We start from the raw sequence: 70,426 nt of genomic DNA, 5'->3' as shown, positions 1-70,426 counted from the left end.
CAAAAGCAAATACAATTCCTCGATTGGAGGTTGGTGGACGAGGGATTTGGCAACCTATAAGGCTTCGGCTTTGTGGAAAGGCGTCCATTCTGTAAAATCAGCATTCTTGGAAGGTGTGGGCTTTTCGGTAGGTAAGAGCAAATAATTCAGGTTCTCAGAAGATATATGGGCAGGAACCTCCTACCAAAAAGATGAATTTCCTAGCATTTTCCAATTGGTCCCTGATCCATCCATTATGGAGGCAGATTGCTTCTCCTGAATTAGACGGGCAGTTGTTTGGAAACCACCTTGTAGGCGCTATCTCCATCATGAGGAAGTGGTTGATTATTCCGACCTTCTTGAGCACATCCATTTCTATTCTTCGATCTCCTTCGAATTGGATAAGATGGAGTGGAAGGCCGATAAATTGGGGTCACTCTCGGGTAAATTTATTTACTCACTTGTGAGGGGAGGTGAGCATCAAAGGGAGGTGGAGAGCAAAAGATTAGTCTGGCATTACAATGTCCCTCCAAAGATAGCGGCTTTCGGTTGGCTAGTAAAGAGGAAGAAAGTTCTAACCATTGATAACCTTTGGAAGAGATCTATGGTGATTCGAAATATTTGCATATTGTGCATGCAAGATGAGGAGATGGTGGACCACTTGTTTGCGCATTGCCATTTCCTAAACCTGATTTGGGCAGATATGTTGAGTTGCTTTCATATGATGTGGGCTGTTGCAGATTCAGTGGACTGTCTCTTTTCCTCTTGGCATAGGGTGGGTCTAGGGAAAGAAAAAGAAGTTCTTTGAAAAATGGTGTTACTCGCAGTCTGGTGGACTGTTTGGGAAGAAAGAAATGCTAGGTGAGCAGGTGCTTCAATAGTGAGATTGTTGGTTATAAAATGCGCTTCTTGTGTCTCTAACTTAAAGGGATGTAATTTGGCTTTTCTTGGGTAGTTTTAGGTCACCTTCTCGGCATCCTGTTCTGTTGTTGTTTCTACTTTCTTTTGCTTTTAATAAAATTTTGTCATCTTTCAAAAAAAAAAAGCACGCTCTCCTATGCTTCTAGAAATGATCGGTGACCAACTTGACTTTCCAAACAAGTAAAAGTGACTAAAAAGGTGCACCCACACTCAAATGGAATGTTACCCACATTTATGTCTAACCAAATTATTCTCAGATTCGAACAAGGCAGCAACTAGTCTGTACAACCATAACATGAACAAACATGTGAGTAGGCAGTGCATTTCTACCGCCCCGAATTGTATAAAAACAAAGCCCTGTGCACATTCAAACATGCACACACGTATGACAACATCATTGAAAGACATGTCCACCTAATAAGATATTGATCACACAAAGCTTAACCATGAAACAGAAAACAATGTCATATCCATAATAGCAAAATATATATTAGCAACACATACTCAAATACAGGCAACTAACAAAATATGATGAAAACCTCATTAAACAATTTAATAGGACCTTGTCACGGTACAATGTCAAGAAAAAACCAACAACTTCAAGATGAAATAGAAGCAGAGAAAGATCAGCCCAGTCAGCAATTAGTGAAAAAAGGAATGGCACTATGATTTCTATTCTTCTTCTCTTTTTTTTTTTTTAATATAAACTCACTACGATTAAAGACATGTAGGAGCAGAGGTACCTGCTCTGGGGTCTTTTCATGGTAACGGCTTTGTGAAACACCTTGTGCAAGCAATTCTTTTACCCTTCCGCCTGAATATAGCTCCGAAAGGCAGCCATGTGCTTCTGTTATAAGAGAGGCCCTAAATGCACACAGACCAAGTTGGGCCATTGCCCTGTTGAAGAGAATCTGTGTTGAAATGTCCATGTGCTGGACACCATCTTGCAAGTGGCTCATCAACAACAAATCACGAGCTGTTGTGAACTCATCCGAGATAGCATGGTGATATATATCACAAAGCATTGCCCGGGCTTTAGTCCGCTCATCTCCATACTTGTATATTAGCGAAATGAGTATATCCATCAATGTCCTGCTATTCTCCGGAAAAGTAGGCCTTCGAGGCACAAGCTCAGGGGTTACAACAAACGCTGATGGGCCTCTTATTTCCTCAACCATCTGTGGTTCCTCATCTGCTTCCGTATCCCCATATTCTCCACCCTCTGCACCATCCTGCTCTACTAGCTTCCTCATCGCATCATAAACCTCTTGAGGCTTATAATACACAAGCTCAACACGTCTCAAGGCCACCTTCGCAGCACCCTTGAAATCCCCTATCCGTTCTAAATAAGTCTGAACATTTTGTGCGAGAACAAAGAACATTGGCTCATCCCGAAGCCTTTCAATGTACTCACGAGTGTATGGATCGGTGCACTGTAAGCTCTTAAAGAACTCCACATCCATACGCTCAAGAAAGGCAACCAAATTCCCCCAGACACGAATCATCCCTTTATAGTCAGCTCCCTTCTGTGTCTCTTTCTCCTCAGGCTCCACTGAATCGTCCACCACAATGTTTGGGTACTGCTCAAGGATATCAAGCACGATGAACATGTTCTGCACGCACTTCTTCGAGACATTAATAGGCATGTGCCCACTCAGACTTGGGTTCACATCAAACTGGGCAGAGACGACATTGAATAGGATTTCGAGCTTTTGGGCAGGTGTCTTGGCAACTTTAGTTAAAAACGTGAGCTGCTCGACTCGCTCGACCCGTCCTGTCCCCTTCCGACCCCTTGCGGCGACAATCTCTTTGAGCTTCTTATCAACAGTGTCCCATGTTATCTCACTAGGGTCTTTCATGAATTGCTTACCCATGAGCTTATCTTTCTTGCTCATCTTCTTCTCCCAGCCACCACCACCACCACCCTCGGCTTCACCATCCTTATCTCCGTCCTCATCGCTCTCCTCCGAATTCGACATGGTAGCAATCTTCGTGGGGTCCTCTTCAAACTCCGAACCAGAATCCTCGTCATCCTCTGCCTGCTCCTCAGCCTCTCCATCATCCTCGCTCTCAGGTTTTTCTCTATACCTGTTTATCAGATCCTCAAACTGTTTGTTATTCTTCTTGAGCTTCTGCTTCATCGAATTCAAAGCCTTGGCATTGCTGCTGCTCATCTTCTTCTTGGCTTCCTTATTCGCCAGTGCCTGCACTAGGAAATCCTCAAACATCACAAGAACTTTGATATAGAGATTTGGAACCTTGTCCGATTCCGTGACCCGGACGACCTTCTCAAGCTGTTTGTTGATCTTGTCAAAGCTCTCCAGGAGGCTGACCCAGTCATTGATCTTCATGGCGTTCTTAATTTGATCAACAGTAGCCGACATCTCCTGAAACCGCTTGTCCTTGGCGGAGCGGACAATGCGGCGCTGGCCATCAGAGTCATCACTGTCACTGGCATTGCCTTGTAAATATCTGCTCCCAGCAGCAGCAGCAGTAGCAGTGGTTCCAGGCTCGGCACCGGTCTCGGACCCATCTTCGAAATCGCTCTCCTCCTCTTCTTCTGTATCGCTGTTTCCCTGAAAAAAAAATTATGTGTGTGATTTGGATTTATTTTTGTTTCCAATGAGTCGTTAGCAAAGAAAGTATTGGAAAATAGGATTAGGGTTGGGTTATGGTTAAGAGAATGGAAGCACCTGTGTCCAGAAACGAGATGACATTCTTCTATGATTCCGATCCAAAGAGAGAAAAGAAAGGCAGGCAGCGGCAGCTGCAGCAGCACAAAAATCTCCTAGATTTGAGAAAGCCTAGGAGGAGTTGTTTTCGAAGCTGGGGTTGTGCGTAGAAAGAAGGAGAGTGGTGAGCTTCGGCGGGGAGATGAAGGAATACCTAATGAATCGAAATCGCTTGCTCGGCATGTGGGGGGCGTCACGGAATTACAGTTGGCTACCCGCGCTACATACGTACAGGAACTTCCTGCAACGGGAAGCTAGGTGGGGCCCACTATGATGTTTGTTAGAAATCCACCACGTCCATCAGTTTTTCCAGATTATTTTAGTGCATGGCCCAAAAATGAGGCAGATATAAAACTAAAGTGGGCCGCATGACAGGAAACGGTGATGATTGAACGTCCACCGTTGAAACATTCCTTGGCGACAAAAGTTTTAGACCATGATAATATTTGTTTTTTCAGTTCATCCCAGTACATCTCAGGGGGAAAGAAAAAGGAAAGAAAAAAGAGGAAAAAAAAAAAAAAGTTCATCCCGGTAGGAATGACTTCACGAACGGTATAGATGTTATCTAACATCACGGTGGATCCCAAGGAGTTTCAACCGTATGCATTTTTCTGCCTACTTTTTCATGTTGTGGCCCACTTGAGTCCTGGATTCAAATGAAATTTTTTTAATTTTTTGTGAAAATATGACAGTTCACTTGATGGATGGAGTGGATCAGATGACTAATCTCCCCGGACATGGTGCTTGATAAGTTGTAGGCCCCTTTCATGTGACTAGGCATAGTCAAGGTAATGGGTCCCTACTCACGGCTCAATGCTAGAAATACTCGGCTTCTATGTAAAAAGTTATCTTTTCGGTGCCCATGGAGTGTGGGTGCAGGTGTTAATGTATAAAAACAAAAGCTTAGTCAAGGAACTAGATGGCATATACAAAGTTGTACATTCTACAACCTATTTTTATTGGATTTTGTCTCTTGCACCTATGAGAAGCGTGGATAATTTCAAGTAAAATGCAATTGTTGAGAGTTTGTTTTGATCATCACCACGGAATTCATACATAAGTGACCCTTATCATATGCTGGAGATTGAGCTGGGGAATCATATAGAGATGGATCTAGGATAGCAATCCATAAGCACTAAGCAAACACAAAAATTTAACGTGAAAAATCTTTTCGAAAAAAAACTATGGCACAAAGTAACAGATCTTTACTATAAAAGAAAAAATAATAAATAGGAAGGACTTATCAAACTTGAGCAATCCTCAAATCTCTCCCTTAGTCTACTCTTTTAAAAAGTTTAGAACCCTTTTAGAAAGCCTCAAAATCCCTTACCTCCCCATCTCGTTTACACCCATACATATAGTTTTAAAAAGAATCTCAAATAAAATTGAAAAAATTATGTGCGAAAAATTTGTTCCATAATCATTAGACTCACAATAACTCAAGCCTATCCCATTGTTCAATGAGCCATGGGAATGGAAAGGCCTAGACTTGCTAGAGTGTGTGCTATTGAATATTCTTTTCAATAACTCAAGCCGTGTATACTATAAGGCTCACCCTATATTGAATACTCTCAAGTTGAGCATTTCATCCCTTGGATTATACAAAGGTAACGATGACAACACATACTGGCACGAAAAGTAAAATTTTCAGTGGTTGAAAAAATCTAATTAACTGAAAACCTTTCATATTACAATAGTTGACTGTTAATCAATTTTTTTTAATCACTATATTGTAGGCTAAAAATCATTTCTACAGATTCATCTGATCTATGAGTGCTTAAAACCACTCGACGTCCATAGTAGGTTTCACTGGATGGATGGTCTTGATTAACCTAAAACCATACCATGTGTACATACAAAAAGTCCCCAACATCTTTAAAAAGAAGAATTATCTTAATAGTCTAGCCTATGAAATTAGTGGCTCTCTAGGAGCAAATTTGGCAAGGCTACCCTGCCACACAAAAAATGGGGTTAACCTGGGTGGCCCAGTGGTTGGACAGTTTGGACTGCACTACTTCAAAAGTTTTTTTTTTTGTCATAATTATCATAAATAAGTGGTAAATATTTAATCATTTATTTTCACACCTTTTGGGAATAAATGCATAATTTCACCTCAAAAACTAAGTAAAACTCAACCTCGGCCAAGCCAAAAATTTGTGGGCCCTATGATGATATGTGTGTTACATTCATGCCGTCCATTTGTGTTTTCATAGTATTTTAGGGCATGAACCCATAAATGAGGTAGATCCAAAGCTCAGGTAGACCACATCACAAAAAACAGTGGAGATTGTATGTCTACTTTTTACACCCATTTTCAACGCCTGATGTGGACCAATGAAAGGAAGGTTATTATGTGCTGACACTACAAGGTTAGTACCGGTAGAATTCCACTTGCACCAGGGAGTATTTTCAATTGATCTTTCCTTGGTGATACGCATTCCATTATTAATGTGGAGGCAGAGATCCATATGCATACCTTTAGAGGAGCAAATTGATGGATACCGCGTGATCATAGATTAATGAGCCAACTGGGGAGGCAGCGTGTCCGGCACATTTATAAAAGATCCGCCAAGAGAACGTATATCTATCACAAATGTAGCTATGATACGCTCAACGAGACCGTCTCTCACAATCTTTCCAAAATGAGAAATTTTTCAAGAGACGTTTAGAGAGACTGTGATGTTCGAGAATGTTCTAAATATCTGAAAATCGAACCCTTATCCAAGTAAATTTAATTATGGCTTGGACCTAAATCAGAAAAGAATGAACAACGGCCAAATCAAGTCTTAAGACATACATTAATCAAAATTAAGAGAATGGGAGGGCTTGATAATTCAATCATGTGGTTGTGCTTCAATTAAGATCAAGAGTTTAGGAGATCAAGATTTGGTAGATCATGTCCATCTATCTCATCCAGCACTCCAAACCATCAAGGAATGAGACCTAAGATAAAATGCATGAGGTGGTTTGATTGGGCCACCATATGAGTGGCCATAATTAATTTTAGGTATGAGATCAACTCTTGAGGTTCCCGAATTGATCCTGAATCCAATTAGTGGGCCACAAAGATCTCTATAAATGGATCAACTACAAGAGTAAGATCTGTAAAGTAAGCAATTCACGATCTATCTGGAATAATTCTAATTCGGAATGCATGTCGTAAATGTAGAGAATCCGGGATCAACAAGGAAACCCAACGAGGTTTAGCCGCCTCAACAAGCTATAAAAAGAGTAATCAAAGAAGAACTCGAGGCCATCCACCGCTACAGTACCGTAGGATTAGATTAAGTGTCTATAATCCTAAGTTGTTAGATCTTAATTAACTAAGTTTTTACTTAGGTGATCACACATATTTGATCACATCCCACTGACCCATTGCCTCAATAGTCTATTTCGATAGATGAATCAGGTATTTATCTCTTGTTTATTTATTTCTTTAGTTATTTAATACTTTGCCAATTGCAATAGGTTACATATTCAAATATTAATAAAATCAGCATTGTTTAGCTTTTCTTTTTGTTTCCTAGTTCATCTCAATTCTTTTGAGAAGTATGAAACTAAATTTTCGATAAAAGAATAAGTCCTTAAGTCCTTAGACACAAGGTAAAAATATAATCCATTAGTAAGGGCTAACTCCTATCATTTCAGAAATCACTTGATTGCTAATCACGATCGATGGTTGAGAGGATAGCTGAATCTTGTGTCCAGACTCTAATCAATCTGACTCAATGCGGGGAATAGAGCTGTACACGAGTCGAGTATCGCCCTACTCGTACTCGGCTCTTAACGCCCGAGTGTTGCTCGTACTCGGCTCTACTCGGCCAACGAGCATGGACTCCCTGCTCGTACTCTACTCGCCCGAGTACGAGCCGAGTACGAGTAGTAAACGAGTCGAGTCGAGTCCGAGTTTTTTAGGCGAATTCGAGTACGAGCAGAAATTGAGTCGAGTAGAGTGCGAGTTTTCGAGGCGAGTTCGAGTCAATTGGAATTCGAAGTTAAAATAAACAATAAAAGATATAAAATGCACATAATTTATAATTAAAAAACTTCGATAATTACATTAACATATTTACATTACATTGTTCATTTCAAAATGACAATTTATAACTAATAACCTCCATAAGAGGAGTGTCTTCCTGTATTGTCATCTGATCCATTGGAACTGCTATCTATTTTTTCATATACAAATTGGTTCACTTCTTCTGAGTCAGAAGGTGAAGAGATTTTTCCTTCGTGCTCTTTTACACTTTGAACTAGATTTTTCAAACTTGCTTTATGTGAAGAATTGTATGTAGTACCCAATGCCCTATAAAATTCACCGAGACGAGTCAGGAATTTGAATTTGTTACTCTTTTTCTTCTTCTTGTTTGTCGTACTCGAGTAACTCGACACTGCTTCAACATCATGTTGTCTTTGACTCGAATATCGCTAAAGTCTAGAGACATCTTCCATACTGCGTTTTAAGGCGAATTGAAATTGTTCTTAACCTTTTAATCTGGCTTCCTCCTCTGCATCTTCTGTGGATGCCATTCGTGTATTAGATCCAGAAGCAGAAAGTTTAGATGGAGTGGAAGGTTTTCTATTCGAATCTAACAGAGCTTGAAAAAGAATTTGGACATCCTTAGAGACATTGGGGCATGGTTTTGCATCACCACCTTGACATGACAAGTGTAAGCGAAAGCGATTAGTCTTATTTACAAACTTTGCGCCACACAAACCACACTTAATCTTTATTTTTCCATACCTTGGTGGTGATTCAACTAGAGAAGCATAGTCCCAAATATTTGTCGATGGCTCAGATGATGACATATCTACATTCAAATTTTAATTAAAAAATCAGAATATTGATAAATAAATTGAACTTGATATAGGAACAAAAGAAAGCAATATAAATGTATCAAAAGTCAAAAATAAAAGCAAATGAACAGACATATGTAAATAAATATCAAAGATTAAAAGTTTTCCAAACCACATTCCAAAAGGACCAATACTTTCGTGTTTGCAATTGCAGTGAAATAATATTACAGATCATTCAACATTCAACCAAAAAAAATTGCAAAACCAAAAATAATTATTGATCTGTAGGTAGAGACTCGTCACGAATCTCAATCTCCTCGTCTTCATCATCATCATCATTCATATCTCTTCCCCATATTGGGCGTAACCAATCTTGCGTACAAATCAACGCTTCAACTGTATTTGACGAGAGTGAGCTTCAATACTTGCTCACAACTCCGCTCCCTGTGCTGAATGCGAATTCTGATGCCACTGTTGAAATTGGTATTGATAATATGTCCCGTGCCATCATAGATAATGTAGGGTATTTTGATTCACTAACCCTCATCTTCCACCATTCCAACACATCAAATTCGGATCGCACTACGATTGGCTCCTTGAGGTACATTTCTAACTCTAATTCTTTAGTATCAACTCCCATTCGTGCTTGTGCCAAGTATGATATGTATTCATTTAGCACATCCGAATTACCAGGTACAAAAATATCCGCATCTCTAATTTCTTCAACACCCGTTGCAGGTAAAGTATTAACATACGATTTGTACAAATCTTCAAGGGCTTAACGAACCTTAGACGTCTCTGCTGCCGCTCTTTTAGTAAGATAAAGCTTCATGAAATTAAAGCTAACCAACCCCATATTACAACGAGGATCAAGAACAACTGCCAAGGACATCAACAGATGACATTCGTCCCAGTATTTATTGAACTTCGTCTTCATACCAACTGTTATCTGGCGTATGAAATCTGGACCCGCACTGGCATTTTTCTGTAGAGCATCCTTAATCTTCCAAAGAGACAGAAGAAACAGATTCGCGGTTGGATACTGATTCCCAGAAAAAATCTTCGTGTAATCGTAGAAAACTTTGAGAAATGTGTGAACTTGTTGTGCTTTGGCCCAATCATCTGTGCTCGGCAACCAAGAATACGTTGTCACGTACCGCGTATTCAGGAAATGCAAGCTGTAATTCCATTGCCGCATCTAACATTTCATAGGTCGAGTTCCAACGTGTACAGATATCCAAGTTCAACATTTTTTTAGATGGCACATTCAAACGTTGGATGATGTCATTCCATACACTCAGTCTCGATGGCGACCCCCTTATATATTTCACACTTTCTCTTATGTTCTCTATAGTGTTGTCAATTGCTTTCAGCCCTTCTTGTACAATCAAATTTACAATATGGGCACAACATCTGACCTGGAATATTTTTCCTTCAAAAAATAAATTTCTTGTAGCCCTGAACTGGTTACGTAAGCATGAAATGACACTGTCATTTGCTGAAGCATTGTCTAAAGTTATTGCTGAAATTTACTTCTCAATGCCCCAGCCTTCTAGACAACTGTAGATGCAATCTGAAATAAGTAAACCAGTATGTGGAGGAGGAAGGTGTTTGAAGTTCAAAATTCTCTTGCATAGTTTCCAATCTTTATCAACATAGTGAGCGGTTAATGAAATGTATCATTTTCTTTGATTGGACGCCGTCCATAAATCAGAAGTCAAAGCTATTCTGGTCACTGAAGCCAAAACTTCTTTCAGTTTCATCTTCTCCTTTGCGTACATCTTCATGCTTTCTCTCTGCACTGTGACGCGGGAGACATTCTCGGCCCGAGGGTTAAGGAATTGACAGAAAGCCCTAAATCCTTTACTTTCAATCATTCTGAAAGGTTTTTCTTCCAAAATCACTAATCTAGCAAACCACTCATTCAACTTCTCCTTGTCAAACTTATGAGTGGACACTACGCCTTGGGAGTCGTCCCCTTCTGACTTCGTAAATGACAGCGTCTGTTGGCCGGGAGGAGGGAGTCTTGCTTTCTTAGGACACGTCTTCAAATGTCTAATTAGATGTGTCGTAGATCCTCCTGGAATCTTGCTGAATAACCCTTTGCAGTGATTACACTTTATCTTCTGTACACCGTTAACTGTCACATCTTCGAAATCATCCCACACTGCTGATCTCTTCTTCTTCCCTTTGCATGCGGTTGACGTGTCTGTGTCTCCCTCTACTATTAGAGGAGATGTGGCCGATGCACCCATTCCAGGGGTATTTGGGCTTTCGTCTTGACTAGCCATCTATAAAATAAAGTTCTCGATATGTTATACGGCTATACCTAGGGTCCTAGATGGCTAGACCGCTAGACAGGCATAATTACTTAACTGTCTAAATCAGTCACCCATTCAAAGTTAGATAGATTGTAATGCTTCATTTTCCAATTTAAATGCTACGCCGAAATTCCGGCAGCATCTCCCCTTATCTCTCCAGAATATATTAATCTTGTATTTGATTCCCATGTCAATCATCAACACAAAGTGTGGACATTTGACGACGGAAATAAATACATGAAATATATCCAGAGAGAAAAAGAAGAGACGAAACCAGAACAGGCATATGCATTTAAATTGGAATAAATGAAGACATTACAATCTATCTAACCCTGAACTGTCCAAAAAGGGACAATTTGAGAATTTCTATGCATCCAAGAACACACTGAATCTATGTCTGGCAACATAGAAATCCTCAAATGGGCAACTGATTATCTTATACTACAAGTCTACAACTAAAACAATACAAATAATTCATATCTATGCAAACAAAGGAGCATGCTGAAATTGACATTTATCATCTAGCTAACTAATAACAAAATGTCAAATGAAAAACTAAAGGCATCTTTAAATAGTAGCATTCAACACTAACAAAGTAACAGGTAAACTGTCATTTATAAAGTAAATTAAGAAACATGGAAAACATAACTATTTTAGGGCATGGTATCAAGGGAAAACACAAATAGTGATTGCCCTCTTATTCCTGAAAAAACCTAAGACCCAGCTTAATAGATGGCTAAAAATGAATCCATCTCATTTTATTTAATAGTAATCACGCATTAGAGATATGAATATTTAATACATAATTAATTTAATAACCCATGATGGGAAACACTTTGTGAAAAACTTAGCCCTATCCACTTATTAAGTGGATCACATTTAAAGATCTTTATAAACAAAAGCTACTTTGACTTTGATAGGCCCACCAATACTATGATATTAATTGAAGACCCACGATAGGCTTAGAAACAAACAAACAAACAAACAAACAAAATGATGACTTGTAATTCAGGTGGGCCACACTAAAGTAAACAATTGGGAGTGAGATGTTCACCTTTGATTAAACAATTTCTATATTAACAATTTCTAACATATATTAAACAATTTCTATATTAACATATCAGGTTAATCCCAAAACTATATTTTGACCATAGAGGATCAAATTGAATATTTTGACCTGGGCCCACATGGCCAATTTGAGACCGAGGGTAGGCTAGGAATTTTGATGGCTAGCTAGCCTGAAGCCATCAAGATCCATCTAGATCTTCAACTCCCATCACCTTTGATTGGGTTCATGTTAGTTGGCTACTTTGTAAGTGTCACATGAGACTTATTTACTACAGCCATGTGAAATCTTTCACCCCACCTGACAAATGATGTAGACATTAGGTCTGTCAGGCTCATCCAAATGCTTACTTTTCTTCCGACAACATGTGATGACCCAAACCGCTCATTTAGAACAACTAAATAAAGTTGGTACATAAATAAAAATCTCATTAATTAGACATGTTCATACAATGTTTCTTAAGATCAGTGTTCCATAAATGCAATTTCTAACTCACCCTTGTAGGATGATCTTCAATCACTTACAAGCATTTCAAGGGCCTAATCTACCATTAGGAGTCATGGTTTGGTGATCCAAAATGTTAATATGGTGGGACTTACAATGGATGGTCCATGCACAAAAATCCCCAAGAGTGTTTGGTCATTTTCTTTGTTTAATGGCTCTTTTGTCAGTGTGAATTTAAAATCATGCAGAATGAGGGTGGATCTTATGGTTTGTGTCGAATCGAGCCCATTTGAAATCATGACCTTTTAAAGGATTTGGATCACAAATCCCTCCAATTCTTTATTTCTAAATGACCAAAAAACAGTATATTCGCTGCCAAAAATACATTGGATTCCATGCTTCCAAATAAGCCTTAAGTAGTTCTTCATTAATGGTTGTGGACGGATATCACAATTTTTATATTCAGAAGATGTGCCTAAGCTGTTGGCAGTATACAATAAGATGATTCAGCCCAAAGGTTGTATAGCTTGTTTAATTGATTTTCACTTTGTACACTGCAGGTTTAGTAATCCAACTAATATAACTTGATTGAAAAATCCTAGCTATAGAATATTTACCTTTCATGTGTAAATGGAAACTGAACTTAGCAATTCACCATGATATCAAGAGAAAACACAAATATCAGGTTAATCTCAAACTATATTAACAATTTCTAACATATATTAGCAATAAAAAATTAAAAAAAATCAACCCCACACCTTACCGGGTGAGCAGAAGAGGGACGACCAGTAGCTGCGTGCAGGGCAGGGCAATGACGGACGACGGGACGAGTGGCAGCCTGGCAGGGATGAGCTGTGGCACCGGACGAGTGCCAGGGATGAGCTGCATCACTGGACAGGCCGCAGGGACGAGCGGCACCGCCGGACAGGGGATAGGGGCGAGTGAGAGAGAGAGAGAGAGGGAAGAAGAGGGACGGCCGGACGGGCGCTGGGCGAGGGAGAGGAGAGAGAGAGAGAGAGTTTTTTTTTCGAACGCTGGTTGGGAGGGAAGGGTTTGGACGCTGCTTGAAAAGGACGGGTGGGGCCGTGGGGGTAGGGTTTGGGCGCTGCTGGAAAATGACGGGTGGGGTAGGGTTTTTTTTTTCTTCGGGCGGACTTATATACACAGGTACCGAGTCGAGTACCGAGTCGAGTACTTCTAGACTCGTACTCTACTCGTAATCTAAACGAGTCGTGGAAACCCGCTCGTACTCGGCTCTAACTCAGACGAGTCGAGTACGAGTCGAGTATTCCGAGCCTTAGTCTGCTCATGTATAGCTCTAGCGGGGAATACCAATGGCTTAATCAAATATTGAGTCGAGTAAGACTTTGGTAAACCCGCATCATACCTACATGTGAAATCTGAATACATGCCATCAATGACACACATGGCCTTGTTTTATTGAATTGTAAGCAACACCTACCATTTAAAACTTCCTAGGCCCTAGAGGTTTGATCCACCTATTTATTGGGCTCATGCTCTAAAATGATATTGAAAAATTGATTAGAAAATGCAGATAAAATACACACATCATGGTGGCCACAGAGAGTTTACCTCATTTTTCAAGCAAACACCTACACAAAAGGTGTGGATATCAACGTTTTGCATATGATAGCTCTTGAAATTTACCATCGTATACAATATAAATATTGAATTGTATCAAATTAAATGTAAATAAAGTAAATTAAATAGGTCGTAAATAATTTCTTAACTTTAGACAATTTGAAACTTCTAATCTAATCCTTATTTCTTAACAGCAAAACCTAAGTATGTCCTTAAGCTGCTAGCTGGGGGACCTTGTGAAGTACTTTGCTAAGTGGATGGTCAAGGCTAATAAAATCTTGTACCTTAGACAAGCCAGTTGGTATTAAGGTGTAAGTGAAACTTAACCTCCCAACGTCTAACCTTGTGATGGGCAGTTTCAAATGACATGGTCTCTTAAATGACAGGCGCTGTTTCAGATAAATCTGAGTTTAGCCATTGGAGGTAACAAAGGAGGAAAAACCAACCGCTCACCCCCCCTGGGTTCCGACTGAGGCCTTTGTTACCCTGGTTATGGTTAGGGCCTTGCCTGGCATAGGTCTGGTTTCAGTGAATTAGAAACGGGCTTGGGCCAACCCCTGCGCGGCCCAGCCCGGAGACTATGTAGGTAACAAGCGAGGGTATTTCAGTAAAACTGGATTAATCGTCATGGCCATGGTCCTACTCAGAAAAGGATAAGGTGACACAGAGAGGGGAAAGAAAGAAATAAAGAAGAAGAAGAAGAAGAAGAAGAAGAAGAAAATATTCATTTGAGAGAGTAGAGAAGCATGGCGGTCATCCCTTCTCTTTCTTTACTTGGAAACAGCAGCAGCAGCAGCTCCTTGTATTCGTGGCGTGAGCTTTCTCTATGCCCCAAATTCCCAGCAGCGAAAAGTACCCCGTCTTTCCTTACAATCCAAGCGAAAGCTGCAACAAGGAGAGAGAATAGGACTGCCCGTCATATTCGTATCAGGAAGAAGGTAAAACATCCCCATTTCCCATTTTCCTCTTCCCCCAACTTCAAAATTTCCCCATTGATAGGCCATGCATCGTCCTTTTCTGGATAATTGGAAAATAATCTCTTGTATTGTTGGAGCTGCTTGTCTTCTCATGATTTCAGGTATCCATTTCATACTTCTTATCATTGCATGAATTACTCTGGATGCGGCCGTTACTTACATTTCTTTATGTTTATGGCCATGTTTGGATGTACCAAAAATCGCATTATGCAATGCTGCTGTCGAGAGTTTGTATCATGCACTCTGCTTTTCAGTGGTGATCCAATGCGTTCAGTGGTACAACTGTTGATATCGCATGATGGGCCTCACCTTGGATGGTTCATGTTCTAAATTTCCCTGATTGGGAGATCATAATTTTTTTCCTCTTTTTGATAGAATTTGGTCCGTTCCTTTATTTTCATTGTCATTTGTCTTTTCTGGCCACCGATTGAATGGTTAGGATTTCCCACCTGGGAGATTTTGGGTGCATGCACCATCTGAGTGATGGCCATTATATCAACGGTTTCGATCTCTGAACCATGACTACATCTTTTACAGACCTCAAACCCCAATTTACTGTACAAATTCTCCACCCAAGAATTGTGTAATAACTCTACGCGAGTTATTTGATAGTCTGGCAGAGTGTGATGGTTGATATGCATGCACTTAGGAATTGTGCACGTGGTGTATGTGTAGCTCAATCTATGGAATTTGATAGGTTGTAACCCCAAAATCAGATTTGTTGGACAGTTCTAACCTATGATTCTTGGGCACTTGTTTGCTGAATTAGGCCGCCTGCTCTCTCTCTCTCTCTCTCTCTCTCTCTCTCTCTCTTTAAATTTTATTTGTTCTAATTATCTACTTATTGTCTACCAATCAGCTAGTTTGGTTATCAGTTCAGTTTAATGTTGTTTTAGGATCTCTCCAATTGCAGCTTGCTGTTTGGATGGTTTAATAAATTAACTATGAGCCATATTTACAATTCTTACCGCCTTCATATCCTCTTCTTCCTCTGCCAGATTATCAAAAGTTTTTCTCTATTTTCTTGCAGAGTGGATGCTTATTCAGTCCACTCTGCAGTTGGGATACACAAAATAGTAGTGGGTTGCTATTTATCCAAAAAATCTGCCCCAAATCAACACCAGGAACCAATGGCACATTGATTTGATATCATAAAGTCAAGTAAAAAACATCTACCTAATGTTGTTCTCTATTTAGGCGAGCTTATAGGATAACCTTTTTTTTTCCTTGACAAAATATTCAAACCACTTGGATTCCAGGTACATCCATATGTATACCCCAAATGTTGCTTTCCTAATTTATAGTCTTAGTTTGAAGTAGCCATCTCATATTTCCTCGGCTTGAGTTTCTAGACATTGCATTTTTTTTTAAAAAAAAGAAAAAAGATGATGATTTTATTAATCAACACAAAATACAGTAAAATACAAAGAAAAAAAAAAGAAAGGGAAAACAGAAAAAAGGAAAAGAACAAAAAACAAACACAAAAAAAAAAAAAGCAAGGAAAATACAACGGGCTGCCCCAAGGCAACAGCTAACCCCCCCACCCAAACAAAAAAAAAAAAAAAAACATAAGGAGCCCAGTCCCTGAATAGAACTAGAACTCTGAGAACACCCTCGCAGCAGAACCGCTAACATTCCAAAACCAACGGTTGTTCCTTTTGGCCCACACAGCCCACAAGACAGCCAGGAGAAGAATTCTCTGCTTCCTTTTTCCCACGGCTCCTCCTGAGTCCTCATGCTATCCACAAAATAGCTCATCAATAGATTTCGGCATCACCCACGAGATTCCCACAAGCTTAAGAATGCTCCACCAAATGTCTGAGGAAAAAGGGCAATGTAAACATAGGTGATCAACAGATTCTTTTGCCCTAAGACAAAGCAGGCAAACGTTAGGAATCTGCATTCCTCTTTTCCTCAAGTTATCTACTGTTAGGATTCTGTTCCGACTCACCAGCCACTCGAAAGCTGTTACTTTGTAGGCACGCCATAAAACCACACAGATCCAGTGTGGCAGTTGGAAGAAAAGAAGAAGCTGAGAGAGATTTGTAGAACGATCGAACCAAAAACAGCCCCGATCCTGTCAATGACCATCACATCGAGTCATCCAAGGAGGAAGAAGGAATGAAACCTTGCAAATGAGATAAGAGAAGAGAAAACTCCTTGATCTCAAGATCTGAAATATTTCTATGAAAGGGAGGTATTCATATTCTTTCCCCTTCGTTGATACAGAAGTAGTCCATCACCAGAATATCAGGACGCCTTGCCAAAGATCCAACTAGGAGATAATTCTTGATCCATTTCTAAGAGAGAGAAACTCTTTTGAACATAGCAGGGGCTGCCCTGGCTATGCCTTTCCTCAAGAAAGAGGTGTGGTAAAGAGAGTATCTTCTAGTCCACCACTGTTGAGAGGTAGTGCCATATTTAATAGCAATGATTTGATGCCACAGACAATCAACTTCATTTCCAAACCGCCAAACCCATTCCTAAAAAAGCTTCATTTACCACGTGGAGTTCTTTTTTATCCGCTCCCCCTTCCTCATAAGGAGTACATACCTCTTTCCAATTAAGCAGGGAGAATTTCCTAACATCAGATCCACCTTGCCATAAGAAATTTCTTCTAAGTTTATCGATCTTTGCAATAACTGACTTTGGGCACTGAAAAAGGGATAGAAAATAACTAGGCAAGTTAGATAAAGATGCCTTAATTAAATTCAATCTCCCTCCCAAAGAAAGCAGGTTTAGTTTCCAAGTGGAGAGTTTCCTCTCCATCCTTTCAATTATCTTATCCCACAAGGCTAGAGGAGGCTTCCTTATGCATAAGGGCAGGCCCAAGTAGAGAGTTGGGAGGGAACCTACCTTGCAACCAAAGGAATCATCAAGAGAATTACATACCTCCGAGTCCAAGTTAATGCCAAAAAGTTCACTGTTGGACAAATTAACTTTAGAACCTGAAATAACTTCAAACCAGCAAATGGTCATACTTAATAAAGAAACCATAGTTTCATCAGCCTCACAGAAAAGCAATGTGTCATATACAAACTGAAGATAGCAAATCGGAAGCTGAAATTTTTCCAGACAGAAGCCTTTGAATAAACCAACCTCCTGTCCCCGAGACAACATGCCACTCAGAGCCTCCATGACCAATACAAAGAGGAAGGGGGACAGAGGATTGCCCGGCCGGAGACCCCTGGAAGCCCTAAAGAATCCGAAAGGAGAACCATTAACAAAAGCAAAAATTTTTGGGGATGATATGCATTTTCTTATCCAAGATCTCCATTTAAATCCAAAATCCATTCTCTCAAGAATATAGTTCAGGAATTCCTAATCAATATGGTCATAGGCTTTCTCAAGATCAAGTTCCTAGACATTGCATTGCTCATCTGAAGTAACAAACTAAAGAGTGACTGTAAAAGCGAGCTTTTGGAATCTTTTTTTTTTTTTTTGGAGGAAATAACTGAAATTTCATTGAAAGAAAGAAAGATCCGAAGATCCAAGATACAACGGTAGACAAGAAGAAAGCCCCAACCCTGACTGCAGGCAAAAATCCAGCTCCCCCGTTGAATGAAATGTTTGACTGAAAGGGAAGAAACCAAAACTACTCCGTGAGGTTGGTAAATCATTCCCCATCTCATGGATTGACATCCTGCTGAACTTCAAAGATAGAGATGTCCAGCCAATCCCTTCATTTTGTCAATCCATCAACAGAAATCTGGACCACCTTCAAAATCCTATTGTCTCTCTTTCCAAAGCTCCTAACTAATGTTGAAAGGCATGATGTTCCCCAGGATCTTTCCCTTCCCCTAGACCAGGCTAAAACTTCATCTCATAAATTCCACTTCCAAGGAAGCACTCGAGGCCCACGCTGACTTGAACTCAGCAAGGAAGAAATTCCAAACTGCGGCTGCACCTCGACAATGAATAAGCAAATGGGAACCATTTTCTTCATTCGTTTGCACATCATGCACCTATTTGGAAGGGCCATACCTCGGCATTGGAGCTTATCCACCATTAAGATTTTCTGCCTGATTGCAATCCACAAAGGCTGCCACTCTAGGGGAGACCTGCATTTTCCAGAGATGGGCAGAAAATTGGGAGCAATGGAAATCCCATTTCCAGATTTGTTTGACGAATGGCAAAGCAAAAAATTTGCCCGATGAATCCCATTTCCAGATTTGTTTGTCCACCTCTAATGGTGAGAGGAGGACATCATTTAACATGCTCATGAGGGCCTGGAAATCCTCCAACTCTTCATCCTTCAGATTCTTCCAAGAACAATGTTCCGTGAAAGCATGTCCTTGAAAGATTCCAAGCAATCCTTCACTAAGATGGCTTTCCCGCACCAGTAGGGTTGACAATGGGCTAGGCTTGGGTCTAACAAATGCAAAATTTTGAATAGGCAGGCCCAAAAGCCCAGCCCAAAGCCCAGCCTGTTGGCAGCACCATGCATCAGCCAGTAGAGCCTAGGAAATCTGACCATGAGAGGACAGCTCTCAATCCATTCATCTTCCCAAAAAAAAGAAAAACAAAAAAAAGAACCGTTGTTGACTGAAAACCTGAAGCCTTCCGAGAGAGTCTTTCTCTAGAGCTTTGATCTGTCTCCCATCCCTATGATATCCTTCCAAATTTTTGGATATCAGGGTTTTGCTTTTAATGCCTGGATCTCGGCCTCTATTGGCAACTCCATATTTCTCTACTATTACTTTTTGCCACAGAGCATCTCTTTCCTTTCCAAATTTGCCACCACCATTTGCTGAAAAAGGTTTCTATTCTTCTCTTTGATTTAACTAAGCCTAATCCTCCTGCTTTCTCGGCCTTTTGTACTTAGTCCCATTTAACTAAATGGAAGTTCTTTTTTTTCTTTTTTTTTTTCCGAAGAGCCTCCCCATAAGATTGCCTCTGAATCTTTTTTGATTGTCGATGCCACTACTGCAGTGATTTTGAGCTATGATATACAGAAATTGGCTAGTGCCGATTTCATAATGGTAGTCTTCTCCCTTAAGGAGAGATAGTCATGCTTCCAAGATTTTATATTTATTTATTTATTGATGAATGTCACGCTTCCATAGTGCTATCCTTTTTTCGATCTGGTCAATTGCCTGGTTCCACATGGAGGAAGAAGGCACACTTGGCCCGGAGAAAGGCCCAAGTAAGAGATTGGGAAGCCATGAATTGTACATCCCACTTGATCTGCTAGATGTTTAAGGTGGGACTTACTAATCTCAATACCAGCTGTTGAACCTCTGCTCAAATTGACCTTAAGATCATATAGACCACATCAAAGCTTCTAAGAAAAATTTGAAGTTTGCCATGTCTTGTGAGGAGGCTCTGCAAGACACTATCATATCATCTACAAACTAGAGATGTGAGAATGACATACTTCCCACCCAGAATCCTTCTATCAGCTCACGTCCCTCCCCATTAACAAACATCCTGCTAAGACTGTTCACTGTCACTAAAATGATTGTGTTAGGGGGGGGGGGGGAGGTCCATAAAAAAAAAAGGTGCGTACAGAACTGTTGATAAATATAGAGAAATGCGCCATTGAAACACCCTCTCCATTTCTCTTTGAAGCCCATTCTGTACATCATATACTTTAGAAAGGCTCTGTCCACTCTACTTTGTGAACAATCCTGACTCTCTTGCCTCTCTCCTAGAGTGAATGATTCATTAGCTATTAAAATGCCATCCAACATCTGGCACTCTTCTGCAAACACTCCTTGGAACGGGAAAATGAGGAACTGCATAACCTTTGTCAATCTGTTAGCAAGAGTCTTGGTGATGATTTTGTAGGCACTACCCACCAGGCTGATTGGCCTAAAGTCCTTCAGCTCCGACGCACCTTGATTCTCTGGAATGAGGAAGATTAGCACCGCGTTAAGGCTTTTGTTCATGTGACCTCTCTCTTCGAATTCTTTGAAGAGGTCACTTGGGTCATGCTTAATAATATCCAAGCAATGTTGGAGTACGGAAGAACCCGATCGTGCCATCACCCTCTTAACTTCATTTCAAAAGGAATTTCCAAGTTGCATGCTGCCTCGACTGACAAACACTTATACTGGATACCATCCAATCTTGGCCTGTTGAACTCCTATTCGGAATGTAAATATTTTTTAGTATTCCACCATTGTACTCTGAATGTCTCTTCTATCATTCCCCTGTTTGGCCATTAGCTTTTTAAGGTGTTCCTCCTCCTCTTAGCATTGGATGCTACAAAAGAACACCATATTGCAATCCCCTTCTTTCAGCCATAAAGTGTTGGATGGAATTGGGATGGACTCCTACTCCCTATCCACCAAGAAGCAATCCAACCTACACATAGCAGGTATTGGCGGTTGGACCAGGTGAAAGAATCTTCCCCAAATCCAAGATCCACAATTTCCTAATGATTAAAAAAATCAGCAGTCTTTTATACCTCTAGAAAAATGGGGTTACCATTCTTTTTTAATGCAAATCTGATTACATTGAAGTCTCCCCCCTAAACACTGTGATTTTGCCAGAAGGCTGTAATAATATCCAGCTCCTGCCCAATTCCATGGAGGATCTCCTTCTTTCGTGCAATGAGGTTGGCCCCCGATCTACAGTCGAGACTAAGTGTAGGCTGGCGCTGCTTGCGGGGCTGTGGTCTATATGGGAGGAAAGGAATAATCGATGCTTCCATAGTTGCAGCTCTTTATCAGGCCAGGTGCTTTTGAAGGCGCTCTTGCTGGTTAGGGAGTGGGAGTCTTGAGCTTGCTGGATGCTGGCTTGGCCAGTAGTTGTATTCTTTTTCTGCTATTCTGTTTTTGGCCTTTGTGGTCCTTCATATTATTATCATCTTTCAGAAAAATAAATAAATATATAAATTCCAGCTCCTGCCACAACCATGCTCACGTGATTTGTCTGAAGGATGTAGATGTTTGAGATTGCTCTTTCCATGCCATTGGTTGCATCCACAAGGCACTCAGACACTGTGAAGTCTCCCACCATCAATCCACTTCCTGGAACTTATCCGATATCTATCAGACCCTTGTTGTACCTGCTGCCTCTTTTGCTGCCCAACTGCAACTTTTCTGTTACCCCAGATCTGGAATACAAATGCTTCATGTACACACTGTTAGCTTTGGTTCTTGAATAAGGAGGATCTCAGGTGTTCTGTCTCCCCAATCCATGCACTGCCCTTCTTCTGTCTAGATGACCCAGATCCATGATGTTCCACTTCCAAGACAGGATTTGCATGGATCACCTATCTTGTTCACCTCCATTGCTGATATTTGCTTCTTGCTGGCCATTTTCTGTTTGGAACTTCCACATCATATTTTGCTGAAGAAACCAATCATTGGGCTTCCCTTCTTGGTTTATCAGACCCTCTTTACCTTTGTCCCTAGCTTCTTTTCGTCCAAGTTTGTCCGGGGCGTCGTACACTTCCTGGAGGTTTTGCTCCAGGTGTGTGGTACACTTCCTGGATATTTTACTCCAAGCTTTTTGAATGGTTCGATTTTCAAATTTTTTTTTTTCCTATTGTTGTTCTTGAAATGGTTGCTTCTCCCTTTTCATGTCTCTTAAGCCAGATTCCCATGAATATCTTTCCTCTGTTTTTTTTTGTTTTGTTTTTTTGGATCTTGATGATGAAGTGTTTGTTTATCTTCTTGATTTCTCTTTTCCAGGTTCAGGGAACTCCAGAGAGGCCAAGGATGTGTGTTTTCCGTTCCAACAAACATATTTATGTCCAGGTGATAGATGATACTAAGATGCATACACTTGCTTCGGCTTCAACTGTGCAGAAACCTGTCTCAGAGGAGTTTGATATCACTTCGGGAGCCACCATTGTAAGTTCACCGAGACCTTGAAATAATTGGTCATATCTTGTGTTGGGCAGATTCTGGGTTTTCCATTGGGATGATCTACTGATGGACTTCCTATTAGTTTACTGATGTAGATCATTAATGGGTAGTTGATTTTTTTTGGACTTGGTTCATTTGAAGTTTCTCCACTATCTCAATAAGAAATGTTCCTTGGGACTGTGGAGATTGTTTGTTGCTGAAATTTAAGATTAATGTGGAAAGCTAGCAAGAGTAACCATCAAGAAGAATGAGATGCACTAAAAAGTAATTCCATCTTGATTAGGTCACTGATTGTTGGTATCTGTAACAGAGATAATAAATTGATAGTTGGTATATATATAAAATCCAATCCCCTCATATAAAACTGAAAAACTGGAACATGATTGAAGAACACTTTAGAATCAAAATCAAACAGCAAATCTACACATGTCAGGCAATAAACTGCAGTCTTTTGGCACTTGGAAGCCAATCTAGTTCTCTGCATCATCTAATACCATTTTTGCAAGAACCTCCCATGTATAATACTTTGGACAGATTGTTTTGGATGGTGAAATGTAAGATTTTACATCAAAATGTAGCAGGAGCAGGATTGAAAACTATGTTACAAAAACCATGTTTGATCCAAACTAGTGCAAAAGTGGGATAAGTAGGCTTTGGCGTGTGTCCATGTGCATTTTATTGGGAAGTGTTTGGCGCACAGATTTGATGAACACTCGAATGGGTGTTCTTATATCTTTGAATCTGATGACTTCTAAGTGCAAACTTGTGCTAAATTTAGCAAGTTTCTGTCATCAGGAAGTTGCAAAGAAGATAGGTGAAGTCATTGCCAAGTCTTGTTTAGAAAAAGGAATAATGAAAGTGGCATTTGATCGAGGTGGTTACCCTTACCATGGACGTATTGAAGCTCTTGCGGATGCTGCACGGGAACAAGGTCTTCAGTTCTGAAATTTGGATCTGGTAGTCTCTTCATTCTTTTTGAGCAAACCCAAATCCTATGTTGGATTTTATTTATCTTGATGAATGTAGGAGTGAATGATTGTTTGTTTTATGGGGAGTCTTCATGTCCATAATCAGAAACTTTGAATGAGATCTGTTTGTTCCGGGTTACTTCAAATGGAGAGTGTTCACTGTTGCATCTGCTGCACCTTTTCTGATATGCAAAATGTTAGGATGATCCTGACTTTTGCTTATGTTCATCTTCAGTGTTCATAGTATTGGTATCCTTACAAGCATCACTGGCTGTGGATACGGAAACATGTATCGATATCACTGATATTATGACTTGACATTTAATTTGGAAGGGAAACATTGGGGAATTATGAAATGTTTTTCAGTGTAACTTCATGAGATGCTAAAATAGAATTATTTTTATTTATTTATTTATTTTTTTGCATATTTAGGAATAAAAAAATTGTAAAAATATGCATTCATAATAACATTTCATTAATCGGGGCCTAGAAACCTGTACTGTCATAAAGAATCAATGCAACAGGAACCAAATGAGTTCATTTCATACCAATGATATCATAGGAACACAATAATCACTTAAAGCTGTTTCTAAATTAAAAAAGAAAAGTCATATATCCATCCATGCATGCATACAAACATCAAAGTCATATATCCATTCATACTTGTATACAAACATCCATACATCTTTATCTATGCATCCATCCATACATAGGGATATTAATCTATCCATCCATCCATCCATCCATACATACATACTTATGTTAATCCATCCATCCATCCATGTATACATACACTAATACATCCATTCGTCAAATCCATGAATGCATGGACACATACATCCATTCGTCAAATCCATGAATGCATGGACACATACATCCATGCATCCATACATGTCTATCCACCCATCCATCCATTCATACATAAATACATCCATTCACCCATCCATACATGCATACATACACATACATGATCCATCCATCCATGTACACACACACACACACACACACACACACACACACACATCCATCCAACCACCCATTGATTCAGCCATCCATGCATATACATACATGCATGCACACACATGCATGATGATCCATCCATCCAACTGATTTCCACTAATAAATGCAACCATTTGAACCATTTTTTTTTAAAAGAACAAATTAAAAGAAAACAAAAATCTAAAAAAAAGAGTTATACTTATTTATTTTAATAAAACTTTTTTTTTTTTTTTTTTTTTTTTTTTTTTTTTTTTGCATTTTTGCATTTTTGAGATTTTAAATAATTAAAAAAAATAAAATATAGAAGAGGAGTGGTCGAAATCCACTCCCCAACCAGATCCCCAACTATTTTTTGATTTTTTGATTTTTTTTCTTCTAATTTTTGTTGTATTTACACATGTTTTCCCCTTTCTTGATTTTTCTCCCAAAATTAAAAATCCGCTTCTCAGGATGTGGAGGCTGGTCAAAATTCACAAGTAGATCCCAAAAATTAAAAATAAATAAATAAAAGAATTGAATTTTCTATTAAATTTTTTTCCCTAAATTTTGCAGTATTTATGTAGGTTTTCCTCAAAATTTCCCAAAAATAGGGGTCTGATTAAAAAAACTGGAGTGGAATGGTCGAAATTCACTCCCTAACTAGATCAATTTTATTTTATTTTTTCACAATTCTAGCCAATTAAGCCTTCAATTTGTGTTCTCCATGAAATGAGATTTTCAATCAACAAGACCTAAAGGAGAGGTGCTGAAATCTCCTTTCTTACAAATCTTGAAGAAAGAATCCAAAAAACACATTTTCTATTTTATTATTAATATTATTATTTTGCATTTTCTGTCATTTATGCACGGTTGCTTTGGACGTTATTATTGCCGATATAGGCGACATTTTGAATTTATAGTCGTGAGACTTGGCAAAAAATGCCATTTGGAAGTCAAGCGAAAGAATAGTGTTTCGGTATAGTTGTACACAAGTTAAACTGAGTCGAGCTTGGCACAACTTGGCTTCGCCAGTAGCTAACCCTAGTTTGAACTCGGCTTGGCTTGGTCCTTGAGCTTAATCGGCTTGGTTCAGTCAGCACCTTGGGCCAATTCGAGTTGAGTTCAAGCCTTTGCAATATTTTCTCAAACACATAGAGTGCATATTCAATTTCTCGCATAATGCAAAACAATAATAGCACGTTACAAGTATTTCATCAAACACTCGGTAAGTAGCATTAAAATCAAGATATGAGGGTAGTCTTATAATGTTATATATATATATATATATATATATATATATATATATATATATATAGTGATTTGTTTCATATCCATATCTTTCTCGCCACCAGCCAATCTCACGGAGAATGTATGCACCCGAAATAACACTTCGTTGTGTCATTTCATTAAACGCTTGGTGAGCAACGTCAATATCAAGATAACGAGTCACCGATTGATTTGATTTGAGTTGAGGTCCGATTTGAGCTCGGGGGGTGCGTGTGCGTGTGTAAAAAATTAAAAAAAAAAACCGAGTCACCGAGCCGATTCGATCCGAGTCAAGTCGAGCTCGTACTCGGTTCAAAAAAAATTTCAAGCTCCAAAATCCAGCTCGACTCGGTCCAAATTCAATTTCGAGCCTAAGTGAGTCGAGCTTTTCTGAGTCACAGCTCTATGTTTTGGTACTGCCCACGTGACGATACCAATAATATGGATATTGTGGGTGATATTTGGAACACAGTTCATCTTCGTTGCATCCGGTCAGCCTTATGCACCATGCAGATGTCCCAGACTTTTAAACATCTACCAACCCCCTCTATTTGAATTGAGCATGTTGTTAACAATTTTGATAGATTTAGTGGCAAACTCTAACGGTAGTCATGACTGTCGGCGGATCTAACTTGCCGTATTAGGCTATGATACCAACCTTCTGTGTGATGGGCCCTCATGTTGATCATAAGCTAAAATCACTCTGTATGAACAATCCTAACCATATGATCATCTTCTTGCAAAATGGATGTTTTGACAAGAGATGAAGCATCAATCTTCATAAATCATGCAATGTTTGCTCATCAGATGTCTTGATTTATTTGTTCCCTCACATTATTATTGCCATTTAGGTGGACCCAAAATCATCATTAATTCCCTAATGCAATTTCAATTTCATGGTGCATTCCAGCCTTGAAAATATGCAAATGATAGTAACTCTTGCAAGCTGCGGCTATGTTTTGCTATTGAGTTATATAATGTTTAGATCAAGAACTCGAACAGCAGTGGCTCATGTAAGTTGGGGCCCATGGTTCAGTGTTGTTAGATATATATATGGTGGGCCACATGAGAATGGCTGTAGCTCAACAGCACATCATAGGGTTAGCTTAGCCGATGATGGAACTAGTTTAGCAAAGAACAAAAAAAAAAAGAAAAAAAAAAAGCCTGTCAATGGGCTTGGATGATCTGTGTGGCTTGCTGGCTTAACCTACTTCAGGAATCAGGCCAGGCTTTGGCTGCAATAAGAGGCCCAAGGGCTACGCCCACGCCTATATTTTAAGGGTGGTTAGGGTGGACTCAAGCGGTGCATAGGAACCCATCAGGCTGGCTACTGAGCCCAAACTTGCCTGTTTAAGGTTTCAAGGGCCTTTTTTTTTTTTTTTTTTAATATCATGAATGGTTAGTTACACCTAATAATGATCCAGATATTGGACAAAATAGGCAGATCCAAGGCTCAAGTGGACCACACCACAGGAAGCAGTGATGATAATGACGCCCACTATTAAAACCTTCTTAGGGCACGTCATGATGTTTATTTGCAATCCAACTTGTTCATAAGCTCACACAAACCTGGATGAAGGGAAAATACAAATTTCAGCCTGACCCAAAACTTCTGTGACCCCAAGAATTTTATAATGGTGGGTGTTCAATTCCTATTGTGTGGTCCACTTGAGCCTTGGGTTTCCCTCATTTTTTTGGGTCATATTATAAAATAATATGGAAAAATGGATGAATGGCATGGATAAAACCCATACATCACGGTGGTCCTCACAGAGCCCTGCCTCTGCCTGGACCGATTCCATCCAGGCGGGGGGCAGGACGCAATTCGCTTCCCTGGGGCATACATAAATCATAATCATCACTGGCTGGAGTTGGGCCTTTGTTTTGGCCTGTCACGAGACTTGGCTGGGCTTGACTAGATATGCTTGGACAGACCTCGGCCCGCCAGAATCCGGCCCATTGAAAGCCCGAATCACAGAGCCCATGTCATCATCCCCGACTGGCGACTGGACAAGCCTGCGTTTCTTGTCTACCTCAAAATTAATCATATGGTTGAAGGTTGGGTATTCGATCCGACCCCACCAGTATCTGTATCGGGCCCACCTGATCCATGCCGTCCATCCATTTTTTTCTGATGTTTTAAGATATGGACCCAAAATTGAGGCAGATCCAAGGCTCAAGTGAACAACACGGTGGGGATTGAACGCCTACCATTAAAGACTTCTTGGGAGCTAAAGAAGTTTTGATCAAGCTGATATTTATGTTTTCACCTTTTCAACAGGTTGGATGGCAAATAAACATCACGGTGGGCCTAGGAAGTTTTCAACGGTGGGTGTAATTATCACCCCCGTTTCACATGGTGTGGTCCGATTGACCCGAGGATCTGCCTCATTTTTAGGCTCAAATCCTAAAACGATCTGAAAAAAATGGATGCACGGCGTAGATAAAACTCATACATCAAGGTGGGCCCCACAGAGCCCTTGCCTGGACCGAGTCCTTCCAGGCGACAGTACCCAATCCGTTTCCACAAGAAACGGTCTGGACGTGTTCCGAGATGGAGCGCTTGTACGGTTGAGCTGCGCACCGACGCACACGGAATCACCTGAAAGCGATTTATTTGAAATACTCTGGTAGAATATAGTGGTTGATACTGAGGAAGTCAGAAATTGGACCATTCGCCACTCACCAACTCAAAATAAGCCGTCCAAATTTCGTCTATATAGTTCATCAGCCCAAAATCAGATTGGCTGAACCAATCCTGACCTCTGATTCTCGGATATTTGTTTGTCGGATTCAGAGTATTAGATTTTTCTCATTTCAACCGTTTATTTAATGTCCCAATCTGTTGAATACCCAATCAAGTGGCTATGAATATTTGTCTAAAATTCACATAATTTTCTGTACACCATTTGGACAATTAAATTGATTTAGTTATGTTCAACGTATACAATTTCTTAGAGCCTGCGTATCAACCACAACACTCTGCCAGAGTATCCAAGCTTTTGAAACGACCTCAGTTTGACAGTCTCATCCCTGTACACACTACTAGTCTACTAGAGAAGGGAAAAAAACAAAAAATAAAAAATTTGAAATGAAGTGGCAGTTTTGTAATTGTGGAGTCATGCGAGGGCAATTTGTGCATGAGTGTCAGTGGAAAAGAGGACCGCCCTTTCCCTCTCTTCTTCCTCTTCTCTTTCAACCTCCACCTGCAATAGCATGCACCCAACCCCCCATCCCTTCTCCATCACTCCAAAAACCTCGCCCCCACAAAATGCCAAAATTACAAGACATACCCTTCCTTTCCCTTCTCTCACCCTCGTTACTTGCCCTTCTCCTCCTCTTCACAGCTGCAGAAGCAGCTTTACATTTCGAGGCCCCTTTTTCTGATAAAACAGCCCTTCTTCGCTTCAAATCTTCTATAAAAGAAGACCCTTTAGGCCTTCTATCCGATTGGAACCCTAACGACAACGACCCCTGCTCTTGGAATGGCGTCACGTGCGACCCTCGCTCTGGAAGGGTCACATCCCTCCTTCTATCTCCCAACCGCACGTGCCTCTCTATTCCCATCTCTTCTGCTAACCCTAACCCTAATTTCTCTTCCTGTTTTGGGTTTGATTCGTCTTCTGGCGGAAGGAATGGTGCGGCGATGAAGGGTCAGCTATCGCCGTCTGTCGGCAACCTCACCGAGCTTAGGCTTTTGTCGCTGGGATTTCAAGATTTCTTTGGTGAGCTTCCTTCCGAGATAGGAAAGCTCCGATCTTTGCAGATTCTCGACCTCGGATTCAATAGGTTTGAAGGCAGAATCCCACCGTCAATGGCGGGTTGCGGTCAACTGCGGGAGATTAATCTCGCTGGGAACCGTCTGAACAGTTCCGTCCCGGTGTTCTTTGCACGGTTTCAGAATCTTCGGTTCCTGTCACTGTCCTTCAATAGGTTCAAGGGCCAGATCCCAGATGAATTTGGAGAGAATTGCGGAACACTTGAACATTTGCATCTTGCGGGGAACTATCTTTCTGGTTCGATACCTTCGAATTTGGGGAATTGCAGTCGACTCCGGTCATTGGTGCTGGCCTCGAATCAGTTAGAGAATGGCATTCCGTCGGATATTGGGAGACTTAGAAGGCTAGAGGCCCTTGATTTGTCGAGGAATTTCTTCAGCGGGGTTATACCGTCTGAGTTGGGGAACTGTAAACAGTTAGAGTTGCTGGTTCTGAAGAACAATTTCAATCTGCTATTGGTAAGAGGTGGTGTGGGTTTGAGTGATTATGTGGAAGATTTCAATTATTTTGAGGGGGACTTGCCTAAAGTGATTGTAAGCCTTCCCAACCTTCGAATTCTTTGGGCTCCTAATGTGAATTTGGAGGGCGGTTTCCCTCAAGACTGGGGATCTTGTGGCAGCTTGCAAATGGTGAATTTAGCTCAGAACTACTTTACTGGTGGGATTCCTGCATCACTCAGTCAATGTGAGAGCTTGCATTATCTTGATTTAAGCTCCAACCAGCTGAGTGGGGGCCTCTCCGCGGAGCTTCCCGTTCCTTGTATGGTTGTGTTTAACACCAGCAGGAATTTGTTGTCAGGTGATATTCCAAGGTTCTCCAATAACAGGTGCCATGAAATCCAGATGAATTTGCCAGGAGAGCAATTGGGTATGTCTGATTTTTATTCTTCTCTCTTCTATTCTGCTGCACGTATGAGCATATCAGCCTTTCTGTTATCTTCTTCCTCTGATAGTTTAGCCATTCTCCATGATATTAGTGAGAATCGGTTTACAGGTCCTGTCCCAGCAATGCCGATTGCCTTCAGCCTATTGGCAACACGGCCACTGTATGGTTTTCTTTTAAACGATAATAATCTTGTGGGGAATTTGTCAGCATACCCTTTTGATCCATGTGCCCATTTGGATAGCCTGATCATTGATATTAGTGGCAACGGAATCTTTGGTGAACTTCCTTTGGAGATGGGTAATCATTGTAAATGCTTGAAATATTTGGATGTGGCACAGAATGAATTTGTTGGATCAATACCTCCAAGTTTCGCTTACTTTGATTCTCTGGTTTATGTTGACCTCAGTCGAAACAAGCTTCAAGGCCAGATTCCATTATATTTTGGCCAGATGAAGGAGATGAAGCATCTCTCACTATCCGTTAATAGTTTCACTGGTAAGATACCGCCAGACTTAGCTCGGTTGGCATCGTTAGAGGTTCTGGATCTTTCATCAAATTCCCTCTCAGGGGAGATACCGGCAGGATTTGCAAAGCTACAGCATCTTACTGTTCTACTACTAGATAGCAATGACCTCTCTGGGCAGATTCCTGCTGGCTTCAGTAATTTGACTGTTCTCTCAGTTTTCAATGTCTCTTTCAACAATCTATCTGGATCTCTACCGCCTAATTTGAACTGGATAAAATGTGAAAGTGTGCAAGGAAATCCTAATCTTCAACCTTGTCGTGTGCCGCCTTCATCATCTCCCTCATTTGAACAGAACACTAGCGTTCCCCAGCCTGAAGCATTTTCTCCCGCCAGAAGCAAGCCTCAGAAGGGCAACAGGTTCACCCCTATTGAGATTGCTGCAGTCTTATCAGCCTCTATTATAGTATCTGTTCTCATAGCCCTTGTTCTGATCCTTCTTTGCATGAGGAAGTGTGTTTCGAAGACTGATGGTCAACGGGGGGGGAAGAAAGAGGTAATTACTTTCAATAATAACATTGGTGTTCAACTTACATATGAAAATGTTGTGAAGGCTACTGGAAATTTCAATGTCCAAAACTGCATCGGGAATGGAGGTTTTGGAGCCACTTACAAAGCTGAAATAATTCTGGGTGTGGTAGTGGCAGTAAAGAGGCTGTCAATTGGGCGGTTTCAGGGTGTCCAGCAGTTTGCTGCCGAGATCCGAACTCTCGGACGGGTGCAGCATCCTAACCTTGTAACTTTGATAGGTTACCATGCTAGTGAGGCGGAGATGTTCCTCATCTACAACTATTTGCCCGGGGGCAATCTGGAAAGATTCATTCAGGACAGGTCGAAGAGGACTGTTAATTGGAGTATGCTCCATAAGATTGCTCTAGATATTGCTCGAGCACTTGCTTACCTGCATGACGAGTGTGTCCCACGAGTCCTTCACCGGGATATCAAACCAAGCAACATATTGCTGGACAATAACTTCAATGCCTATCTATCAGATTTCGGCCTGGCTAGGCTTCTGGGTACTTCCGAAACCCATGCCACTACAGATGTTGCAGGGACTTTTGGATACGTTGCTCCTGAATATGCAATGACATGCCGTGTCTCTGATAAGGCGGATGTGTACAGCTATGGAGTTGTTCTTCTAGAGCTGATTTCAGACAAGAAGGCCTTGGATCCCTCATTTTCTTGTTATGGGAATGGCTTCAACATTGCTGCTTGGGCCAACATGCTGCTCAAAGAGGGACGAGCGCATGAGTTCTTCACAGCAGGACTGTGGGATGTGGGACCACAGGATGATCTGATTGAAACGCTTCATTTGGCTGTCATGTGTACAGTTGATTCCCTGTCCACAAGGCCTTCTATGAAGCAGGTTGCCCAGCGGCTGAAGCGGATTCAACCCCCAATGTGTTAGCGAAGGTTTTCGGTGTATTCCGTTTCTGTAAGCTAACAATACTAAGCTAATTGATCATGATTTTACAACACTAATTATCTTATTGTTTCTGAGTTAAATGTCATGTAAAAAGAAGCAAAGCTCTCCTTGTAATATATCGAAGCCATTTTTCCAAATATTTATTCTTCTTTGGAAGGGACAATTACTCATTGAAGCTACAATTCAGATTTCTTGATGATTTAAAAAATCAAAAAAGATTTTCCTGATGATTCTATCCAAGTCAGAACATTTTTCAGTTTGCAGATCTTCATGGGGGCACATCTACTAAAGATATTTGAATTTTTATTTTTATTTTTTTCCTGTAGGAAACGGTACTTGATTTTCCTTATCCTTTTTGTTTTATTTTTATTTTTTTGCCTTGTTCTTTTCCCTTGCAGTCATATGATAACGATAGCACATATGAACTGTTTGATCTTGGACCTCAAGAATTTACAGTACCCTCACAAACTCAGTTTGTGCAAGTGGGGTCCATGATTCTGTAATTCACATTTGAGACCATTGATCTGGTCAGCCCCACCTTTGTGGACCATGCCCCAAAAATCTCCATAATTGGAAGACAGCAGAGCCCAATCTTGACCTTTCTTTCCTTTTTTATTTTATTTTATTTTATTGTGTTGTTTGAACAGTGACCAATCTTGACATTTCTTTCCTCGAATGGGACCATTGCACCTTTTCTTAACCATTTTCTTTGTGGATTATCTTGTTGGTTTTAGGGGTGGGTGAATTTGGGCCCAGCTCATCCCTTGGGCCTCTTTATATCAATAGCCTGGATCACTGGACTACTGGTCCCACTTGTGTATGCGTGGTCAAGGATTGTATAATTTTTCAGCACTTAAATTTGCTCTAACTATTTATATTTCTGTTTGATTCTAATATTTACTGAAATTTGTATAGAAACTTTCCGTTGTGGTAGATATGGGAAGAAAATGCCTGCAATCTGAATTTATCAATCACTCAACACATTTCCTTGCCTACAATATTTTCTCATTCTCCAGCTGCTTCCATGTTTTGTCTCGAGCAATATATTTATTCTCTCTTCTAATAATTTCTTGGAGGTGTATCGCCTGCATGGCATCATTGAACACGTGTACTTATCTGTAGTTTCAACCTATTTTAGGTCCAACTGGGCTGTCTAATTTGCTCTGGTTCTTTCTTATGTTTGATTGGTGTACTCTTTTAAAAAGTGCATCGAGTCTCTGATGTATTCCATTTGCTTACTGCTCTGCATCTGCAATGAATATTCAAGGTCTTAAAAAATATATATTTCTTACATATAAAATACAAATGGTTGGTGCTCACTATCTATTGCAAATGACTAACAAGATGTTAAATTAGTCAGATTATTTTCAGACTAGATGGGGGTTTGCCAGCAGTACTTGACCGGCATTGTTTTACCTAATGTTTTAAATATCAACGATATCCGCGGATGTATCCCACGATATCTTGTATCCCACTTGTGCGATACGAAACGTACAGGTAGTGCCGATATATTCCACATGCTTGATCCGGTGAGCATTTTTAATTTCTGATCTTTTTTTCATTTTTTTTTTTGTTGTTGAAATCATGTTAAATCGGTGTCAAATAGTTACAAATCCACTGGTTCTTCATGTTTTGAATGAAAAATCATGGAGTTGGAGCTTTGATTTCAATATCCATTGGTTCTTCATATTCTCCATTTTTGTTTTCAAAATTTTCCTTCAACCAGTTGTCCATTGAGACTAATTTTGAAGTATTTTGGAGTAATTGATGAAATGATCATCGCATACACTCTAATTTCAAATTTTGAGTTTAGGTGGTCTGACTGGGGAATATTGGAGAAAATTCAAAATTTCCTCAGTTTCTCTCAAATTGCTTGCAATGTTGCACTCCAAACATCAAGCATGTATGAGGGTTGATCTACTGATTTGTCAAGTCCTTGTCAATTTTCAGAAAATAAAAATTATTTTTTAATTAAAATATTTTATTTTTTTTCAAAATTTTTCTTTAACCAGCTATCAATTGAGACTAATTTCGAAGTATTTAGGAGTGTTTGATGAAATGATCATCACATATGCTTTAAATGTTATATATTCCATTTGAATATAGCTAAATTAGTTCAAGCAGTCAATGTATAACTTAGGACTCTATACAAAGGAAACCTAGCATGTGCACTTCTTTTTTGAGATGCTATAATCTAAAAGTGTGTATTAAGGTCTTTTTTAACAATCCTTGAAGTTTCATTGAAAAATTCAACCATTTTCTCAAAGTTTCCCAAAAAGTGCGATAAATTACCGGATACAAACGATATATCCAATGTGATAACCAATATGTATCTATATCCCAAGGATGCGATACCGATACTTTGAACACTGGTTTTACCTAAACAAATTAAGAGAGGAACAATGCTGCTGATTGTAAACGTGAGAAAGCAAAGCATGCAGCTTGGTACACAAGGAATGGACCCACCTAACCAACGCTACCTGGCCTATTTTGCTCAATACCAAATGCTCTTCTTTGGTGGACCAATCAGCAAGAACCTTCATTCTTTTTTCTTTTTTCTTTTTTTTTTTGTTAATTTTTATATGAAGGTGCACATCTGCACTCAGCATTTCTCAAAGACGAAAAGAAGATATGGGAATCGGCCGCCCAGAAATGCTTTTTGGTCGATAAATGACATGTACTCATTTGATGCCTAGCCACTTGCAAGGTGATCATTGGACAATGTCCCATGTGAGGATATATTCAGCCGACATGGGCATGAATATGTTATGCAGAATGGAATATAGAAAATGGTGAGTGAAGTCAGAGGCTTGGACTTTTAGAGACCATCAGACATGCATCAGGTATCTTTTCATGAATTCCGTCTTTTTATCATGCTTTTTCTTTCCATACCTTGTGGGTCTGGACTGCCCAGTTTCTTTCAACTTTTATTTATTTATTTATTTATTATTATTTTTTGATAATGTAGTGCAAAATGCTTAAAAGAATCATTTCTTTCTGGGGTCCCACATTTTTTAAGACAGTTCCTGGTGGTGTTGTCCAGAAGTTATGAGAGCATCTCTTGCTGTTGACGTCTGGCAGCATCATTCTCATGATGTCGAGCATTTTCTTGATGCTGTTGAAAATACGCCATGAGATCAAAGATGGCCTATGGTTCAATGGATATTGTGACATGTTAATCTTCATAGAAGGTAGATTAATTGAGATTTCCTTTTCCTTCAAAACCATCCATAAAATACCTCTTTGAAGTTTTAGCAATCGGCATTGCTATGAATAATGTCGATACAACTGTTGTTTTATTTTCGCTTTTGTTTGACACTCTTTATTCTGTGACATTTCATCCTATGTGAAATACCTATATACTAAGAATTCAAGAAAACCTATTGATACTGTGTCAATGTGCTACGCATGCCATTAGTTGTCAGAGTGTATCCTTTACCATTAAGACCCTTTATGGGTAAAGTGCAAAGTGGAAAAGGTGATGCAAAGTAAACTTGTAACATGAGTGGAATACAAAGTGACATCAACACTAGGATAAGTAAATTATTTGCATAAATATTGAAAAATGTTTTTCCTTTGGATTTTCAAGTTTGAATTGCAATCTGATAAAACAAAACCTTTTGCCTTCCAAAATTACCATTTGTCATTTAAAATGTCACATTAAAGACAAACACTTTTCCTTTCATTTGATTATTTGAGCAAAAAAAAAAGAGAGGTTGAGGTGGTAGATAGGAGAGGATCTGGTGCTTGTTACAGAAACATTCCAAGATCTTTCCAGGCTTTCATTTCTCTTCTGAATGGGATGGCACGGGATTGAATTAGATTACAGTTCATCCAATTGATATATTATTTTGAAAATTTAATTCATGTATTGCTTTACTATAAACAATACTGATAGAGAGAAAAAAAAAAAAAGAAGGCACCATCCATCTGTACCCACCCTTAATTTTTTTGCATTACCAGAAGTAGAAACAAAGTGCGCATCCATTAAAAAAACAAAAAAGGTGGGCGTGAATATCATCAATTCCGGTAGGAAAAGGAGAAGAAATAAACAACATTCAGTATACTTATTAAAGAGGAGAGAAGAAGCGAAAAGAAAAGAGAAATCATTCATAGGTTCATCCAACTTGCACCATGGGATGCACGCACAACCTGATTAAAGCTCTAGCGGCTCCCTTAGTTTTATATCAATTTGGCCAAAAGTAGAGAAATTCCCAGAATCCCGTCTGGTCGTTCAAACCGTAAACGCCTTCTTTGGAGAACAACCACAAGCACTGAGATGTACACCTACGCCAATCCCTATCGAACGAGAATGCATCGAAATGAAACTCACTTACCTTATCCCACCCCATGTCGCAGTAGAAAAGCGTGGTTCCAATAACGTTAACGGAGAAATCCCACCCAAATTCTCCTCCGTCTGTCACGATGTGCTCGCCAAGATCATTGTCTTTGGATTGGCAATGAACGTTCATACTCCTCCCACCTCCTAATCTATTCATAAGACTGACATGCACCTTGTCTGAAACAACAGACTCATACAAGGTCAGTACCACAACAACCATAAGCACATAGCTCAAACCCCTCATTTTGCTGTTGAAGGTATGGGATGCGTGGTGATTTTAGTTTTAAAATTTGAGGAAGGAAAGAGTATTTTTTATAAAAAAAATAATAAAAATAAGAAGAAGAAGAAGCCAAAAACAGTATTTATATAAAAGACGCAACGTTTGGCATTCCCTAGACGGTATCCATTTCCAATACAAGAGAATAATCCAGTACATTTCCAACTCATCTTATTACGGTGCAGATTCAGTTACTCTATCGGCCCACCCACCTATGGTCACAACATCCATTGGATAGGAGGTGTCCAACGTGGCACAAAATCATGGGACATGGGCATGAAAACCCATCCATTTCTCGCATGCCCTTACAAGTATGGTTGTGATCATCCAAGGGTGATCTTGTGCGACATCCTATTGAAAGATCCGACAATCATAGGTGGACCCCACATGGTTTGCACGGTAATAAGATACTAAGAGTTGGTAGTGGACGCTGGCGGTCTCAATTCTGGTGCTATTTCTAAGGAAGATTGGGGGACCGGATTTCCTGCTACCCCGGGGCACATAGATATACCTTTGCGCGGGCTGTGTGGACCCACAGAGATGTCCTTGACAAATACACTCCGTCCATATATTTTGAAAGACCACAATAGGAATAGGAATAGGAAAGGACTCTAAAAATCAGCGATCCATAACTCAGGTGGGCCACACCAAACGAAACCGTGGGAACGGAAACATCCACTGATGAAACCTTCCTGGAACTGGCCATGATGTTTAATAGGGTTTTTACCACTCAGATAAACTATAGGCACAAATATCATCCTGATACAAAACTTATGTCACCCCCAAAACGTGAGATTTGGATCAGCCTGATTTTTTAGACTCCTGTCCCATTGTGGTCTTACAAGACAAATGGACGGAGTGAATTTGTCACGGACATCTCTGTGGACCCCACACAGCCCCAGGCACAGGAATATCTCGCAATTGATCTCTGGGAAGATTGAAGATGTCGCCATCTAGAATCAACAAGGGATCGGGTACAAGGAGGGAAATCCATTTTAAAAGGCTCCTCTGCAGTTACGTTAATTTGCCATAGAGTTGCTACATGGTCACACGTTTGAAGGACTCATCTCGTGTTGACATGCCCCCCTGCGAAAAATCAGCCAGATCCATTCATAAGGTGGGCCCACAGGCCCACAAGTTGATTAGATTAAAGGGCCTTAATTTTTGGTCCAGAGAATGCTTAGGCGCCATCACACCTGATTAGTGGACCGGATCCCTCCACCCATGCCACATCAGCAAATCGTGCCACAGACGCCTCTTCAATTCCTCCTAGGCACAATCGCCCCCAGCATTTCTCATATATTTTAGGTGCAGGGGATGATTCTGTGAGATTAATCTGAAAAATAAGGCTAGTGATTTGGTGAATTTCAGCAGACCGGCCAATTATTCATATCATTCTTCCAGCTTATCCAACTGTAGGTTTAACAGTTTGGAGTGTCTGATAGAATGATCTTGGCCATTCAATCAACTGCTTACAAATGGATGGATAGCTATAAAGGATCAACACGCTGAGAGTACATGGTTTGATTGTCAGAGCATGCAACCAATCAGCTCAATCCATTTGATGGCCGCTAATAGGGGAGGATCAACTTATTGACGAATAATGGTCTGGATTTTGGAAAAAAATAATAATAATAATAAATGCTAATAGGACTAGGAAAATTGATAATTGCACTGGCCACACGTGCAGAAACAACAGCCACACATGGACAAGATAAGAGCACTTCACTGGCCTATTTCAACAGTATGGAGGCCATTTCTAAAAACCAGCCTCTATGATCTTTGTGTGGGCCACACTCCCTTCTACAACAATGAACAGTTCAGGGAAATCGACTGAAAGTTGAAATTCTCAGATATTTGTATGGCAAGTCTAGAGTAACCATGGCCGTGCTTATGGATGGTCAGTCATATTTGTTGAAGTGCATCAAGATAACTATCACCAAACATGCGGGGTTCTCCATCTCACCGGCATCCGATTACAGTGATGCCGTTCATGCACGAGAATCTGTCACGCATGCAATATGAAACTTGCCACAGTTATTATCCGTTCTGTACAGAAGACACTCAACCACAGCTATTGGCCCTTCTCTCTAATACTGACTTTCTCTATTCTATATCCCGTCCTACAGCATGCAGATTATGTACTGACATGCTACCGTGACTAGAAGATCTACCTAGATGACAGTTCCATCAGCGATGGTGGAGTTCTTCAACACCACTGTTATCCCAGAGCGGATATAGAAGCCCTGTGATGGTCTTTCAGCCTCCTTCACATTCTGCATAATGAGAAATCATGAATCAACAAATTGAATGGAATGAGAATGTATTAAAGTACAAACCACCAGTCACCACAAATACGAACCAGGAAAACTAGAATAAAAGGCAGGGAACATACATAATTCATGAAAAGGGGGAGGGGGGGGATAGCATAGTACATATATTATTAATCCGAAAGATGTAAAAACAGCACGGCTGTTTGGGGTAAGGAAGGGCTTACATCCGTATTTGCAATGACCACATCCCTTCCGATCTTTGCATTCTTATCGATGATACAGTTCCTGCAAGAAAGATTATTCACATCTCATCAGGAGGGACATGGATTCCTTAAAAATCTGGCTATTTGTTTGTCTTTGGATTACAATTCAATGTACCTAATTTTAGTGTTTCTCCCGACACCAACTGGAACTTTCTCCTCGGCCAGTAGGGATGCTATCTCTGCCTCAGTTTGATAGAAGTCAGCACCCATCATCATTGTATCCTATACATTGCCAAATAACTTAGAAGAGCTTGGAATTGATAATCCTATAATCTAATGGATTTTCAACTTTCATGGAGAAGTAAAGGACTGTATTTCTAGCTGTTTAGCCACTGTCAAGTATCTATCTATTAAAAAAAAAAATCTTTCCATCAATAAAAAAGGCACAGTTCAACGTCCAATTGATATGAAGAAAATGAAGGGAAAAGAGTGAACAACTGAAAAGAAGAATTCCTCACAGATAAATACTACAAATAAGCTACTTTTAAGGGAAAACTTTGAACGTTCAAAAGCTTGGTTTCCAAAGCTGCCACCATTCTTGGAAATCAATGTTGGCTTCCAAATTCCCACCACTGAGTGGTTACTTGGATTCCCTTACCATTGCTCTCAATAATGTCTTTGATCAAGATGACCTCCAACTAGTCAATCAACATCACTTGAATATTCATCATCATCATCTGAGCTTTATCCCAATTAGTTTGGGAATAATCTAATATTGAATGTTTAAAATATACAAATTCAATGTGAAAAAATGTAATTATGTCATCAACGACTGGATGCATATTTGCATCACTGGCTATTCCTTTGCTGATAAAGGACAGCTAGTTGAACACGGATGGTTGATAACACATGGGATTTGAAAGGTTATTTTTTACTACATTGGATTGGGGAAGCAAAATGAAAGGCAGAAATCAAGAAATGTAGCATACATATCAAATAAGAATGTAAGGATTCACATTCCCTTTCTCCCTCCTTCACTCCCTTTACAGGTAAGAAGGGCTCAAATTGAAGTTTTATATTCATTCATGATGGGTCTAATTTGATTAGAATGGATAATCCTGATTTGCATGCTATGATTGAATCCAGTATGAAAACCATACTATGCAAAAGGACAACCCAGTAGTGCAGCCTAGTCCTATGGATCTTACCCATCCGAGTCGTTCATATACTCTGTAGTGTATAAATCTATATATGTAAAAAAGAAAGTAAGCTTTTCATGTCCAAACCAAAGATTACCACATGAGTGCGTCATGGATGAGACGTGAATTACCTTCAGTTCAGACCCATACTCCAGTCTTGAGCGTATCCCAACTATGGAATGTTCAACACTGCATTCCCTTAAGAAGCATCCATGTGAAATTATGGAGTCCAAAATCTGCAGTAATAATAAGTAAGCACTGGTGAATATTTGTATCAAAGAGTTCAAGGCTCATCAGCAAGAATAGTAAATACACATCATACCCGGCATTTTTCTATCTTCGTTGGCGGTAGAAACCTAGGAGACGTGAAGATTGGCTTCAGCGGATCATAAAATTGAAACTTGGGAGGCTTCACCAAACATTAGACAGCTTCAGTTCGAAAAAAATTGTCGAACTCAAAAAAACTGTACACAGACAAGTAGTTCATGGGAGATGTACCTGATCTGTGAGAGCCAAGTTAGCATCAAAAAAGGACTTAACGGTTCCAATATCTTCCCAGTAGTCATTAAATAGATATGCCTGCCAAGGTATGAATGTGACAGCCTTGTTAGAGACTTCTACTTCTTTGGTTTAAATGCCCAATTTTTGTTCTCAGAAAACTGAGACCAATATATGGTTCCTTTCTTTATATAAAGGCCGATTGGAACCTGATAACACACTCTTAGACCTAGAAAGGTGCCAACAATTGCAGCAGCAGCCCCCTTGTAAACTGGCCTTTCAGAGAATCTACACTCTCTTTTTTTTTTTGAGAGAGAGATAATCTACAATAATACAGAGGCTTTTGAGGAATTCATTACCTGAACATTGTATTCTTCAGCAGCCATTGGAATGATCTCTGATCCAAAATCATTGGCTGTTGGATATTGCCATCTGAAACGACCAAATTGAGGGGGAAAACTTACTGATCGAGGACAAGATCAATATCAAAATGCAGTTTCTTGCTGACACCCAATTGGTTTTTAGTTCATTCAGAAGAATAAAGGTGATTCATGCCTTACATATGCATCAGACAACATGGCAACTGTCACACCACCTTTACTGATTAATTGTTCTTTTTCCTTTTCTTTTGGAAAGATAATTGATTAATTTTCTTCTTTTTCTCACATTGTCAATATACAATTTCAACAGATCGATTTACATTTACAGAGCAGTTAGAGAGTAAGAATTCTCCCGTATACCGGTGTGAAATCCTCTGTAGAACAAGGGTAGGTCCACCCATGATCACCAACAATGAGGGTTCCATCACATAATGCATATAGATCCAATATAACCTCAATCAGATGATCACAAACACAAACATCCAACCAAGAGGCCTATAACATGGACGGTAGACTAAAAATAATCTTCCCATCCATTTTCAGCCCTTAATCAGCTTGTAGTGGTAATCTGATGATTCGCATCAGGTGATTTTGGGGCCACGGGCAATCTGCAGTGTGTCGTTCTTCCAATGGTCCACCATGGTTGCAGTTTGCCCACCTGGAACCCAGAATGGAATTTGTAACCTGAATACAGTAAGAAGAATTTTTACTGGACAATTGTTGTGTGTGTGTGTGGGTGGGTGGGTTTGGCCAACGTCCCCACGAAAATGGGGACGTTAGCAACATCCCTGGCGCTTTTAAATGGCGAGTGGTGTGATCCATCATTGACCTGAATCGTTTATTCATTCATAAAATAGGAGCAAGCCATGGTGTAAAAATCATGCCAATTGGATGATCTTAAGCGTCCGATCAATAGCAATGAAAACAGAACAGCCAAGATTAAGTGGAGAAACAAAATAGCTCCAATGTTGAAACATCTACTAGATAGATCCCACCCTATATTGCCTATGATTCCAAAGTAGCACTTTGGTTTGATGATTCTAACCATGCGATCTATGGCTCATAAACAACAGACGGTGTTAACAAAGTGGCCCCATTCAAAGGGTTAGGATCATCTGATCAGTGAGATTTTCGTACCATCGCTTGATCCCATTGGTACTATTGAATGAACCATCCCGGTCAATGATTGGGTGTCTCACATGTCATTCAAAAGGCTTGGGGACATTACTAACTTCCACATAAAAGTGGGGGTGTATTCATATTTGCTTTATATTTTCAACATTATACTTCTGAGTTCTGACTATACACACATTGAACCTATTTGGATGGTTACGTCAAATACCTCAGATGTGTATAATATTGACGTGTCTGTGATTAAGTGGCATAAAAGAGTCAACAAAAATTCAAATTCAACATCAATCATAGATATAAGCTCAAAGCTCAATTTGGCATCGATAGACATGCAAAAAGTGTGCTTCCCACTCATTAAGCTGGGAAAATACATATGCATGTTTCTGGCACAAGATGGCAGGAAGCATGCCTGTCCCAAGAACATGCATGAATAGACAATTACCTTAGAAGCTTTAGAAGAAGCTCTCTTTTGAACAAATAAATCCCCATTGATGCAATATATGGAAATTTCTTTGCATCCTCGGAAGACAATCCTAGAACTGTTGTGTCCACTTGCTGCAATAACACCTTTCAGTTAGATATAAGCTGCTTGAGAGCACAATAGATCTAGCCAAGAAGTTTAGATTACAGATCAGTTACTGTGCATTATATGTGCACAAGTTGGGGTGTGTGAATTCAAATGACCAGGAAGAAGAAATGGGAAGAGGGAGCATCTGTACCATGGATTCCAGACTTTTACCCTTGGGTTTTTCACTAAACTGGAGGATCCGACCTGTTTCGTCAATCTTCATCAATCCAAAATCAGAGGCACGGCTGCAGGATGGGGAAAAAGAAACCTCTAATGCTATCAATTTTAGTGAACATATCTTTTATTTCTTGGTTCAAAATTACACTTAAAATAATATCTAAAATACACTACTATCTAAGAAATGCGATATCAATGCACCTATAAATTTTTACCTATCATCCATGGGGACACAAGAAACAGATATATCAGCACCTGAATTAATATGCTTCTGCATGTTGCATTCAAGTCCGTAATGAGAGCTTATGGAAATAATGAAAAAGAAAACTAGATAAATATCCAAGGAGAAGCTTAGGATGAACCTGTACAAAGTCCATATAATCCATTCTATAGAGATGATCACCAGATAAAATCAAAATGTTCTCTATATGTCTATTCTTCGCATCCTGCACAGGTTTCCAGGATAAAGATTGATAAATTTATTGAAGTCAACAGATTGTAAAAATGCGCTGCCATCAGGAAAATGCTGTTTGTGTGCGAGCACACAACTGCCCTGCATGAATGACTGCTTTAGCACAAAATGCAACTAGAAATAGCAGTGAATTTGTAACCAGTCTACAAACCTCAAAGAGCCATACAAATTGTCTTAGAGCATCAGCTGTTCCCTGAAACCACTTCTTTCCAGATTCACCTTGTCTCTGAGTAGCTGCTAATACCTATTAGATATTCCACCAAAATAGAACAAAGAAACCTTAACCACCCTATTTCACTAGCTAGTGTGCACCTGGCATACACCATGTGGCGTTTGACCACAAGTATTCTCAAGCCTGAGACACTAAGGTATTGACATTCTTATCCAATTACCATGATGGGAAAGAAATCAACGTACCTCAACAAAGCCATTTCCAAAGTTAATGCCATTTCCAGAGTGATAGGTTCGAGCAAGATGACGGTTAAGAGATTGAGAGTTGAACTGGGTCAGAATGAAAATTTTGTTAATTCCACTGTTTATGCAGTTACTCATTGGAACATCAATAAGCCTATAGCCTCCCCCAATCGGTACCTAGGTGCCAGGAAAAAAAATTATTATTGGGATATAGATCCATTATTCTTTGTAATTGTGTATGGTAAAAGTTAAAAAGAACCATGGTTATCCCCTCATGACATTACTAAAATAATAGCTTTCAGTATAAAAGAATAAATCCAACAATGCTAAAGTCCACAAAGCAATGAAAATGAGTAATGCAGCCAGAGATGAAAACTGGATCAAAGATCACATGCAACACATACCATACAATAGTATCATTCACAAAGAAGAGATAAAAAAAAACTTTTATTCAACCATCTATAGAGTTACATGTCCTATAACAACTATTTATAGTTTAGAGAACAAGAGGCCTACTGCAGTGTGATTTGACTAATTGCCCATGCTTAAGTAACTTTAGGCTTTTCACTTTATTTTAAAACATAAAGAAAAACTGAGGAACTGCTCTCACCACATGTGTGACCATGTGGATCCTGCACATGTGGCCTTGTGAGGCCCACACATGTGGCCAACTGGCCATCCCCATGTGGGCTTGGGTTTTGCTCACATCAATTCCCCAAACTTCGAAAGAACTCGACCTCAAGTTGCATCATCAGGAGGGAACATCCAATTGCTGCATTGTCATAGTGAGTCTTCTTCCTTGGCATTGGCCACTATTACAGATTCTTCATGGTTGGCAAGGTACCCCTAAATATGAAACATGACTTTGATTCCACCTGCACTCTTCGGCTGATTCAGCTCTCAATGGCTCTAAGTCTTCTTCACGATTGGTAATCCTTTTCTTTCTACTTGATGTTCTTGTTTGGGTGCGTAGTTGGTTTCTTCTTGTCCTTCGTGCCTGCTATTTAGTTCCATGTCATCATGCACTACCTTTGAAATCTGTGGTTGTCACAGAAATGATCTTCATTCTGTTTAAATTGTGACACTAAAATCACTATGGGTTTATTCACTTTTATGAGCCCATATGACCCATGTTTCACATGCTAACAAAGCCTAAGTGTTAGTGGACCCCTGTAGGGGTATTTTTTGACACTTCCCTCTTGAAAGGGCAGCTTTTAGGGTAAGTTATATTAGGTTTAAGAGAGAGTTACGATTTTTGGTTGATTTTGGATATTTTGAGAGCCTTCAAGGGGAGAGAGCTAGGGTTTTTTGCTGTCAGTTCTCTCTATCTCTATAACCTTCTCTAAATAGTAGATTGATCGTTGCTTTGTGCCATGGTTTTTTTCCTACGAGGGTTTCCCATGTAAAAGTTGTGTGTTCTTTGTGTGCAGTTGCTTGGATTTTTTGTTTTCTCTTGTTTGTTTCAATCCAAATTAAGGTGCTTCCGCAAGGTGATTGAGTGCAAGTGGATATTCCGGAAGAAACTAGTTAGGTACAAGGTCAGATTGGTAGAAAAGAAATATGCTCAGAAGGAATGTGTCGACTTCAGTGAGATTTTCACCCTAGTGCTAAAGCAGGTATTTATCAAATTTGTATTAGTTTTGGTTGCCCAATACAATATGGAATTGGAACAGTTGGATGTTAAAACTGTATTTCTACATTGAAAATTAGAAGAGCAGATTTACATAAAGCACCCAGAAGGGTTTGAGGTGCAGGGAAAGAAATATATTGTTTGCAGGTTGAATAGGTCGTCGTACGGCTTGAAATAACTGCCTAGGCAGTGGTATAAGAAGTTTAATTCTTTTATGTTGAGCCAGTGTTTTAATAGAAGTGAATTTGATCGTTGTGTTTATTTTAGAGCACTAAGTGGCAGAGAATTTATCAATCTAGTGTTATATGCTGGTGATATGCTTATTACCAGCTACAACAGTTTGAAATCAACATGTTGAAGGCCTGGTTATCGAAAATGTTTGAAATGAAAATCTGGGGGTTATAAAGAAGATTCTTGGCATTAATATACACAAAGACATGGAAAAGAGCATGTTATGGTTGTCTCAGGAGAAATATTTTAAAAAGGTTCTAGTCAAGTTCGAACTAGAAAGGGCAAAACCGGTTAGGACTTCCCACGTTGCTCACTTTTGGCTTTCTTCAAAATTGTCATACGTCAAATGAAAAAAAAGCGGTATATGTCTCACGTGCCCTATTTCAGCGCAGATGGTAGTCTTATGTATGTTATGGTTTGTACGAGACCAGATATTTCACATGCAATTGGTATTGTAAGTAGATACATGTCAAACCCCAGCAAGCAACATTGGTAAGTGGTGAAATGGTTACTTCGTTATATACGAGGTGCGACGAACTATGTCTTGTGTTTCAGAGATTTAGAGGAGAGACTCGTACTTAATATTGATTCAAACAATAAAAGAAATGTGGATAATAGAAGTTCTACTTCCGTTTATTCATTTATGCTAGCGGCTGGAGCTATTGGTTGGATATCTAAGCTTCAGTTTGTGGTTGCACTTTCCACTGCCGAAGTTGGATACATGACAGTGATAGAGGCATTCAAGGAAGTTGTTGGGTTGAAAGGGATGATGAATGAGTTAGGGCTTCAGTAGGAAGTTGTACTTGTGCATTTAGACAACGAGAACGTAATTAATTTGGTGAAGAACTCGATATATAACTCCCGAACTAAGCATATTGATATTTGTCATCACTTTATCCAGTAGATGCTAGAAGAAAGTTACTCTTGAGAAGATTCACACCAGTGAGAATCTAGCGGACATGCTTACGAAGGTCATTCCTGCAGAGAAATTTAAGTTTTGCTCGACTTCTTTGGGCTTGGAAAGAAAGGAATGGAAACGGAGTCTGTACAAAGCGATGATGGTGATGCTTAGAAGAAGATTGGCAAGGCAAGGAAGTGATTTTGCTATCAAGGTGGAGATTGTTAAAATTGTGACACCAAAATTACTATGGGTTTATTCACTTTCATGGGCCCATATGACCCATGTTTCGTATGTTAACAAGGCCCAAGCGTTAGAGGACCCTTAGAGGGGTATTTTTGATATTTTCCTCTTAAAAGGGTGGCTTTTAGGTTAAGTTATGTTAGGATTAGAAGAGAGTTACGATTTTTTGTTGTTTTTAGTGTTTAAAGAGCCTCCAAGGGGAGAGAGCTAGGGTTTTTTGTTGTAAGTTCTCTCCATCTTGTAATCTTCTCTGAATGGTAGATTGATCGTCGCTTTGTGCCGTGGTTTTTTTCCCATAAGGGTTTTCCACTTAAAAATTGTGTGTTCTTTGTGTGTGGGTGCTTGGATTTTTTGTTTTCTCGTTTGTTTCAAATCCATATTAAGGTGCTTCCGCAGGGCCAGTTCTCCAGCACATTCCTCCATCCTTTCCTCTTAGAGGATCATCCTTCATTTGGGGGAAGTATCCCTTTTCATCAAACACAAGGTGGTTGGTGTCGGTGAACCCACAATACTTCACAAAAGGATCATACACCTGAAGTTGGCCAAGTAGGACGTGATTGCAATGAAGCTCATGTTACACCAACTTGGTGAAATATTGTCCTAATAATGAGTGACTATTTTGAGTGTCTTGAGTCCCTCTTCACGCTATATGGACATTGATCTTCAATTAGGGATGGACCCGCTATTGATTTAAATTAAAGGGATGGATCAAAAGGTTGGTGGGTGTACACCAATGGTGGAATAGGGTTGAATAGATGGGAAAGGCGATGATCTAAGTTAGATATAGGGTTTTGGGGAGTGCGAGAAGCAGGAGACTTTTTTCTTTTTCTTTTTTTCCTCTTCTTTTTTTAGTAGGAAAGGGGGACGATTACCGCTAGGTTTTTATTTATTTTATTTATTTTGCGGGGAGGGGGGGATTGGGTTTTGAGATGAGTTTTGAGATGGGAATGACAGGGATAGAATTTGTTATAGCGACGATAGATTTAGGGAACTAGTACCTTAGGGAGAAAATGATTATGTAACCTATTGGTTAGAAAGAGGAATGAAATACAATAGTATGGTGTTTGAGATAGCACCGAAAATAAGGAGAATGGACACTTGGCGGGGTTTTAGCAAGAGAATTGGAGGGATAGGGTTTTTGATGGATTTGGTATAGTAGGATGGATTTTGAGATGGAGATGGGAGGGAATAATGAAAAAGAGAGAGAGAGAGAGAGAGAGAGAGAGAGAGAGAGAGAGAGAGAGAACAAAGGTAAGAGGATCAAGAGAAGATCAAGGGGGATGCCTCAAGCTCCTAAGGATGGAATTTTCTTTGTTACCACTTTAAGGCAACTTGAGATGAAAAGTTGATCAAAGATCACAAGCAACACAGGCCATACGATCAAGTATTCTTCATAAAGAAGAGAGAAATGTTTTATTCAACCATCTACGGAGTTACATGTCATCATCATCATCATCTAAGTGTTATCCCAATTAAATGGGGTCAGCTGTATGAATCCTATTATGCAATTCCACTCTATCAAGGGCCAAACCTTCAGATAGACCATAGGTCATCAAGTCTTCCATGCATGCCCTTTTGGGCCTTCCCCTTGCCCATTTAGAGCCTTCAATTTGTACCAATTCACCCCGAATTGGCATGGTTCTGGGTGTCTGTTGCACATGCTCAAACCATCTAAGTCTACTTTCCCTCATCATATTACCTATTGGTGTTGCTCCTAAGTTCCCTTGAATGAATTCATTTCGAATTCTATCCTTCCTCGTCTTGCCACTCATCCATCTCAACATCCTCATTTCAGCCATGCTCGTCCTATGAACATGTTATTCAACATTTTGTCATGTAAAGCATGGCTCATCTTATAGCTATCCTATAAAATTTCCCTTTTAGTTTGAGCAGTACACAACGTTCGCATAAGTGGCCTTGTGCAATGTGATTTGACTAAATTGCCCCTACTTAAGTACCTTTATTAGTTTTTAAGTAGGGCACTTAAGGCTATCCACTTCATTTTAAATCATAAGCAAACAAAACTAAAGAACAACTCTCCAAGTGTGTGACCATGTGGGGCCCACATGTGATCTGCAGGTGGCTACTGTTCACATTTGGTGACTATAATAGATTGCAAGTTAAGAGAACTGTGGCAGATGCGATGAAAAACTGACATACATGTTTTCAGCCAACAAAGTGTATGGAAATTTATCTGGAGAAAATCGATGCCTGAACATCAAAAACAAATCATTGCATCAAGGAAAGCTATGAAGCAAGATTTTGCAATTAGTAATATTAGTGAGCATAGTAAGTGAAAGGTATCTCCCCATCTCAATTTTCTTACAGCTGGCTTTGCCCTTGTCCGAGTTAGAGGAAAAAGTCGCGTTCCAGCCCCTCCACCTAATATGACCGAGACAACTGTTTTCGGGTCTGCATTTGGTTTCGCAAGCACTGGTGCCTGCAAGGTCTGTTTACCAATTTTGAATAAGAAAGTAAATCTTCTGAAATTTATAAAGCAAATAACTACTCTACAAGTGTCTGACTAAAGCTTGAAATCAATGATGTTTGCACAGTTATTTCAGCACTCAGTGAGCCAATGTTATATTGCCACACAGTATGGCCAGAAAAATGTATTAAAGGAAGAAAATAAAACCCAAAACAAGTTAATAAGCACAAAAGAAAATGCGAAATTGACGAAAATGATAACTATCTTTGTAGTTTGGAAGTAATAAATGCTATCAATTCAATGGGCAATGGGCAGTCAGCAGCCCACGATCCACAATCGTTAGGAGAAAAAAGAAATAAGAAAAACAAAAAAAAACACGCCAATTGATCAACATTAACAACTCTAGCACCTAAGGGCATGAATGGAACTTTAACACAATACTCAGAATTAGAGGGTATGGAACTTTCACTTGAATCAAACTACAGAAGACCATCCTCTTCAACAAAAAGAAAGAGGTTAAATGAAGTAATTATTTGTCGAGCTTTGCTAAGCCCACGCATGTACAATAATGCTAATGCACATGCAACCACATGTGCCAACTTGGCACATTGGTATGAGATCCAATGCATTCATTATGGCTTGGCTGAAGTCTTTTTTAACCTTCCATATGTTTCTGACATTGTGGCCCACCTTATGGATGGCTTGGATGTTGCATCTGTCAACCATGCTAGCACATGTGTTGGCATGTGCATCAGCATCATTGTACACGCATGCAGCTTAGAAGAGCTCTTATTCGTGAGTGAACCCAACGTGACTCAGGGCAAAATGATTGAGCATCTGTATTCTGCTGTATTTGGGGCAGTACTGAAAACAAGAACCGCATTTCCTGAGCTTCTGTTTTTTTGGGCTTTTTTGTCCCAATCAACATCTGTCTCCTTTCAGAAAGGAAACGTCTGAAGATTTTGGCAGAAAAAGCATCCCACCCTGACTGCTACCCAAGGGACATCCAAACGAATCTATAGACATCCCATTAGAAAGCGAATACACTGCTAGTTGCTCCGTCTTTCTTGAATCTTGGAGACTATGGCGAGACTTAGCATGGCTGACAGAATAGATCAATTCAAAGCAGGGGTTGAATTAATCCGACAAGTAAATGCAAACAATACATCAAAACAGAGAAAGGGATCAAGAAAATGAAAGCTACCATGAAATCGTTGGTGACGTCTGCAGTGACAGAATTCAATATCAAGCTTTTCGCCCCAGCATCTCTTCTGCCACCAACGCCATGTCTTTCCAACCGCGCACCCAATACTCTGCTCTTTGCAGGGTCTGCTGAAGCTCTATCACCAAAGAAAGATGACGATCGAACGGAAATTGAAACTCTGTCTTGGTGCGGCCGGATCTTCAAAGATGGGTCCCGGGACCCAAGCACCAATGATGGTTGATGTAATGCACCCGTCATTGCTAGTGAGAAACTAGATCAATTGAATCCTCTGGATTTTCTCTTAATATGAAGAGAATCCGGAAAAATCTGATCCTCTACGACTCTATCTTCTTCCTGGAAAAGAGAAGCGTCCGAAACAAAATCTTCTGAGACCTGATCTTCTACGACTGCGATTTTGATTTCGTGTCTACTAGGATTCTAAACACAAATCAATCGCTATCAAACGGACTACTTATAAAAACACACACACACACACACAAAAAAAATCGAGAAATGACAAAAAAACGATCTGACGCAGATAGCGGCGCTATATATATATATATATATATATATATATATATATATATATATATAAAGAAAAAGAAGGAGATTTTCCGATATTTTTAAATTCGAAATCTGAAAATGCGGCCAGCTAACGATCAGGTGGCATTCGAGCCGTTCTTGAAGTTACCTGCTGCAACTGAATATCATCCGTCCGTTATTTCCCTGAAAATCCGTTGCCGCAAGATCGAGCAAGGAATGGCTCCACCAATGCCTTTTGCCCTCTGTGGACGAGGAATCCGTATAAGCGTATGGGAAAAGCAATCGACGGATCCGATTTGTACGGAGATTCCTTTTTCTAAAGATTTTCTATCCCAAATATCTTTTGATCGAATGAGGAACGAGAGAAATACGTAACTGTTAGCAGATCCGACGGATACAACAAATCCGTATGCTGTACGGCTTATCTGATAGACATAACTCAGCTTCGAGAGTGGATTGAGAAGTAACTGCAGAAAAGGAATTTTCAGTGTAACGAGCTGAAGAAATGCATGTTTGTTGAATTGGATGATCGAGATGGAGAGAGATGTGAAAATATTAGTGTACTTCCAGCTGCGATTCTGGTATTGACCAGATCGGAAAGAGTGCGTCGAAAAACGAGCTTGCTTTTAAGCAATTAATTCAGAGACGCAGAGATGAATGAATGAAAGATTCTATAGTTGAATTGGATGATCGAGATCGGCCAGAATCGATCCGAATGAATGAAGATGTCATAGACTATATGAAGCAGATCGCCATCAACGCGATTGTAAAATGTGGTTAGTAAATAGCGGGGAATCGGACGCCATCAAACTCCACTTTTCTCCCGTAATCGAAGCGGCGGAAACGGATCTTGAATCGCCTTTTCTCGTCGCGTAAAAGCTGCAGAGCTTTTTAAGCTCAACGCGGTTTGGCTGCTGACCCAACGCCAGTCAAGCTAAGCTCGTGTCAAAGCTCTGTTGCTCCACCATGATGGACGCCGATTGGCTGGTGTACCACAAACCGTCCATCCATTTGGCGATCTCGTCCTAAGGCTTGAGACGAAAATTAAGAGAGATATCTAAATATCAAGTGGACCACACTGCAAAAGGCACTGGGGATTGAACGTCTACCGCTGACACCCTTTTGGGGGTCGCAGAAGTTTTAGATAGTATGATATTTGTTTTTCCTCTTCATCGAGGTCTTTTTGACACTACGAGTAGATTGGAATTTTTGACATTTCAAACATAGTGGATGGAAAATAAACATTACGGTAGGCCTATGAATGTTTTAACACGCTTCTATATGTGGAATGGTCCAGTTGAGTTTGGTATATGTTTTTTTTTTTTTTTTTGGCGAACAGTATAGATATAATAAATATATCGTGATTTTTTTTTTTTGGGCGAACAGTATAGATATAATAAATATATCATTTTGGGCTCACGTAACTTTAATCCGCTTTGAACAATTCCTACAATCAGTAACTCTTGAGGAGCGTCAGCGCTATATGCGCTTTAATCACGTCCTCTGTCCATTTTTTTCAGCTCATGAGCGGATCCAAAGCTCAAGTGAACTACACAGATCTTCCCTTGGATCGAGGGTACCTGGCTTTATGAACAGGTTGGATGGTGGCTCCAGAAAGTTTTAAATAGTAAGTGGTTAATCCCTACTGTTTCCTGTGATGTGGTTCACTTAGTTTGGTCTCATTTTTGAAACCATTCTTTAAAAGAAGCTGGAAAAATGAAGACCGCCTGGATAAAACAAATACAACATGGTAGGGCCCATGGAAGGTTGACATAAGCTGGCTGGCTAGTGTTTGGGTCACCAGCCAAACCGTGTGGGAGATGAAACGCGGTCCAAATCATAGCGCTGTGTGGACGGAAATTGGATTGCCTACTGAGTTACTCAATATTGTTTATCGTCCTAAGAGTGAACTCTGGTGGGCTCACCTTGAATGTACCTAGTTCATCGGCGCTGTCCATCCCTTCTTCCAGCTCATTATTCCTAACATGTGGTGTGGTCCACTTGATCTTTGTATATGTTCATTTTTGAATTCAAGTCCTAAAATTATCTGGTAAAATGGATGGAAGGAGTGGATAAAGTATATAAATTACGGCAGACCCCACAGATTTTACTCAGTACGCAATAGGCTTTCTGCTGACTCGCTGGCTTGCTGCGGTGGCTCTCTAGATAAGTCAGGTTGGCTTATTTTTGGTGTGGTCCCTTAAGCTTTTGCACAGCTTAGCTTATTTTTGGTTCTGGGTTCCAGATAAGTCAGGTTGATGGCCCCAAAATATTCATGATTGAGGTGCAGCTCTGGGAATTTTATGCTAAATATCTCTTCTTATTTATTCAGTGGTCAGGAGAACGATCAGGGCGATAAGCATCCATCCTTGGAGGAGATCACACCACATAGAGTTCTTAATTTTGAGTGGAGAGAACCTGATTCAACACTCGTTTTGTTACATCGAGGAAATGCTATTTGCATCGGTGGCGAACCTGAAACCTTTCATAAGATGCTTGTTTATTAAAAATGGTTTTGTTTAAAAAATTATTATTATATATATATGTGTGTGTGTGTGGGGAAAATTATATCATGAGGTCCAACTCATGAGAACTTCCAATGAGGTTAAGCTGTGTGGGCCCCACCGTGATGTGTGTTGAACATCTACCCCATAAGCTAGATGCACCATTCCATGGTGGGCCACAAGCTTAAAAATCAGTTAATCCATAACTTTGGTGGGCCACACTACATACAACAAATGAGAGGGGTTACCCTCCCATTAAAACATTTATAATCATTTATTAAGCCCATTGAGACGTGGTTTACAAATTCAGTCCATCCATTATCTATGTCCCACAATTAGGGGTCAAACCAAGTTTTAACAGCATGCAAAACTCAAGTGAGCCCCACCAAATGCTTTTATATATTTTAAGCATGTCTTTACATGGTTTTAGATGATATGACCTACCTAAATTCCATATACAGTTGATTTTTGAGATATCCCATGACCCACAGGGGACCTATCAAATATATGGCATACACATGGGAAGTTCCTTTGAGGTTGACCTCACAATACCTCTCTCTCTCTCTCTCTCTCTCTCTCTCTCTCTCTCTCTCTCTCTCTCTCTCTCTCTCTCTCTATATATATATATATATATATATATATAAGGATTTGCAATCATTGCGATTTTCAATTACATTTCTTGAGATTCTACCAATCCAAATAGGCCCTCAGCATCAACATGTGCATTTATTAGGTCTCCTTTAAATTATGGGATATCCCAAAAATCAGTTGTATACTGAACTCAGCTGGGCCAAACCATCTAAAACCATGTGAAGACATGCTTAAAACATATAAAGGCACTTGGTAGGGCCCACCTAAAATTTAGATGCGTCTGAAACTTGGTCTGACCCCTCATCCAAGTGGGACACACATAATGGATGGGCTGGACTTGTGAACCACATCTCAGTGGGCCTGAAAAATGATTATGAATGTTTTAATAGGAGGGTAGCCCCTCTCAACTTTTGTACATGGTGTGGCCCACACAAGTAATGGATTGACTTGATTTTTAAGCCCTAGGCCCACCATGGAATAGTGCATCTGACTGAGGGGGTAGATGTTTGACACGCTTTACAGTGGGCCCACGCATACGCCACTGGAGTATTAAAAGGTCTTCATATACACGGGAGGAAATGTTTCATTTTGCCATGGGGTGATGTTAGACATGCTATGTATATGGTGGATTGTTCCCTTGCGTGTGGATCATCTACGGTGGATTGTCCCCTTGCCATGGGAAACGGATTGGCTACTCTCCCTTCCACCCGCCAATGGCTAGTGGTGGCTGTGGCTGGTGGCAGGGGGAATAGCCAATCCGTTTCCCTTACCATGGGGGTAGATGTTCGCCACGCTATGAAAACCTTTTAATACTCTTAGAGTATGGTGGATTGTCCCCTTGAAACCACACAATCAGCCTGATCTAAAACTCTAGTGGGCCATAGCTAAGAGAAGTGCAAATAATGGGAGGAAACTGTTTCATTTTGCCATGGCCCACCGGAGTTTTGGAGCAGGGTGGGCAATATGATTTCAAACCGTAAACATGAGCTGGACACGTGAACTCATTCTCATTTCGTTCCAAGAAAATCGGGAAAAGGTAAAGAGTCCTCCAAGTTCATTCGTAATTTCAGTGCCTTCTTACAAACCCCACACTAAATTTAGAGGTTGTTTTGCATGTCCACTCTATTTTAAACGACCAACCATAACAAGCTTGCATTCAAAAGGAGCCTTGTTTGCCACATCTCTCTCTCTCTCTCTCTCTCTCTCTCTCTCTCATCCAAAATCTCAATCTGTTTCGATTACTTGAATTTCCTTGAATATTCATCTTGTGGGTGTTTGGGTGATTGAGCTGGAAATGGCAACAAACAATGTCTGCCCACCGCCGATGAAGGCAACGTCGAATGGGTCATGGCAAGGGGACAATCCGCTCGATTATGCGCTTCCTTTGGCCATCTTACAAATCTGTTTGGTTGTAGCTTTAACGCGGGTTCTCGCTTTTCTTCTCAGGCCACTTAGGCAGCCAAGAGTCATCGCAGAGATTATTGTGAGTCCAACCAAACGCACCCTCTTTTTTCTTTTCTTTTTTTTAATAATTTTATTACAGTTTTCTTGAATTTTCAGAAAGATTTTATGGAGAATTTGATTAGAGAGGAAATCAGAATCATATCCTACATTGCTGTACATGTACACGTCGTTGGGAGGTGGTATATCAGGACCGTCCAACTAGTGGGTGGTTTCAAAATCACATGGAACATAAAGTCCGAGCTAACATTATATTTCTCCTCCCTCTCTCGAATTTCAACCGTCGATCAACTTTCTTTGTCACGTCTTTTGGACGTGTAGGATTACCAAGTGTCAAGTGATTTGGTCACCACATTTCGGACGCTCTGGATCATGCCACGTGTACGTATAATCTTGTCCATCTTTAATTGATCTGATTTACAAGAGCTTCTGATTTTGCAGGGCGGCATACTTCTGGGACCCTCTGTGGTGGGCCGCAGCAAGCGATTCCTTCACAACGTCTTCCCTAGTCGTAGCCTAACCGTCCTAGACACCCTTGCCAACATCGGTCTACTCTTCTTCCTCTTCTTAGTCGGCCTTGAGCTCGACATCCGCGCTATCAAACGAACCGGCAAGAAAGCTTTCGGCATTGCCATTGCCGGCATCGTCCTCCCATTCATCATGGGCATCGGTACCTCCGTCGTCCTCAGCTCCACCATCAACAAAGGCGTCCGACATGCACCTTTCCTTGTCTTCATGGGAGTCTCGCTATCCATCACCGCATTCCCCGTCCTCGCCCGCATTCTCGCCGAGCTCAAACTCCTCACCACCGACCTCGGACGTATGGCCATGTCAGCCGCCGCTGTAAATGATGTCGCTGCATGGATCCTTCTCGCCCTCGCCATTGCACTCTCTAGCACTGATAGCTCTCCTTTAATAGCCGTCTGGGTCCTTCTCTCCGGCGCTGCATTCATTTGCTTTGCAGTTTTCACTATCCGCCCCATCCTAGCAATGATGGCCCGTCAATCCCCTCATGGTGAGCCTGTCAAGGAGATCTTCGTATGCATAACGCTCTCCATAGTCCTGGCTGCTGGGTTCGTTACTGACATCATCGGTATACACGCTCTCTTTGGTGCGTTCATCGTCGGTCTGGTCGTTCCCAAGGACGGACCATTCTCAGGGGTGCTGATAGAGAAGGTGGAAGATCTCGTGTCGGGTCTGTTACTGCCTCTCTACTTCGTATCAAGTGGGCTAAAGACGGACATTTCGACGATCAGAGGCGGGCAGTCGTGGGGGTTGCTTGTACTTGTTATCGGGACTGCTTGTATTGGAAAGATTGGTGGGACAATGGTGGTGTCATTGATTTTCAAGATGCCGCTTAATGAGTCAGCTGCTCTTGGGTTCCTCATGAACACAAAGGGGCTGGTGGAACTTATCGTCCTCAATATTGGCAGGGACAAACATGTAAGAACGTTCTACTTTCCTATAATTTTAAAGTTTCTCGGCCCAGCTGTTAAATGCCATCGTTTTATAAGGACATGAGCCAAAAAAAAGAAGGCAGATAAAGCAATATTCCTAATCATAACTAACACAGCTAACTCATTCCTATCTATCTGCAATGCATTGAAACAGGTATTGAACGACCAGACCTTCGCAATCTTAGTACTGATGGCACTGTTCACCACCTTCATGACCACCCCTCTTGTCACAGCTGTCTACAAGCCAGCCCGGGGTATCCCTCCTTACAAACACCGTATGATCCAGCGAAACAACTGGGACACTGAACTCCGCATCCTGGCTTGCTTCCATAGCACCCGCAACATTCCCACCATGATAAATATCATTGAATCATCTCGAGGAACCCGTTCCCGTGGTATTACTGTCTATGCCATGCACCTCATGGAAATCTCCGAACGCTCCTCTACCATCTCCATGGTTCACAAAGCCCGCCACAATGGTCTCCCCTTCTGGAACAAGAAGCGTTCTCACAACGACCATATTGTCGTCGCATTCGAAGCCTACCAGCAGCTCAGCAGCGTCTCTATCCGCCCCATGACTGCCATTTCCAACTTCTCCACTATCCATGAGGACATCTGCACTAGCGCCCGACAGAAACGAGCCGCTCTCATCCTCCTTCCCTTCCACAAGAACCAGCGTATTGATGGCATCATGGAATCCCTTGGTTATGCATTCCAACATATTAACCAAATGGTCCTCCAACATTCCCCATGCTCTGTTGGCATCCTCGTCGACCGTGGCCTAGGAGGAGCTACCCAAGTCTCTGCCAGTGCACTTTCTTTCTCTGCTGTCGTTCTCTTCTTCGGTGGTCGTGACGACCGTGAAGCTGTTGCTTATGGCGCCCGCATTGCAGAACATCCTGGGATCATGCTCACCGTTGTAAAGTTTGTGCCTCCACCTGGCCAGACACTGATGTGGGATAATGGGAAGAACGTCAGTATCGACATGGATGCAGATGACAAGAAAGCAGATGAAGAGGGGATTGCTGAATACAAGAGTCGGAGTTATACAGCAGGGAAAGGGTCGATGTTGTATGAGGAGAAGGAAGTAGGAAGCCAGGATGAGATTATTGCAGCTGTGAAAGAGATGAGCCGGTGTAATATCTTCCTAGTAGGTCAGATGCCGCCCACTGCTCCTCTTACCACCAGGTCTGACTGCCCGGAATTGGGTCCCGTTGGCAGCTTCTTAGCATCGTCGGAATTCTCAACAATGGCGTCGGTGTTAGTAATTAAGCAATATAATCCGGCGGCGGATGTTTCGCTGATAGCGGGAGAGATGGTGGAAATACATGACTTGCCGGATACCCCAAGGAACTCAGAGTCATAAGTGGGTCAGTTTTCCGGTGGGTGGCGAGTCTTATGTTCTGATGAGAGCATTGGTTGAGGATTGAGAGAGAAATGGCAGTTTAAATATTTCAAATATTTTTCAGAAAATTATACTAGATCCGATTGGGCGCATATCACTGTTTTAAAAGCTACATGGTGCAATTATCAACTTAGGTCCATCCATGGATAGGCTCACTAGATGGACCGTCTGGATCTAGTGTGGAGATGACAAAACCTCATACTGGAGAAATTCTAGTATAGAAACTATGAAGTTTTGTTATTTTAAGTGGGTCTTGGTTCTTGAATATTTGAATGCCTGTCTGTGTTTTATAATTTGTAAGAAAATAGATGATAAGAGAATAGAATATTGGTAGGTATTTCTAGGCTGTAACATTTTTAAATTGGGAAGATTGTATTTTAAATTGCAACCATTTTTTTGGTGATGATGCGTATCAGATTGGCTGGTGTATCACACACCACTGATCTAGTTGTGTGTTGACGTCACCAAGTTCTGTGGGTCCCATAGTGAGGTATGTGTTATATTCAAACCATCCGGTAATTTGATGAGCTTGTCCTAAGGCTTGAGCCAAAAAATTAAACAGATGTAAAAATCAAGTAGACCACACTATAAAAAGCAATGGGTATTGAACATCTACCATTGAAACCTTATTTGGAGTCACATAAGTTTTGAATCAATACGATATTTGTTTTTTACTTTTCATCAGGGCACATGTCACATTATGAACAAATTGAATGGAAAATAAATATTATAGTGGACTTATGAATGTTGTGGGCTCTATCATTTTATAAGTTTCAAGTTGATCTATGAACCTGGCCAACCATCTTGTGGGCTCTATCATAGATAGCTCATGTTTCAAAAATCAAACCTATAATGCAATCCTAGCTGCTGCTGTTTGTACATTTTCCTTTGAAAGCCACTTGCCGCATGGTTACAATCATCACATGTATTGTTGGGCCCACAGATGGATGGTCCCAACTAATTAGTCGGCCTGCCACCTGTGCTGTAGAGTGTGTGCCATATTTTGTTCCATTGGATCTATTGAAACATTTCCCAATACAAATTATAGATAGGATGATTGTTGTATTCCTACTCTGTGAAAGAATTTTTGAGCTTCAGATCAGAAAAGAGCCCGTTGAATTTAATTACAAAAAATTAAGATAGAAAATTTGAATATTTTATTAAATAATGTGTAATGCATGTGATTTTCTCGATTATACCATTGATAAAGAAAAAAAAAATCATAATTCCAAATTATCCAAAATAATAAAATTCTAACTCCAATAGAAGTTCTAATTCAATTACAATAAAACTTACTAGAAATAGTAAATTTTTCTAAAAATAGAAAGTCTTAAATTAATTTTATTAGATGAGTCCTAGCATGATTACAATCAATTTCTAAAAAATATATGAAAATTTAAAGCTATAAAAATAAAGAAATATAACAAAAATTAAAATTAATAAAAAAAAAAAAAAAATTTCTAAAATCTTGATTTTAAACTGAAAGTGTGCGTTTTCTCACGAAACAGATGGATACAACCTATTGTGTGAGTCGATTAACTCCGGATAGCCTGCTACATAAAGATGAATAGGTTATGTATACCATAATGGCTAATTTACGGTTCATATTTCAGACAATAATTTCTCCCTATCTAAAATGAATTTGTTTAAAACTGAATGCACCTAACCCAATTATGTCCTACCTTATGTAAGACTGGGCTCAAATTTAATGGACTACTTTCACTTCGTTTGGCTTCTTTTGGTCTACCCATGCTAAAAATGTATTTATGTCATGTCTTACATCAATGTCCAAACACCCGGAGTGTTCAAGAAAACAAACAAGACAAGCTCTAGTTCATCAAGATTGTTGTCGTTAGGGTTTTTAATGGGCCTTGCTTAGACCTGGTAAAATCAAAAATTTGGAATTAGGTTGCTTGAATAGTCCAAAATTTAGACCGAAGCCAACCCCATGCCCAGCCCATTGACAACCCAAGTTGTCGATCACCTCCTAGTACGTTGCTGCTTGTGTCATAGATCCATACGGTCCACCCAGCAAGCAACAATGTTAACATTGAATATGGTGGGCATTGAAAGTAAACCCAAGATTAGCCCATTTACCAAATGACAGAACTAAGGCCTATAATTGTTTAAGTTTTGAGCTGTTGTTGAGCTAATTAGACTACTATTAGATAAAAATTAATATTTCACAAAATAATCATTAGCCTGACACTAATGCCAAGACATGAGGTAACCATTAACAGTAGAATTGGGAGGGAAAACAAAATCTTAAAACGGATATCCATTTTCTAATTGTGAAAGTAAATCTTGAATTCTTTATACAAACACTCCGTGGTTAATGGAGCATTGGCTTAAGAACATAAGGGGTACTCTAATTATCTTGTTTTTGTAAAAAAAAAAAAAGGCTTTTGTCATCTGTAAAGTGTCTGCATACTTCTACTGAGATCATATGACAGCTTAATAGCCATGAATTAAAAAGTGCCATGTACAGCCGGGTAACGAGGGCTCAGGCTAGACTATTTTGGCCTATGAACTATTGTATGTGTTGAATGATTGCGGGCTAGGCATGGGCAGAGCTTGGCCAATCTCTAACCATGCGGTGTCTGTAGCCTATATACAAGGTGTGAGACCTTGATGGTGTGTTGACTTGGCAAAGTTCTATTTACCCACTAGGAGTGTACACGAACCAAGTTAGCTCAGTTAGCTCGCCCGACTCAACTCGAAAAAGCTCGATTCGATTCGGTTCGAAGCTGAGTTCTAGCCGAGTCGAGTTGATTTTTTGAGTTCGAAAAAGTTTCGAACTGAGTTCGAGCTTGCTCGAGCTCAACTCAACTCGAATTGAACCCCAGCTCGAATCGAACTTGGATCGAACTAGTTTGGTGACTCGGTTACTTTGATATTGATGTTGCTCACCAAGTATTTGATGAAATGACTCAACGAAGTATCGGCTAGTGGCAAGGAAGGTATGTATATGAAACAAAAACTATTTTTTCTTGATTTTTGATACTGCCTGTAAGGTGTTTGATGAAATACTTGTTGTTATTTTATATACAGTGAGAAATTGAAAGTGCCCTGTATGTGTTTGTGAAAATGCCGCAGAGGCTCAATTTTAACTTAAATTCAGCTTGAATTGGCCCAAGCTACTGACCGAACCGAACCAAGCCGAGCTGAATTCGAGCTGAGGTCAGCTAGTAGCCGAGTTGAGTCAAGCTGAGGCCAGCTCAACTCAATGTACACCCCTAGGATCCACCATAGTGTGTGTATGTGTGTCCGTCCATTTTGTGAGATAATTTGGGGTGTAAGTCTAAAAATGTGGTAAAGCCATACCTTAAGTGGACGACACCATAGAAAGCAACGGGATTTAACGCATATCATTGAAAATTTTTGTGAGCCACGGAAGTGTTGGATTAAGCTGATATATTTTCCTTTCATTTATGAATGCGTAACCTAATAGTTGATCCAAAGTAAACATCATGTGGCCTTACGAAGGTTTTAATAATGGGCATCATTATCCCGCTGCTTTTTGTGGTGTAGTTCACTTGAGATTTGGATTAATTTCATTTTTAGGCTCATGCCCTAAAATGATGGAAAAATGGATTGACAGTGTGGATGTAACTATTAAATTTAAATCATGGTGGGCCCACATAGCTTTTCCACATCAACACACCGCTGAGGTCGGTTGTGTGCGGCACAACACGCAATCCGCTTCCCCACGAGGCCCACCTGGCCGACTATGATTTTAAACTCCGAGCACCAGCCGTTGACGCCGGTGTACTCTACATGGGTTTTAGACTAGGAATTGGTAGGGAGGAGGAAGGAGGTTCGTCATTCACCTGCATCTAAGTACATGTGCCATAGTTCAAAGGAAATCAGAACTTTTGATCGCGTGGCCCACCAGTTAAAGGGCTACAGATCACTAAAATCTCGGCATCTGGACTCTTAGATGTCAAACTACAAGACTTAAAAACGGACGGCTGTGAAGATATTGAATTAACAATCATGAGCAATGGTCCAAATTCAATGGGCCGAAATTGCACCGATCAGATGGTTATGGTTATGATATGATTGTCAATGGGTGAGCAGACCTACCGAGCACCAGATCAATAACTTTGCCTCACTACCATTTAGGTAACACCTTCAGGAGACCACACGGAGAAGCTGAAGGGTATTTTAGTAATTTTGAAGATAAATCGTTTCTGCATCCTTTGATATTTTACTTTTTTTGGTTTTTCTTGGTAGCGATCCCTTTCCAAATACTTAATCGGTTTTCCACTTAATCGGTTTTCCTCTCTCTCTCTCTCTCTCTCTCTCTGTTATTAAAAATTCAAAGCTGTAGTTGGCTGCTTCTTTCTGGAAGAAGGTTTCTCAAGTAATTTGGGGAAGGTAGCCTCCTTTTCTGCTTTCACTTGAGAGTTTCTCATGTAATATATATGCTTGTTTTTGCTAAGTTTTCTGGCTTCTTTCTGTGAATTTTCTCTATCTCACTTCCATTCGTGGATTGTAGGAAAAATCTGCAAATGGGTTTTCTATTCTTTCCCTGTAAATGGTTTAAGTTGTAAATGATTTAAAGGAAAATCATTTACAGCTTGTCTTGTTTGGCTTTAAGCTGTAAATGATTTACAGGTAAGTGATTGTTTCTGTTTGGATAGCCTGTAAATTGTTTTTATCTTGTAATTGGATACTCAAAAGAGGGTAGAAGTTGTGAGGCTCTGTTTGAAAATGTTGTAATTCATATGAATTGTTATGTATTTAACCTTTTTGAGCATTAATTATTTGCCATGGAGATTTTTGATGGAATGAAGGCTGAATGATATGACAACAATAACTTTGGCTTTGGGTGGGTCCTTATTTGAAAAATGGACTCTGTAGGCCCCAAACATGATGTATTTATTTTATCCACACCTTCCATGCATTTTGCCAGATCATTCTAGGGCACGAGTCCAAAAATGGTGCAGATCCAAAGCTCAAATGGACCACACCACAGGAAGAACTTTTCAATGGTTATCATTCAATTCCCACTGTTTTCTATTGTGTGGTCCATTTGAGGTTTGAATCTGCCTCATTTTTTGGCCCATACCCTAAAATGATCTGAGCCAATGAATGGACGACATGGATATAACACGTACATCATGGTGGGCCCACTGAATTTTGGCTTGGAATCACACGTGGTTGGACTTCTTCCGTGCGGTTGGACTTTTAGTTATTATATGACACTTCTTGGTTTGGATTCTGTAGAGTTCAAGGTCTGAATTAGGAACAAAAATAAAATAAAATTTCGGAACATAGCCCGAGCAATGTTGTCTGAATCAGCACATTAGCATTGCTGAATTCTTTTGGATTTCGATTTGTGGGTATGCGACTTTGGATTTGAAGCTCTAATTTACTTGCAAAATCTATTGTTTTATGCTGAGTTTATGCATATAGCTTAGAAACTACTATATTAGACTGTGGGTAGAAAATGCATGAGCATCCTCAATTTTTTTGCAAAATCCAGCTGGATCTGTTTGCTTTTCATAATTTTCTGATGAAGTTGATAGTCGTTATTGGAATAAAGAGAGCACCTAAGAGGTAGAATAACACCTCATTAGTTGAAGAAATCATTTGGAAATGTTGGGTGTTTGCATGGGAAAATTCAAGAAACCCATTCAAGCACCTTGATTGCCTCTACTAAAAATGACAAATGCAAAGAAGATGAAGGGGAAAAAAGAAGAAACTTCAAGGGAAATCCCTTCTACTACTAACTTCAAGGAAAATCCCTTCTACTACTCATTCTAGTTCTTCTTTCCATTTATATTCTTCTTATATGGCCATGACTGTCACACTCGGAAGTTAGAGTAATGACTAATGATATTTACTAAGTAATATTTAGCCCATAGAGATATGTCACCTGCTGAACTTTGTTTTCACTGCCATCTGATGTTGTAATTTTGGGACTTCTGGCTTCAAGCATCTGTCTGAACATTCCCCACTTTTTTAATTGTGGAAGATCATGTTTCATGTTTTAGCTTCCTGGCCTTCTTAGAGCAAGATACTTGTTTTCTCTTATACTTTATGCTTGCCTGATACTTTTGTAGAAATCATTAGATTGCGTGGAGAGTTCACTAAGGATGTCAAATGCATCTGAGTTAGCTAAGCACTCCATGAACTCTGAGCAACATATGAGAGAGGACAGTGAGTATTCAAAGCTGATCGTGACAAATGAGCCAAGAATAGATGAAGTTGATATACAATCTCGAGCAAACACAAGATGTAAATCTTTCATCTGGTGGCTGAAGGCCTTCCTGTGCTGCATCGTTTCGATAGCCTTTCTTCTGATTTTTCTTAAATGGGGTGTCCCATTTACTCTCCAAAAGGTATTTGCCATACCTGGTGCTTGCTATTATATCATGCTGTTCCCCTTTGCTCCTAGTCATATACTTTTGTGAAAAATTCTTTTTAAACATCTAAAATATTCTTTTGATATCACACATTTTCTCTTCCACATCAACAAGAATATTTCATGTTGTAGCCCATACAAACTTAGACACGGATGTCAGCACGAGGCACCAAAAGATGTAAAATGTTGAAAGGTCCATGTTGGATCCTTACTCTTGATCCGGTGGTAGACTCTCAGGAGTTTGAACACCCGGTCAAGGGTTCGAGCATCCATAGGTGGTGAAATCCCACTACGGCGTGAGTGTGTGGGGTGTGTAAAAAAAAAAAAATGTAAAATGTTGAAAGGTCCATGCTGTTATGGACAGGTTTCTATTAGTTTTTATGATTATAAAATATAAATATAAATAAAATTTTGAAGGGTTCTAAAATTTTATTAAAAAAAAAAAAAAATCTATAGAGGGAAATCATCCATGATACAGGGGATGAAACACCCCAAGAATCTCTTAGATAGCCCCATGATCAACAGAAAAATCCTTTTGACGCTTTAATCCAATGAATAACCAACTTTTGGCTTTGAGGAAAACCACTTTGGTGGAACAAGATGAATCCTCGAAAATCTTACTCTTACGCTTGTTCCAAACTACCCAAAGCACCAGAAGCAAAGAAATCCTTTAAAGCCTGGGCCCCAACGGTTGTTATTGCCATGTTTACAGAGCAGTTATTGAGTTTAACGGAAAATGCCGCCACAAAGTGTCCCCAATGGTCACAGAATACACCATCTACCTCTCTGATTCCATCATTCTTGGTGGCACTGTCAAAGTTTGGTTAAACCTGCCCAGACAAGGAGCCTCCCATTTGACAAGTTTGGGTGGGGGAGGACCCACAATGCATCCCGTCTGATGCCAATGATCCAGGGTCTGAAGGTCTACATTTGAATATGTGAGCTTTGGGTAGAGGAAATTGTTGAAATCAACCACGTCACCTAATATATTTTTTCTATCACTACATCAATCAAAGGCCTAAATGGATTGGAAGACAACAACATTCATGGCAATCCGAATGTGCCAAAGTGTGTAGGGGAACATGGCACTCCAAATAATCAGTGTATGACCATGTCCTATTTGGGTGTTGTGGTGGGATGGATATCCGTATCTGACATTGAATGGGCAATTGAGATGGACCAAAAATTTGTTAAGCCAAAAGCTCCAGATATTTGATGCAAATGGGCAATGAAGCAGGAGGTGATTGCAATTTTCTGCATCTTGGTTACACATATGACATATAGGATCCACTGGGACATGTTTTCGGATCAACAGGTCTCTTGTATATATATATATATATATATATATGGTGGAGGTTAATCCAAAGGAAGTGACAAATGTTTGGGCTGACTAGATAGTGCCACAAGGTTGTCTAATTGGGAAAGTTATGGACCAGGTTGGCTGGATAGGTGGGTCTTGCGAACAAGTGCTAGGCTGATTTGACTGTGAATCTCCCATTCTGAATTGGGTCCCATACTTGTTTATCTTCACATAGGTCAGGGTCAACAGGTGTTTGGGTAATCCAGTGTTTCATTGGAGCAGGCTAGGATGCTAAGGATTTTCAATTGGTTGATACGATTAGCACAGAAACACCTAATGACTGCTTTGTGAAAGTAAATTGTGTTGTGCTTGCCCAATTGTAACCAATCAGATATGGCCTTCTGGAATCAAGTAGTTTCTTGGATTTTAAGAATCTGGTGTAGTTCTTGAATAGATGCCTATCCAACCTATCCTGGTTCTGATGATTGAACAGATCTATTGCTTCTGGAGGTCCTTTATACACTCACGTATGTTCCCACTGTGTGTTTGTTTCTTAAGGTTGATCAATTCCTGGTGATCTCTTATTTTTAACACAATTGGAAGGCTTGAGATCTGGACACTGATTTGTTCCGGGCTGCATCTACAACCTCCTTAGAGTCATCAAGCCAAAGGTCTTTTGCAAAAGGCGCGGATGGGATCTATATCCAACAGAAGAGTGGAACGATCAGATTCAAATCTGGGCAGATGGGTTACAGAGGCATTGGGGAACAATTCCACCAGTCTGGATAGGCAAAACTATGGTTGGGCATTTCTTTTACTAGAGCTTGGCCCGATTGACAGTTACTATAGGTGTAGAGTCACCAGCAAATTGAAGGTCTATGAAAGAACAATGCTCAATTGTTTCGATGAATGGGCGTGTTATGCATCTATTTGGATGAGATACACCGAACTTTTCTGATGAGTTCAAGATGACATTGAAGTCCCCCAGCGAGATACCAGGGGTTCCCCAACTGACTATTGAGTGGTTGCAGTTCTTGCCAAAGGGCCTGCCAACCAGAATGACTAGTGCTTGCATAGACTGCCAATAAGAGCCACGGTGGGGAGGATCCATCAGATACCATCGTGTGAACCCATTGACAGATTTGGGTTAAACCATAGCATCGAAATACCACCCCGATGACAGGTGGCTGGGAGGAAATAATGGTCGCATGCTCGAGCCAGAAGATGCTTATGGTATTGAGTTTGAGGTGGACTTTCTAGCCTTGAATTGGCGAGGGTAACAATATATGGCTTATGGTGCTTGTATACACAACCCAAGTATCTACCGTATGCATGGACTGAAATGAGTGCATCAATGTACAGTTCACCCATCTTAATTAGGTTCCATAATTTGAACTGTTTTAAGTGCCTGTGTATCATCCACCGTACTCCACTAGAGAATTAAAAGGTTTTCATATATATATATATATATTCACTAGTATACGGACTATAGTCTACATTACAGATACATCTATACCCTAGAGTGTAAACTAGGGCAACGGGTCGGGCTGGGTGGGCTTGGCTATTCACCACTGGCCCTAGCCTAGCCCAGCTCAGCTCGAACACCGGGACTAGATTTCAAGCCCAAGCCCGATCTCAGGCCAAGTTTAGTGGCCCAAGCCCTGGAGCCAGGCAGCATGGTCCATTGCCACCCCTAACTGTAGGATCCTGACCTAAACTTGACAGCCCTATGTAAAATGGCTTGAGTTTTATGCCAAGAGATCTAAAAGGTGTAGCTCACTTAATGGAAAGCTCATATATTACATACATGTCACATTGTGACATGTACCGCATGTGGATGTTTATGGTTCCCTCATGCATGTGTAATTAGCAAACCTATGTAAAAAATACTGTTGAATAGTTACAAATAATACCAAAAACAAGTAAAAAGGTATCCTCCCAATAGCCATGTCGATGTGTTTGCACTCAACAACAACTTTTTAAAATATGGAATGCATAATAATCCCTGCATTGTCAACTTTCAATACTGAAGTATTACCCCTTTCATTTTGCATGACCCACTGTCTTCTGGTGTAGGTTCTCATGCCAATCATGCAATGGGAAGCAACTGCTTTTGGACCACCTGTACTTGCTCTTATACTTGTTGCTTCTTTGGCTTTGTTCCCCATCATCTTAATTCCTTCTGGGCCCTCCATGTGGCTTGCAGGGATGATTTTCGGATATGGTCTCGGGTTTTTGATCATCACGATTGGGACTACCATTGGCATGACATTGCCTTACTTACTTGGCTTATTGTTTCTTGACCACATTCATGTAAGGCAACTTGGTTTTTCAGCTACATATTAATAGTCTAAATGGTGATTGCCATTTGTTGCTGAATTCCCTTCTCTTTTTCTTTTTGCATTGAAATGCATAGAATTGGTTGAAGAGATGGCCTGAAAAAGCTGATGTACTTAAGATGGCTGGGCAAGGGAGCTGGTTCTATCAATTCCGGGTGGTTGCGCTCTTCAGGGTGTCACCATTTCCATATGCAATTTTCAACTATGCTGTATTGGTAACTGATATGAAATTTGGTCCATATATATGTGGGTCGATTGCCGGAATGGTACCCGAATCTTTCATCTACATATACAGGTTAGTAGTCTCTAAATTTCATATTATATGGTTTTCTTATTCGTAAAGCTGGAGTGGGCCATTCCTTTGTTTTGTCAAGGTTGTATGACAGGTATTCGAAATAATTTCTTGATTCCTCAAGTGTATGCACGTAGCTGTTTCACTGAGACTGCTTTCTCCTTTTCATTTCTGGTATTGGATGCAGTGGGCGATTAATAAGGACATTGGCAGAGGTGAAATACGGAAAGCATCACATGACCACGGTGGAGATAGTCACCGATGTCATCTCTTTTATCACTGCTATAGTTACCATAGTTGCCTTCACTGTCTATGCTAAGAGAAGTCTAAACAATCTGAGAAGCATGAGAGCAAATGAAGAAGCTGTTGACCATCGCGATCCTGAAATGGAGTATCTTCCACTTGAAAGACCCAAGCATCAGGGTACCTCATCTTTCCCTCCATAACCTGCAATACTTAGGCAGACATAATATTGTGAAGTCTTGTAGAAGAGCACTTTCTTCTTAATATGCTTAACACAGGGTATTTATTTTATACCCCTCAACTCTTCTGCTTGTTAAGGCTCATCCTTCCCTCTCAGTCGCCCGGGCAGCTCTATGCTTGCCTCGTGAAGTGCTTCACTTGGGCTTCTCTCTCCAGGAAGCCCTTTGCTTCACTTGCCTTGCAAACATTTCACTCGGGCTTCTCTCTCTGGGAAGCCCTGCCTTGCGAATGCTGCGCTCGGGCTTCTCACTAGGAAGCCCTTTGCTTCGCTGATTAGTTTGTGTAAACATCACAATTTCCTAATTATGTGGGAAAAAAGAGAAACGAAAATGAATGGTTATACTACAATTAGTGTCAGTAGAGAAATAGGAACATCCTCTTTGTGGACTAATCATAGCCATTGCCAGAGCCCCTCCCTCTGTGAAACTTCATAGTGGAGCTTAAAAAGCCTGCTTAGATTGGTAATGACACATTGAAGTTTGAGAAACTCAACTTGGAGACTCAGCATTGCAAAATTTTCTTAATTGTTTTTGGTTAGCAAGAAGTCATCCAATGATTCTTATCTTAATAGGAACCATAACATGTGGCTTGGATTTCATCTAGCTCGTTTTGGATCTTGCTGGAAC

The 70,426-nt window shown here is 40.2% G+C and overlaps 7 protein-coding genes across 13 annotated transcripts in view; 4 read left to right on the top strand and 3 right to left on the bottom strand.

Moving 5' to 3' along the window:
* LOC131230313 (eukaryotic translation initiation factor 3 subunit C-like) overlaps window positions 1-3,806 on the bottom strand; it is a 9,183-nt gene extending 5,377 nt beyond the window's left edge. Inside the window, exons 1-2 of the mRNA XM_058226171.1 lie at window positions 3,594-3,806; window positions 1,644-3,476 (exon numbers count right to left, since the gene is read on the bottom strand). Coding sequence (XP_058082154.1) covers window positions 1,644-3,476; window positions 3,594-3,617 — 1,857 coding nt within the window. The 5' untranslated portion in view covers window positions 3,618-3,806. The remainder of the gene's footprint in view (window positions 1-1,643; window positions 3,477-3,593) is intronic.
* Window positions 3,807-14,511: 10,705 nt separating this feature from the next.
* LOC131230783 (large ribosomal subunit protein uL18c-like) lies at window positions 14,512-23,794 on the top strand. The gene is made up of 3 exons (XM_058226750.1): window positions 14,512-14,800; window positions 22,483-22,644; window positions 23,455-23,794. Exons 1-3 carry the CDS (start codon window positions 14,609-14,611, stop codon window positions 23,602-23,604), a joined length of 504 nt encoding a protein of 167 aa, XP_058082733.1. The 5' UTR covers window positions 14,512-14,608; the 3' UTR covers window positions 23,605-23,794.
* Window positions 23,795-28,949: 5,155 nt separating this feature from the next.
* Window positions 28,950-32,654, top strand: LOC131231089 (LRR receptor-like serine/threonine-protein kinase RPK2). Its single transcript, XM_058227184.1, has one exon. It carries the CDS (start codon window positions 28,963-28,965, stop codon window positions 32,464-32,466), a length of 3,504 nt encoding a protein of 1,167 aa, XP_058083167.1. The 5' UTR covers window positions 28,950-28,962; the 3' UTR covers window positions 32,467-32,654.
* A 4,017-nt stretch (window positions 32,655-36,671) lies between these two features.
* On the bottom strand, window positions 36,672-37,070 carry LOC131231728 (self-incompatibility protein S1-like). The gene has a single exon (XM_058228030.1). It carries the CDS (start codon window positions 37,068-37,070, stop codon window positions 36,672-36,674), a length of 399 nt encoding a protein of 132 aa, XP_058084013.1.
* LOC131230851 (glucose-1-phosphate adenylyltransferase large subunit 1-like) lies at window positions 36,870-52,535 on the bottom strand. 6 transcript variants are annotated; one of them, XM_058226866.1, is made up of 17 exons: window positions 51,744-52,533; window positions 51,053-51,406; window positions 49,747-49,869; window positions 44,422-44,595; window positions 44,156-44,248; window positions 43,895-43,978; window positions 43,748-43,803; window positions 43,507-43,600; window positions 43,230-43,342; window positions 41,636-41,708; window positions 41,277-41,357; window positions 41,101-41,187; window positions 40,910-41,014; window positions 39,755-39,861; window positions 39,601-39,661; window positions 39,278-39,379; window positions 36,870-37,003 (listed from the first exon to the last, which is right to left on the bottom strand). In XM_058226866.1, the coding sequence occupies exons 2-16, from the start codon at window positions 51,308-51,310 to the stop codon at window positions 39,278-39,280; spliced, it is 1,611 nt and encodes a 536-aa protein (XP_058082849.1). In that variant the 5' UTR covers window positions 51,311-51,406; window positions 51,744-52,533; the 3' UTR covers window positions 36,870-37,003. The 6 variants fall into 6 exon arrangements, with proteins under 6 accessions (XP_058082849.1, XP_058082848.1, XP_058082847.1 ...); XM_058226865.1 differs by lacking the exon at window positions 36,870-37,003 and having other exon boundaries at window positions 38,923-39,379; window positions 51,053-51,490; window positions 51,744-52,532; XM_058226864.1 differs by lacking the exon at window positions 36,870-37,003 and having other exon boundaries at window positions 38,923-39,379; window positions 51,744-52,532.
* A 3,438-nt stretch (window positions 52,536-55,973) lies between these two features.
* LOC131231278 (cation/H(+) antiporter 19-like) lies at window positions 55,974-59,096 on the top strand. Its single transcript, XM_058227424.1, has 3 exons — window positions 55,974-56,173; window positions 56,593-57,594; window positions 57,763-59,096. The coding sequence occupies exons 1-3, from the start codon at window positions 55,985-55,987 to the stop codon at window positions 58,972-58,974; spliced, it is 2,403 nt and encodes an 800-aa protein (XP_058083407.1). The 5' UTR covers window positions 55,974-55,984; the 3' UTR covers window positions 58,975-59,096.
* A 4,135-nt stretch (window positions 59,097-63,231) lies between these two features.
* On the top strand, window positions 63,232-69,857 carry LOC131231026 (uncharacterized). Of its 2 annotated transcripts, none has more exons than XM_058227102.1 (5): window positions 63,232-63,393; window positions 65,085-65,363; window positions 68,763-68,999; window positions 69,103-69,320; window positions 69,505-69,857. In XM_058227102.1, the coding sequence occupies exons 2-5, from the start codon at window positions 65,118-65,120 to the stop codon at window positions 69,761-69,763; spliced, it is 960 nt and encodes a 319-aa protein (XP_058083085.1). In that variant the 5' UTR covers window positions 63,232-63,393; window positions 65,085-65,117; the 3' UTR covers window positions 69,764-69,857. The 2 variants fall into 2 exon arrangements, with proteins under 2 accessions (XP_058083085.1, XP_058083086.1); XM_058227103.1 differs by having other exon boundaries at window positions 63,264-63,393; window positions 65,095-65,363.
* The last annotated feature ends 569 nt before the right edge of the window (window positions 69,858-70,426 follow it).

Source organism: Magnolia sinica, chromosome 17, assembly GCF_029962835.1.
Source record: "Magnolia sinica isolate HGM2019 chromosome 17, MsV1, whole genome shotgun sequence".
Classification (NCBI taxonomy): Eukaryota; Viridiplantae; Streptophyta; class Magnoliopsida; order Magnoliales; family Magnoliaceae; genus Magnolia; species Magnolia sinica.
The sequence above is the reverse complement of the archived record's forward strand: the minus strand, read 5'-3'. Positions and strand labels throughout refer to the sequence as shown.

Excerpts from the sequence above, each read along its gene's own strand:
- LOC131231026 (XM_058227102.1), top strand. The coding sequence starts at position 65,118 with ATGTCAAATGCATCTGAGTTAGCTAAGCACTCCATGAACTCTGAGCAA. Across the intron at positions 69,000-69,102 it reads TGTTTCTTGACCACATTCAT|AATTGGTTGAAGAGATGGCC; the intron begins GTAAGGCAACTT and ends TGAAATGCATAG. Across the intron at positions 69,321-69,504 it reads TCTTTCATCTACATATACAG|TGGGCGATTAATAAGGACAT; the intron begins GTTAGTAGTCTC and ends TATTGGATGCAG.
- LOC131231728 (XM_058228030.1), bottom strand. The coding sequence starts at position 37,070 with ATGAGGGGTTTGAGCTATGTGCTTATGGTTGTTGTGGTACTGACCTTG.
- LOC131231089 (XM_058227184.1), top strand. The coding sequence starts at position 28,963 with ATGAAGTGGCAGTTTTGTAATTGTGGAGTCATGCGAGGGCAATTTGTG.
- LOC131230851 (XM_058226866.1), bottom strand. The coding sequence starts at position 51,310 with ATGACGGGTGCATTACATCAACCATCATTGGTGCTTGGGTCCCGGGAC. Across the intron at positions 43,804-43,894 it reads ATTATATGGACTTTGTACAG|AAGCATATTAATTCAGGTGC; the intron begins GTTCATCCTAAG and ends TGCAACATGCAG. Across the intron at positions 43,343-43,506 it reads GTAAAAGTCTGGAATCCATG|CAAGTGGACACAACAGTTCT; the intron begins GTACAGATGCTC and ends GTGTTATTGCAG.
- LOC131231278 (XM_058227424.1), top strand. The coding sequence starts at position 55,985 with ATGGCAACAAACAATGTCTGCCCACCGCCGATGAAGGCAACGTCGAAT. Across the intron at positions 56,174-56,592 it reads GAGTCATCGCAGAGATTATT|GGCGGCATACTTCTGGGACC; the intron begins GTGAGTCCAACC and ends CTGATTTTGCAG. Across the intron at positions 57,595-57,762 it reads ATATTGGCAGGGACAAACAT|GTATTGAACGACCAGACCTT; the intron begins GTAAGAACGTTC and ends GCATTGAAACAG.
- LOC131230783 (XM_058226750.1), top strand. The coding sequence starts at position 14,609 with ATGGCGGTCATCCCTTCTCTTTCTTTACTTGGAAACAGCAGCAGCAGC. Across the intron at positions 14,801-22,482 it reads ATATTCGTATCAGGAAGAAG|GTTCAGGGAACTCCAGAGAG; the intron begins GTAAAACATCCC and ends TCTCTTTTCCAG. Across the intron at positions 22,645-23,454 it reads TCACTTCGGGAGCCACCATT|GAAGTTGCAAAGAAGATAGG; the intron begins GTAAGTTCACCG and ends TTCTGTCATCAG.